This window comes from Carya illinoinensis, chromosome 7, assembly GCF_018687715.1.
Source record: "Carya illinoinensis cultivar Pawnee chromosome 7, C.illinoinensisPawnee_v1, whole genome shotgun sequence".
Lineage (NCBI taxonomy): Eukaryota > Viridiplantae > Streptophyta > Magnoliopsida > Fagales > Juglandaceae > Carya > Carya illinoinensis.
The window spans coordinates 18312632-18384720 of record NC_056758.1 but is presented as its reverse complement, the minus strand read 5'-3'; the positions used below and the strand labels follow the sequence as shown (position 1 = coordinate 18384720).

Genomic DNA, 72089 nt, shown 5'->3' with positions numbered 1-72089 from the left:
GCAGTGATTTGCCCAACTTTTAAGGACTAAAATAATTGAGAACTCAGCTGGTTAGGTTAGATGTGAAATAGGAATAATGTCAAATGATTACCAATTCTAGTACATGTCACTATAATGTAATCTTCTTTTAAGGTAATGCGAGTATACATCACTTGTTCTTCTATCACATTCCTTCTTTCCACAGCTTTTAATGAATCTGAATCCTGAATAGGGATGGACTTCCATTTCCCTTAGGTTAAAAACAGTTTATCTATCGGAAGAAACCATTCCTTCCGTCGATTTTTATTTGAGTCGGGAGACCTTGTTCAGCCCATCAGAATAAAGTGACCCATTTTGAACAGCTAGACCTTAAGATCTATTAGTCCTCTAAGGTGAATGCAAAGAAATTCCCACTTCCTGAATTTTATATAGGCTTCTCACTCAGCTGTAGCTTTATCCATGTTTTCATTAAGACCTGTAAAATAATTGTTTCACCACATCCACATGCTTATTTAATGGAAGGGTATCTCCATAAGAATCAGATGGAGGGTGTGATTGTGGGTTCAAGAGCTACTAGTTGCGTGTGTAATTGATTGTGAAAATGCTGTTCATTCTACATAGTTTAGAAATTTAATTTAATTTCCTTTATTGAAAATATGTTTTTTAAGTTTGCACGTCTTTTGCTAAAACCCTCTTATGCATGAAATTTGAATACCATAAGAGAAACTGAAATTTTTTCCTTTCTTCATTTTTGTGCAAAACTTTTTGATCATTTCCAGTGCAGGATTGGGCTGACATGCTTCTTAGGATGTATGTGAGATGGGGAGAGAAGCAGAAATACAAAACAAGAGTGGTTGAGAAATCCCCGGGAGAAGAAGCTGGGATTAAGTCAGCAACAATTGAAGTTGAAGGTCGTTATGCTTATGGTTATTTGTCTGGGGAGAAAGGAACTCACCGCATTGTGCGCCAATCTCCTTTTAATGCCAAAGGTCTTCGCCAGGTAACTCTTACCTTTCTGGGTAAATATAATTATTGGAAACTTAATGATATGTGCAGTAAATTGGAAGTAAGAATGCTCTTCTTGTTACTTGATCAAGACACATTAAGATAATGAAGTGATATTACATAGAGCCAGTTTGGCCATCATCTCAAATGGAATTGGAAAGAAACCTCGTCTATCCAGGGTATTTTTTTTCTTTATTTTCTTTTGGGATGGAGTTAATGTCTTGAGTGGATGGCTAGATCAGATTTTTTGGTATGCGAAATTAAGTTTAATTTTAGGTTGTTAAAAGATTCACGTAGCTGTTGCTAATGTCACAATTTTGGTGATAAATAATAAAATAATTGTATACCAATCAGGTACAATCCTTGCTACTTGCAATTTAAGTGGATTAAATAACTTAGAATTTTCCCTTTCTTGCCGACAAACAAGTAAAGATACATGATTTTCGTGATGAATTTTAATTAGTCAGATTTATGAAGTGAAGTATAATGAGTAGTCCTGCTTTATGCCCAACACACACACACACAAACTAAATGAAGTGGAGGAAATTGAGGAGAAAAGGTCTCAAGATAATGCAACTTGTAGTGCTTGGAAAAGAAAATTTTCATTTCAGTCCAAATCATTCTGCTTTGCATGGCTTTTGGGTACTCATGATTCATGGATGAGTACTGCTCTTCTAAGGTTTCTACACCACACACTGCTTACATTGCATAATTAGATTTGGAAGATAAATTTTAAAATTTAAATTTTACAAATGAAATCTTATCATTTAAGTGATGTAGATAGTGTGCTCTACACACTGGCTTGAGTGTAGAATAATTCTTTGTTGTGGATATGAAGGGAGATGAATGCTGGAAATTCGAGGATTGTGAGAACTGAGAAGGCTGTGGAGGAGCTAAAATATTTCTTTTTATGAACTCTATCATTGGATGACAGCATACACGTCTTCATAGCTTTGATCAGGACTCTACTGTACACGTTCTTTTGTACTTTGATTGTGCCTTTTCACTCATTAATAAAATTAGATTCATGGATACATGGCAGATAGTGAATATTTAGGTTCACTCGGATTTGTTTTACAATTATGCATTGTAGTTATGGATCAAGCTAACTGAACCTCTCTCTCTCTCTCTCATGGGAAAGGGAGAATGTCTGATGCTACTCTGTCATTATCGCCAGCACATTACAGTCATATGGTCTATGCTTAAACCTTTAGGTAAAAACTTTACTGTAAAAGAAATGTTGCTGTTGGTTCTGAAGGATTATTATACACAGTTCTATACTCTAGAGACACTTTATATTATTGAAACTAAACCTTGCATTATTATTTTTTATTTAATCCAAGTTCCTAGTGAGTGGATTCCTCAAAAGTGGGAAGTTATGGTTAACATCTGGTGAACAAAGAAAATCTGGTAACATAAACATTGACTCACTAGTAATCAGAGATTTTGAAATGGAATGAAACACTCTCCCTTTCAAGTGAGACTATCAGATGTTCCCATCATATGGTTTAATCCGAATTTACATGCAGACAAGCTTCTCTGGTGTTGAAGTCATGCCTTTTCTTCGTGAAGAGTCGCTGAATGTTGAAATTCCAGAGGATGACCTGGAGATCAGTTTTTCTAGGGCTGGTGGCAAAGGAGGTCAAAATGTAAACAAGGTTGAAACTGCTGTCCGGATTACTCACATCCCCACAGGCGTCACTGTTCGCTGCACAGGTTTAATTAACCACTTGACTATAATTCTTGTTTTAATTGCTTCTAGATATGGGTTTTCTTGGTAAATGGAAGTGGTTTGTCCCAAAAACGTTAAGCTTTAGTTATCACTAGGTGGATCTAAATTATTTCGTTCAATGACTGACAGCATTTAGCGGTGTTGGGGATGAGGAAGAGCGCAACACTTTTACTGCCCATTACTGAATTTTGAAGAAATTGAAGATATTGCAGCCTAGTTGGCATTAAATTTGGCAAAATAAGGGTGTAGATTCTTATACATTTCCACCCAGTTAAACTGGCTGATTAATGTATTGCAATTATGAATACTTCCATTTCTGTTGGTCTAGTACACTTGGTTTCAAATCGAAGAGTAAATATATTGATAATAATCGAAATATGTGCTGAACCATTCACTGTCACCTAGCCTTGAGTAATGTGTCTTTTCAGAAGTGACAGCATTCAATTTCTCTGAACCACAATGCAGAAGAGAGGTCCCAACTATCAAACAAGATCAAGGCTATGAGCAGATTGAAGGCCAAGTTGCTAGTCATTGCAGTGGAGCAAAGGGCTTCTGAAATCAAGCAAATACGAGGAGATGCAGTGAAGGCTGAGTGGGGCCAGCAGATACGAAATTATGTATTTCATCCGTACAAACTTGTCAAAGATGTTCGGACGGGATTTGAGACATCGGATGTTGGTTCTGTAATGGATGGTGAATTGGATCCCTTCATCAAGGCTTACCTCAGGTACAAATACAGTATGTCAGTCTCACCAAGTGGGGTTAATTAACATCTAACAAAATTTTTTTGTCAGGATATATAACTTTGTATTTATGTGCTTAACTTGCCTAGATGGGTTTATCTACTAAGAAAATATAAATTTTTATCTTACTACTGCATCTTGTTGTATAAGCCATCGACCAAACTTTTATCATGGTTCCTGACCTAAAGTTATGATACTCTTTAACAATATTCTTTTCTTTATTAGTTGAGCTTATATCCTATTTCACACTTCTCTCACGTCAATTTCAAGATGAAAGCCAGTTTTTTAATTCCTTAGTCTTTAGATGCAGGCTTTGCCACCTTGATGGGTTTGTAATATGGTACTGTTTCAATGAGGGTTTGTCAATGATCATCACTTTCTTCTGTATTTTCTATTAAAATTAAAGATGAGTTATTCGAAATTGGTTCTTATTGAAACTAAGATATTTGAGTTCTCCGTAGAAGGTGGTTGATTGGTGCGAGGTTGAAAGGTGGTGAAAGAGTTAGTATTGGGAGTCTCAGTTGTTAAATGGCTTGTGCAGATGTTGGAGGAGTGTGCTCGCTCAAATGGAGAGAAGGAATTTTACTAAGGAAAATGATTTACACAACACTTCTCTCAACATTTTACACAACTATGTTTGAAATGAGGGTTATTTTTGTAAAAAATCTTATAAAAGTAACATCATTTTACAAAAATACTCTCATCTTTCAACATTGTTATGAAATGTGTTGTGAAAATAGGTTGTGGCTTTCATTACTCTTTCACAAAACCTCCCTTGTTGGTAGTAGTGCTTTTATTGCACAGAGATGTTCTAATGATTATGGAAGGTTCTTGACTTTAGTTGAATATAGATGGAGTGGAAGAAGTCTCATCATATTCCCTGAAAAAGTGGAAGGAAAAGGTTGGAAAAAAATGGTGATGGAGCTTCATGAGGTGCATGACAGGGTGGGAAAATTTGGGAAGAATACATTGGAAAGGGTGGGAACCATCCAACAGAAAGACTCAAAAAAAGGCTTAGTCAAGACGTACACAGATCTTCTTGACTCCATGTGCCGGTCCGGCCATAAGGGCTCGAAGGGCAATCTGGACATTTCAAAATGGCATGGTGTTACCATTGAAGAGATGTGTCAGACACAATGGTCTGATACACTGGGAGCCTATAAGACTTATGCAACAAGGGAGGGGGGAGCTCTGCTCAATGGCCATGGTGTAGGGAAAATGACCTTAGATAGCCTTAGAAAAGAGATATTAGACTTGAGGGAGATGATCAATAGTTTTATTTAGAGGGTAAACCAAGGTATGGGGCTGTGCAATTTGAACATAGTGGGTTGTGGGTTGCAGGTTGTGCTTGGGGTTAGAAGGAAATGTGGGCCTCAAATCTCATCAGCTGTAAAAGGTAAGGTGCTTACCCATACGACTTTAGGACCCACAACCTAATGTTGGTGGGTCAAAAATACCTAGTTCACTTCCCTTAAAGTCGGGCCTTCCTCCAAAATTGCGAAATCACAATCGGAGCTGTTGAACTACCGGATGAGGAAAACACAGAACGTAGTGACGAAGGAGTGTAATATGGTGGACAACATCCTAGCTAACGTTGTAGTAGTGATGACGTTGACAATAACCATAACCAAGGAAGTTGTACATGTATTGGAGCTAGAAAGTGTAGCCGAAATCGCGATGAATTATGATGCGACTTACCTATGTCTCCTCAGAGTGGGTTGAAACTTCCATGGGTGCGTTTGTATGATTATGATGGGGCTGAGAGGGAGTATTGGTAGGTGTCAGGTTCTGAGCTAGTGAAGGAAGATGGTCCAGTATTACTCCAGTCGAGTTCCTTGGGTAGCAACGGTGGGTTTTGGGAGGCACCTACTCATTTGAACTCTTTACACCTGAATGATACCTAGGCTTCGGAATGGGTCCTCCACAAAGTTAAGAAGAGTAAACACAATGTTGAGATTGTATGTAATGATTTTGAAGACCAATTTATCGCTTTACTTGAAGTTGTAGAGGCTCGACAAAGACATGATAGCTTGGATGGTGAGCTCAACTCAACTAAGAAAAGAGTTAGGGAATTAAAACAGCTAATCTGGACAGTTAATTATGGGGTAATAGAAAGGAGTTTGAATTGTGGGAGAGCGTAGAGAAGGGCGATGAAGGTTGTACAATGAAGCTAAAAATCATTTCATGGAATGCCCTGGAGCTGAATGAGTAGGAGAAGCACCTCACAATAAAAAATCTAATTCGCAACTGGCGAGGTGACATTATATGTTTACATCACGGTGGCTTACTAGTTTAAGAATGTTGAGGATGGCTTCCAATGGGCCTTTGCAGGTTTTATGGTCTTAATAGATCAAGCAAGAAGACAATTATATGATAAGTTGGTCGGACTATGTGGGCATCTGGGATATGCCTTGGTGTATTGGTAGTGATATCAATATCATTCATTTCCCGAGTGAAAGATCAATTGGTCCCAACTACAATTTAACAATATTACTTTTCCAACTTCATTTCTGATCAAGATCTATTAGACATTCCTCTTGTAGGTAGTTCCTTCATGTGATCAAGATCAATCGTGAACATCCTTCTTGGTCAAGGATCAATAGATTCTTGGTTAATTTTAATTGGGATATTTGAATCTCATTGAAAAGCAACTTCCCGGACTATCTTCAAACCACTTTCCCATCCTTCATGACTACGGAGGAAATAAACAGAGGTTCAAGGTACTTGAAATTTGAGAACATGTGGTTGGAATCAAATGGCTTTATTGACCGAATCAAATAGTGATGGACTTCCTATAAATTCTAAGGAAATCCAAGTTATATTTTGGCATGTAAATTGGAAGCACTGAAAAAAGACTTCAGGAGCTGAAATGAATAGATGTTGGATAATGTGGTAGTCCAGAAGACTCTTGAAGGAACTTAAGGGATTGGAGAATATATTGGAGGAAAGGGATTTGATAGAAGTGGAAAGGATTCGTAAAATTCAAGTGCCTGTAGAACTTGAGAGGGTTCATCCTTTGGTAGGACTGTTCATTTGGGTTCCAACCTGAGAACTCGGGTACACCCAGACCGAAACTTGGGTCTCAAATTCAGGCCGGAACCCAGCTTGGGTTAAGTCGGGTCAGACCCAGTTCAAAACCCGAATATATATGGGTTTTGAAAAACCCAGATTTGAACCCGGGATATTAAAAAAAAAAAAAAAACTGTGTCAAATTGTAGCCACTCTGATTATGTGATTATGAATTTAACTCGATCACGTTTTGTCATTTTTACAACAATTGTCAAAATCCAAACCAACCATAGAAATGATATAATGCTACAAAAGTTACAAGCACCCACTTGATTAACAAACAAAATAACAAAACAAATATGGAAAAACACATCCAGAATACAACTAGCCAAAAGTAATGCTTAAAATATGCTTGAATCCAGTGAAGAGGACCACGAGCAACAATATATGACAACTCATCAGACTGCAAAACAAGAATCAAAGAAGAGACATTAGTTTATTTATAGAAGGCTGTAATAGTTTTCTCAGCATAATATCGACTTATAGCAAGAACTAAGTGGATTTTATCAAACCTATTCCATTTATTCTCCACTAGATAAACACTTTTCTTTGAATCTTTTGCTTTGGCAATATTCTCTTTCTTTTCCTTTTGTATTCTAATTTGTAATCAATGCTTTATCTATTGTTCACACCGTTCTGTTACTTTTGGACGAGTAAGGTAATCTTATTCAAAAATTAGGAGAGATAGCAATTAACAACAAAAATACAACATAACTTAAGGTACAAGAGAAGAGTGATCCTTCAAAGGGAACAAACAAAAGTTTTGACTAGTAACGTGGAATCCTAAAGAAGAACTACATACACTAGAAACTACGGTATATATATGGCCGTCACAAGCCACCATCAAAACATAAGTGAGCATACATGGCAGATGGCATAAGAAACACTCATCTATAGCATTAGAAACATGCATGCTTTTTTGCACATAATAAAAATTCAGTATCTTTTGCAGTAATGAATTCCTTCTCCTAGACTCCATTTTACATAATGCATTATAGTCTTAAGACACTATGAAACGATAACAAAAAATTTCTTCATATAATGAAGATTTATAGAGCATACTATATAAATAATTTTCTCGTGCTCACTAGATGTATGAAAATTATTTAAGTTCCATGCTATATGAGTTTATTATGGAATCAAACCATTCAAGAATAGCAATAAAATATTTTAAAACAAGCACAGTTTGCATTGAAGTTCAGCTGAATTCGATTAAACTAGCATAAACCCAATACTTTATAAACCTTTACAGGCCATTATTTGCCCATTTCAGATTTGTTGATTATTTGTCCAGATGATATAATCCATAGAACCATCCAATTGGATCAAATAGATATGAAAGTTCCATTTTAGAAACATTCACGGGTTCTCTTAGAAGAAATATGAATAGCAAGTTAACATAATGATAAACTATCCGAATAAACAATTAGTCCAGCTCTCCATCATGTCCCCAATATTCACAATTAAGGCCTTGCAAATTTAAGAACACAAATTCTTAAACTGATGTAATCTCAATATATTTTTGTCCACAACATTATTCACATATATATATTCAGTACTGAGAATTAATTAATAGATAAACATAACAAATAAAAGTTTCACTTATTCTAATTTTTTCAACATGATTGGGAAGACTGATTCATAGCAGCCTGCTGTGAAGATAAAACTAGATAATTATCTAAAAAAATATTAAAAAAACAGAGTTCGATATATAATAAACTAAGTTAGATAGATATTAAAAAAACATTTCAAGTTTCAAACTTACCTTCAAGGTCCATAAAATTTATATATTCTTCCAACTCTTGGATGTCGACAGATTTTGTCCTTAACTAATTTTGGATGCAAATGAGAGCTTGGACAGTCTTTAGAGACAATGAACTCTTAAAATGATCCAAGATGCATCATCTAGTATTGAATGTGGACTCTAAGGCAACAATGGAAATGGAGGTGGCTAACACATCACATGCTATCTCAGCAAGAATAGGATAATTGGTGGCATTAACTTTTTACCAATTCAAGATATCAAAATTGATTGATTTTGGTGCACATCCCCAAACAAATACCTATCTAGTTATGATCTAAACTCCACAAACCCTTGCTCTTCAGGGTATTTCTCTAACTTGCTATCAAATTTAGTCGAGCTACTAGAAGAAGTAGAAGTAGTGCTTGGCCTCCCTTGAGCCACATTAGAACTCCCCCCCCACTAGCTACACGAAATTTGTTATACTACTCAATCAAGTGGCTTAACAAGAGTTTAACCTTGGCCTCTATCTTATCTCCCAACTCATCCCCTTTGCATCGTCACAATCAAAACCTCATTGACAAATCAAGTACAAAGGCAACATATATAATCAAGTTATTTGTGCCCATGGTCCTAGTGATCTATCATTACTCATGTAGATATCAATTAATGTATCTTTGATTGTGCACAGTTTTTGAAAATATACATTAGTTGTCACATACAAAAAACTAGAAATGTTTAATGTAATATCATAAAATATTTTCAGTAACTCTACAAAAATCTGTACTTTTTTTCAATCATCACTAGTGTGGTTCATGAATTCATTATCCACATACATAAAATAGTGTTCAAAGGCTAATTTGTGTTTTACAGCGGTGCTCAACATCAAATATGTGGAGTTTCATATAATGAAAACATTGAAGCAAAGCATCCTCCTGCTAATATTTTCCTCTATTGCACAAGCCTTGAGCTTGGAAAACCTTGATGGTGAAAACTTTACATATTTGACAGCTTCTCTAATCGTTGATACTAACTGATAAACCTCTCTCAAACCATCATTAACAACCAAATTCAATATATGGCCAGCACACCGCATGTGAAGGAACTCACCACCCAATATGGTACAATCACTATTCTTTATTTTCCTCCTCATGTAATCAACAGCAACATCATTAGATGATATGTTATCAACTGTGATGGTCAAAATCTTATTAATCTCCCAATCATGCAACCCCAAGTCTAACACCCTCCCAATAGTTTCGCTCCTATGATTGGGAATTTGGAAAAACCTTATTATTTTCTTATGCAATCTCCAATTGCAGTCAATAAAATGTGCAGTAATGCACATGTAGTTCATGTTTTGCACCGATGTCCAGGTATTAATGGTTAGACAAATTCTTTTACCATCTAATAATTTCTTTAGCTGTATCTTCTATTCGTTATACAGGTTAATACAATCCATTTTTAGAGTGAGTCGGGATGACAATGTAAATCGAGACTCTAAATCATTCACATACTCAATAAGCCCTATGTGCTCCACTAGCCTTAAAGGCAATTCACACCTAATAAAAAAATTAGCGGTTGATACCTTAAGTTCTTCAACGTTATACTTTACTAGATCTTGTGAGCTATATACTCTTCCCTTCCCATCTATTTTACTACTAGAGGATTTACTTTTTCCAATTCCTTTAATCCTAATAGGGGAATTTACACATACATTAAAAAGGTGGTGATTCATAGAAAAAGTGTCATTCTTGTAGTGGCAACTATACTGCTTACTACAATGATTGCACTTAGCTTTTGGGTTATTGGGGTCAATAGGTAGCACTTTCGCAAAGCATTCCCAAACCACTGATTGGTTACTAGGTGTTTTCTTGAATTTTTTGGTAAAGGTGGGATGGAATGGAATGGATAGGCTGTTTGTGTATATGTAGATGAAGGGGTTGGAAGAGTCTCATGCTCCTCCACATCAACTGAAAGAGAAATGGAGTCACTACCAACCTCTTGAGTTGTATCGACATTACAACTCACAGAATCTTCTTTTATCTATTATTAAGTAACAAACACAGTAGAATAAAAAATCAGACATAGCTAACAAATAACCAAACATATATATAAACAAAGTTAATTATTCAAATCAAATGAAAAGAATAATAACAACGACAAAAATTATCATCATGTAATATTTTTATTTTATTGTAATATTTTATTTTATCATTGTGTATTTCACCAATATATATATCACATTAACTTGGACAATAATAACAACGACAAAAAAATTATAAAAGCAAGTAAAAGAATATAATATGACAAGACAATAATAGGAAAGAATATTTTTCTTGTGAACGAGGCTAAACAAGTAAACATGATGTCTCATTCCTTGGTGGTTTCTATCAATTGCTGCCTTATATGAGATTATGTTCCCTGCCAAATGGAGGGAGTGTCCAGTCTGCTTGTTTTGAGAGTTCTGGGAAATTCTCTGTTTTGAGTGTTGGCTCATTTGAGTTTGTATTAAATTATTAAAATTTAAATCATAAATAAGTAATCATATTTTAAACGTGCCATTTGAATTGGTGTCAATTCAGCGCTTTTTTTTTTAATTTTTTTTTTATCATCATTTTCCATAATTGTAGACACAATTTGCAATAGATCTACTTTGATTGCACCATTATTATGTGCTTTTTCACAAAACAATTTTTCATTTGCTTCTTCACTTATTTGTGCACATTTAATACATTGACAACATTCATAGGGTTATGATCTATTACAAAAAATCCATTGAAATCAAAACAAAGGATGAATGGTATTGGATCTAACTTGCTGGACAATTTGCTTGCAATTGGAGAAAGCAGCACATAAGATAGACTTCACTCACAAATGAAAGTTAGACATTGACAAAGATGTTAACCCATCTTGCCCATCAACTCACCAAAGCAAACCATTTATCTCTAAAAGGGCCATACATACTCTATATCATAAAACCAGCAACAAACGTATCATTTTGCTAATTAGCCTCAAAATGTGCCTAGCTGCCAAGTTGTTTCATTTACAATAAGTAGTAGCAACCCACCTATTCACTGTCGACATAGCTAACAAAAATAGAATACAATATTGTTGGAATATTGATGTTGATGGGCAACTATACCCTGTAGCTCCTAGTGATCTTTCTGTTCAAACGGTATGCATGATCGAGTACCATTTACATGCAAACTCTTTATATATATATATATGGGAAATTTTGTAGATATATTATATACACATGCATGCAATATTTGGGTAACATATACTAATGTTTGTTCTATTTGTTGTTGGTATTTGCAAAACTATAATAATATCGAGAGTTTGGTGGCATATGAAAATTGGAATTCCTTGGAAGAGGTTCTAGCGAATTAATTATGTATTTCAATGATATTGCCAGCTTACTACCATAAGGTGTGATATTAATATTCCTAAGCATATTATATAACTATCTAGCTACCTAATTAATTATTACCATGTTAGTGACAAATTAAAAAAAATATATATATATATGTATGTAATTGACAGGCGAAATGGAGGAAGCTGATAATCTCAAGATTGATCAACAGTCTTTGGTGAATTGATTTCGGCAAGATGGATACATATATGGATACAATATATTAATGTGGGGGTATACGTGGATTAGGTAGTGAAAAGACTGAATGAATTAAAGACCCTAAAAAACATTAAATGGAACGAAAAGCCCTACTTTACTTCCCGGGTCCACACTTTCATTCCTTTTGTAACGTGATTTCTTTCTTATTTTCTATCAATCAATATAAAACTTATTAAAACAAACCCAAAATCAACAAACAGAGAAAAAAAAAAAATAGAAAAGAAAACAAACAAAGAAGAAAAAAAACAAACCCTAATGCTAGCGGCAGTCTAAGCTAAACAAACCCGTTTAACTTTTCAGAATGGGTAACCATAGACGCAGAAACTATAGGCATGAAATGACTAAAACAATATAAAATCTAATCAACCAACAAAAGCATTTAGGATGAAGACGGTGGTATTACAGAAGCATCTACTTACATGTATTGGCACGAGGATGACGACGAGGCATGAGGATGAAGATAACGGCTAGAGTTTTGGAGAGACTGAGAGAGGGATTATAGCTAGGGTTTCAGAGAGACTGAGAGAGGGGTTTCGGCACGAGACAAGTGGGAGACGGCTCAATGGCAATGAGAGGCTAGGTTTTTTTTTTTTTTTTTAAACTCTATTTACAAATCCGGTTAACCGGGTTATAATACGGAACTCGGGTTTCATAATCAGGTCCAAACCGGGTATAGACAGTTTTATAAATGCGGGTTTCGGCTTGGGTTAAACCCAGGCTGAAAATCGTAACCAAAAACCCGGTTATCCGAGTTCCGGGTCGGGCCGAATAAAAATCAGCTCGAATGAACAATCTTATCTCTTGGAAAAGATATATTGGAGACAAAAATTGAGAGCCTTATGTTTGAAAGAGGGGGATAAATGTGCCAAGTTATTTCATTGAGTGGCTAACTCACATAGGAGGAACAACGACATAAATATGCTGTTGGAGGATGGGGTAACTATCTCTAACCAACTCGAGGTCATGAATCACATTATTAAGTACTATGAAAATTTGCTTTCGGGACAATTTTCTTGGCAATCAAGATTAGATAGACTTACCTTTGATACTATCAACTCACAAGAAGAAGGATGGCTTGAAAGGAATTTTGAAGAGATGGAGGTTTGGAAAGTGTTAAAAAGCATGGTGGCTAATAAAGTTTCAAGTTTGGATGGCTTCACTATGGCGTTCTTTCAAACTTGTTGGGAAGTGATCAAGGGTGTTATCATGAGGGTCTTTCCAGAGTTCTAGGAAAATGGAAGGTGAAAAAAAGGCTTCAATATAACCTTCATTGCTCTCATTCCAAAAAAATCAAGTGTGGTTGAGGTTAAAGATTATTGTCCCATTAGCTTGGTGAGTTGGATGTACAAAGTCATCTCAAAAGTCTTGACAAACAGGTTAACCATGGTGGTGGAGAAAGTAATATTATAGCCCCAAAATGCCTTTGTGAATGGGGGCAAATACTTGATGTGATGCTTATTGCTAATGAATGCTTGGATAGTAGACTCAGGTCAAGAAAGCTGGGGCTTCTTTGCAAACTAGATATGGAAAAGGTATACGATCAAGTCAGTTGGAGCTTCTTACTCTATATGCTTGAGAGATGCGATTTTGGGGTGAAATGGTGCTCATGGATCACAATTGCATCTCGATTGCACACTTCTCTATCTTGATTAATGGCACACCAAATGATTTCTTTCAAAGCTCACGGGAATTGAGACAGGGGGATCTTTTATCTCCATTACTAGTTTTTGTAATTGAAGTATTTAACAAAATGATCTCTGGTATTGCAAAGGGTGGTTTTTTATCTAACTTCTCAATAGGGGAGGCAAATATTGGCTCTCTCAATATATCTCGTTTCTTATTCACCAACAATACCTTGATATTTTGTGAGGCCAACCATGAACATATTTGTGCGTTGAAGGCTCTCCTTCTATGCTTCAAATTCGTTTATGAATTGAATGTGAACTTTGGCAAATCATACGTAGTTCTGATGGGGCAAGTGCATAATGTGGATAGTATAGCTTCCATCCTGAGATATAAGATATCTCATTTACCAATGAAATATCTTGGCCTACATAATCTTATCCCATCAAGCAACGAGCTACATTCCGCAGTTGTATTAGTAGCATGACCATAGAAATCCGATTTAAATGTAGTGGTGGGATGGCTCATCTCGGGTGTTTGTCATTATTGGTTTCTATGGAATTATTGGAAGGAAGTGAAGGAACTTGTTCGACTGCTTAATGTTCAATTTCAGTACAATTTTAGAGAAGAAAATATGGTGGCAGATTTCTTAGCTAAAGATGGTGCTAACGGTAGATTCACTGATTTTATTGGTGAAGATTTGGTGCAAGGTCATTTTCGGTGTTTAGTTCGTATGGATAAATTGGGACTTTCTTATATCCGACATTAATGTTTAATTCTTTCGTTGTAATTATTGGTTTTCTTCCACCTTAGCGAGGAGGTTTTGATAATAAGAGGCTCTGACCTCTTCTTCTTCTTCTTTTTTAATTATTATTATTATTTATTATTTTTTATATAAATGAAATATCTTGGCCTCTTGTTGAAATCAATATCTATTTTGGATGATGTCCTTAAAAACTAGAGTGGAAACTTGCTAGTTGGAAGCAACTGTACTTATTCAAAGGTGATAGTCACACTTATTAAAAGTATCATTTCCAACTTACCAACCTATTTCCTCTTTTTTATTTTTGCTTCCATTAAAGATGGCTTACCGTATAGAGAAAATTCAGTATGATTTCCTATGGGGGGATGAATGGTGTGTTCAGATTTCATCTGGTAAATTGGGTCACCGTTTGTTTCCCGATTTTAGAAGGAGGTTTGGGTATTTGAGAATTGCATCTTTTTAATAAAGGCTTTGTTGGACAAATGGCTATGGAGATATCCCAAAGAACAAGGAGCCTTGTGGAGAATAGTTTTAAATTCAAAGTATGGTAAAACATAGGGAGGTTGGTGCTTGAAGAAGGTGAGTGACTCTTATGGGGTGGGTCTCTAGAAGCATATCAGAAGAGGATAGACTAAATTTTATAGTTTTACCCATTTTGAGGCAGGTGACGGGTCTCGAATGAAATTCTAGCATGACATATGATGTGGTGAGAGGGCACTCAAGGAAGCCAATTTAGACCTCTATGGTATAACAAGAATGAAGTTTCGATTGTGGACCTCCTGGACCAATCTAATGGCACTTTCCAATGAAATGTCACAGTTTTTAGAGCTACCCAAGCTTGGGAAGTCGAAGCAAGATCTAAAAATTATAATCTAGTCTATTCTGTTGCTATGAGGGTGGGAGGTGAAGCAAGCTTTTTTGGCCCCCCTCGACTAGGACTATGCATTCAGACCGGTTTTTTTTTTTTTTCCTAGTTCAGAACTTGTAAAACCGGATTAATCTAGGAAGATATCTGTCTAGATTTTGCCTGGGCGGGTATAAAATTCTTATACTAGCATATACCCAGATACATTATGATGCGGTTGCTGGGTTAATAACCATAACTGGGTTAATAACCATAGCTGGGTTAAACTCTTTCAAAAAAAATTTTAATATTTGAGCTTCTAGAAATTTTGCTGAGGGAAATAAAAAATCAACCCTAGGGGAGAGATAGCTAGCTACGATTTCATTCCCACATCCCTTTTTGCATTTTCAATTCAAGATCTTAGTCCTGTGTTCAATTGGTAGGCCTTTTGTATTTTAAGAAAAAAACACATTCCTTGAATCTTTTTATGCTTTCACCGAATCTGTTTTCAATTCCATCAAATCAATTCCAATTATCTTTCGTTTGATTTTTAATCTCATACATTGCAACATTTCATTTCGCTAAAGCTTTAAATTTAGGTTGTTGTCTATTTCTCAGCTTGTGCCTTGTTTGTTTGCTAAGAAAATGTTAGCAAAGACAAGAAAATGAAAGTTTTTATTCTTTAGATTCTTATGTGTTTGGGACCTGAAAAAGAAAGCCAAATCTTTGACTAAAACTGAGTCTGAGGCAATTGGTTTATTTTGCAAAGGATTTAGGATCCAACAATCTTTTTTTTCTTGTCTGCCAAATAGAAAGCTAGGGCTTTTGTCTTTCTGTTAATAGCACACATGGTGTCTGAAGATTTGTACATATCGTTGTTGTTCACTTTTTCTTCTTTTCTAGTGGGCATTGGTGATGACTTTTATTTTTTTATAAAGCGGTTTTTTGATTAAACCGTTTTATAACCGGTTACTCACCCGGGTCATAACCGGATTAATTCGGGTGAGTTCCTGGATTGCAATATAAACTTGGATGCAGATCTGGGTATATAGTGTGATATCCCGTTTTTACGTGTATTTTCACTGAAGGAGTATTTTAATTTAATTAATATATTGGTTCTTTTATTTTAAATTATTATATTTTAATTGGTTTTATTTTAGTTTGATATGGTGTTTAATTTATTTTAGTCGTTTTATAATTTTTAAAATTGTTTTCGTCAGATCAATTTTTGGACTCCGGAAGTGAGGACTGGACCTCATTTTCTTTCTCCATCTTTTCTTTTCTCTTTTTCTTGTTTTCCTTTTTTCCTTTTTCTTCCTTTTTTCTTTCCTTTTCTTCTTTCTTTCTTTTCTTCTTCTTCTTTTCCTCTCTCCCGCGCGCGACCTGCTCTCTCTTTCTCTCATCACTAACGCCGTCCGACTCCTCAACCCAGCGCCGCTCGCCGGCGACGTGGCCGTCACCGCCCCCACCGGTCGACTCCCCTCCAGCTGACGCATCACCCCACCAAAAACCAGCCCCTCCCGTGCCGCCGTTAACCACCTAGAGCCCATCTAAGCCGCACGGCTTTTGGCCATTTTCGGAGCCGTCGCTCCACCTCCGGCCACCACCTCTTCACCACTCTATCCCCTACCTCTTGCCATCCTAACCCACCCATTTCCGGCCTCGATCCGTTGCCGGAGCAGCTCCCACGAGCTCAACTCCGATTTGCTCTTTTTCCTCTTCCACCGCAATTTCCACCACCACCCACGGCCAAAACTCACTTCCATTAGTGTCATAAATATCTCTAGGCCATTCCCTATCAATTTCAAGTCTTGGTTTGTCCCCGTCTGAAAGTGGGTAATTTACAACCCACGGCCACAGTGTAAAATACACTGTTACGTTGCTTTTTCTCCGCCATTTGCAACGTCGTGATCTTTCAAAAAATACCTTATAACGCTGTAAGTATTTTCCAGATTCTATTTTAGATTTAAATATATTTTTGCTCTTACAATAAATTATTTGACTGGTTGGTTGATTCCAGACTGAGTCCGATGAGTTCGGGGATCGGATGGATTGATGACAGAGTTGCTTGATTTTGTTGATTTTTGTGATTGATTGGATGTTTGTATCTTGAGGCGTGCATTGCATGATGCATTCATGTGCATTTTATTTAAATTGAGAAAATCCGGTTTTATTTGCGTAAATGGATTTTCGGGTGCGTGTGTATCACGACCCCAAGTCGAGATGGGGTATTATCTCGGTGGAGCTCCTTTGGTCACTTGGGAGCATAATATACTGAGTGACGTCCCCTGGGTTGTCGCTGGGCGACAACGGGAGCGGGCGAGATGGTAACGCTCTCGGAGTGACTCCATGGCCCTTTGCTGGCGAGGGTTAGGATGCTTGGCTACGTACGCGCGGGGCATGGAACTGGGCATCGCTCGTTACGAAGTCACACGCATGGTCGTTACTCGTGGTGTGACAATGGGAGTCAGGGTGTGTGGATGACCCCTAGGGGAGGTCATGGTGCATTCGGATTAATTGGTTATTGAATTGAGTTGGATTTGGGCCAAATGAGACTTTTGGCGTGAGTTAGAAAGTAATACGTTTTTGGGGCCAAATGAAATTTTTGGCGTGCGTGGGAAAAATGTGATTTTATAGAATATGTGCATTCGGCATTCTTTCATGTATATTGTTGAGTTTAATATATTTTTATCTTGTAGTGTTTGGATCTTTACTTATCTGTGGCACCATTTTGGTACCATAGATTTTGATGCAGAGGTCGAGGAGGAGGAGGAGGCTGAGCCCGAGGAGGCGGCTCCACCGGAGTATTGATTTGGAATTTATGCCTTGTAGTCGGTTTTGAAACAATATTTGTGGCTTGTAATATTTTATTATGTATGTTTTGAACGAGTTTGTATTAAACAAAGAAAAATTCTAGTACTTATTTATATGACTGTGTTCATCTGCTGCGTGTTTTCTTTTGCACACTTGTTGCATGTACACACACTTGGCACTTTGCGATAGGGTGGTGACCCATGTTGTCATCATCCCAACGTCTCAATTTTCACGTGTTCGTACGTGGGATTTGGGGGCGTCACATATAGACAGTTACTCGAATCTGCATCCGGATGCACGACCTTACTCTCGATGAAAAAGAAGTTCACAGTCTGCTCGTTTTACCAATCCATCTATAAGCATATAATATTTCTTTTGAAATTTAAAAAAGTAGTATTATTTTTTGTATTTTTTTGAGAAATTTGAGAAAATTATAATGATTAGTTCATGATTAGAAGAGAAAGTTAGAAGATTTGAAATTGAAGTATATGTATTTTAGTAATGTTTGATAATGAAATTATAAGAAATTTTGAGATAAGATCATTTCACTTTCCAAATAAAAGCCCTTAAGCATAAGAGACATCCCTACTGGGTACCTCGAAGAGTTTATTCTGATTGCAAATCGTTAGATCGCGTCCCAGGCATTACTAGATGACCGGCATCAAAGAGAGCAAAACGCCATCTTTCCTTTCCCTCTAAGGCCAAATAAGGGAGAATTGCAGATCTGGAACGTTTTAGCGACCAGAGACCAGCATGCGCCTCACCATGGTGTTGCCCAGCCTTTGATCTTCAAGACCACTGAACGCGGCGTCAAACAGAGTAGAGAGTAACCCACATGCGTAGGTTGAAGTTCTCGGAGACGTTTGACGCGTGGATCTCACGTGTCATCAGGAAGCCCTCTGCTGATGCCCCACGTGGCACTTCTAGGGTCTGTGAGTTCGGGATTTCCATGATTGACTGTAGTTTTCCTCCAGAGTGGCGCATGTATTGCACATGACACAACAGCCTCTTGAAGCACAGTTTTTCTATTTTGCAGTGTTTTTCTATTGTAGTTTATTTCATGTCTTGTCTTTATTTTTTAGAAAAATAAAAATATAAAAAATAGTGCCTTCGAACCATAGTCCAAATGGAGTGGTCCCCCCTCCGCTTTGGCGGTGCTTATGGTGGGGTTGGTACACCCTACTCCGCTTAGTCAGGGTATGGGACTTTGTCACCCGGTTACTATTAACTTTGTCGTGGATAGAGTTTACAACAGTGTTGTGCTATCTCTTAGACTTAGGTCTTTAGATATCTGCCGTTTGGACTAGACTATGTTAGTCATGAATGTGTGCTAAAAAGCTATTAACGTTTGTAACTCGCTTGTTTTGAAGTCAACTTTGTATGTTCTCTTCTCATGAATGATATTTGGTCCATTATTATATATATATATATATATATATATAAAAGGCTTGTAGCTTATTTGTGGGCAGAATTTCCTGATTGGTTCAGCCTAAAAAAGACTACCCGGAAATCTAGAAATTCATGGATTGATTTTATTATAACTGGAAAGAAAGATTGAAACAAAACATGAGAAGTAGGTGTGAAGAGGGAACGAACAAAAGTAGAAAACATCTCTCACGAGTGAGGAAGCTATGGTATAACATTAATATTTCTTTTGCAACCAAAATACGTAGACTACTTAGAAATTTAACAAATTTAAATTCTATATAAACTGATGTGATTTTTTTGTAGTGCATTAAACTATAGAACTCTTTACCATAAAATCGCATATAACACATTAGAGTAAGTCGTAACAGTTTTGTAAACTTTAATTTTATGAGATATTTTCATGAACTAAATAATTTTCAAGAAAATATACCCGGCCACTCTTAACTTTTTAGACAGGACGTGTGAAGAGGCAAGATGGTCTGTTCCAAAAGCATTCGGCTCAGCTTTAGCTAGCAATGGTTGCTATCTTTAAGGTGGACAGAATCGACGGATTTCTTTGTTTATGCATCCACGTTGGTTTATGCTATGTAAAATCATTTCTTTTGAAGATATATTTTGCATTTAAACAAAACTCTCACATTAACTTATTCATATTTGAGACAAAATAATAAAAAAATATTATTCTTAATTTCTTGCCTTTTTTTTTTTTTTTAAGAGTTTGCAATTAACATCTAGTAGAAATTCCATGTACTGGGTTAATACATATACTGTTTTAATACATGCAATTAACGCCCAAAGAAATTCATTAACACCTAGTACATGCAATTAGCACCTAAAGAAATTCCATTACCCAAAGAAAATAATCCCCTTTTTTGTTGGGGGGTTGGAGAGAGAGAGTGGGAGGAGAGAGAAAGAATGAGTAAAATATATTTTGTTGAGTGAATAGTAGATCTTAAAATTTGTATAAATACTATATATAGCTATGTAAATATTTAGAGATGTATTATCCAATATAAAGAAACTTCGATTCATATTATACATATTCACATTATACAAATATGACTTTACATATGCATATGCATATGGATAGACTAAGAGCATCCACATTGGACTATGCATATGCATATGCAAAGTCACTTTTACATAATATTAACATAAATTGATCTACATTAGATTCTCTATCTCTAAAAATTTAGCTAACTATAAACAGTGTTACTACAACTTTCCATATCTACTATTTACTCTCCAAGTTTTATTTTAATCTTTATTTCTCTCTCCTCCCACACACTCTCTCCCCGACCCCCCCCCCCCCCCCCCCCAAAAAAAACGGGTTTCGTTCAATCATTTTCCAAAATCTCAAATTTCCCTTTGGGCTTCAGCAACAAAACCCCGTGAATTTAGACTTCATCCTGATGCAAGTGCAACCATGAAACTGAGACTTAGATCCGTCGAATCCAACCAAACCCTCGGAATCGAAATTCCCCCACCTTCTACTCTCCAACAACTTCAAGAAACCCTCTCTCAATCAATCTCCTATTCCTCTTCCTCTTCTCTTCATATCTCTCTCAATCGCAAGGACGAGCTCCAGGCCTCCTCACCTAAGGCATCCCTGCACTCCCTTGAAATTACCTCAGGTGACCTTCTCTATTTCACCTTCAATCCCTCCGGCTTCTGTTCTCCAATCCAAACCTAGGTCCGAGATTCCGTACATGGAAATTGCACTCTAAAAGAAAAAAAAATAGGCAAAAATAATAATAATAATAAAATGATAATATTTTATTATTATTTTGTTTTAAATATGGATAAGCCAATGTGAAAGTTTTGTTGAAATGACAAAGTGGATATACAAAATAGGTGAATTTATATATGCATATAGATAAACTAATGTGGATGCTCATGAATGCTCAAGAGTTAAAAGAGCATTTAGCTGTGTTGGGAATGGGGAGATAAGAAACAATACACCCGTTTTCCCAAGTTTTATTGGTTTTTAAACAAGTATAAAGTTGGAACAATATATACAAGTAGGATAATGCTACTCCCATGTATATTAAGAAAGTTTTTTTAAATAATGATGTGATTTTTTTTAAATAAATATTTAAAGATATAAAAAACATATATGAAAAAAGCAAAAAAAAAAAAAAAAGTCAAGAAAAAGAAAAAAATCAATAGCAAATTTGGTGGCACCATATGTGACTTCCATCTATGGCTATAGAAGTTCCATACAGACGGAGAAATAATAATAATAATAATAATAATAATAAATAAAACATGTTTTAATAAAGTTCCAATATAATTATATATATTATATATAAAAATTATATATCTATATATATTTAAGACTAAAATTTTATGTTATAAATTTTAATATAAAATTATTTCTTATATAATTATATATACATATAAAAATTATTTTATATATATATTTTATAAACTGGTCTGGTTCGGTTCCGAAAAGCTAAGAATTGAAACCCGACCAGATTTAGCCAGTTTTTAAAATGTAGGAATCGGTCCCTGACTAGTTATGTTCGAGCTATTTCTTTGGTTCAAACTTTCATCCCTACTCAAAACTCATTATTGGAATTTTATTTTCACTAACAAGTTTAGTTTTTGGAGGCTTTCCCACCAAACTCCTTAGATTTCCACGGAACTCCCAAGGAATGAATAAGTAGGAACAAAGATGGATAAGAGATGAACTTTGGTTGATGGTCTTAACCTAAAAACAAGTTTGAACAATCCACCTTCTAAACAAGCCTTAAGGAGAATAGATGGAATAAAAAGGACGCACAATGGTGATAAGCTCCCACAAGACCAAAGCTTGAAAATCGGCCAACTGACCTTGAGTAACAACTACAGTGTCACCCTTAAATGCCGCTTGGGCACCTGAACTTTTTGTCTTCCCCAAAACAGATTACCTTCATGAGCTTGCTTAGGTGAGTCGAATCTTCTTTATTACCGTAGGGCCACCCTCAAGCCTCACTTGGGCGCCTTTAGCGCTCATCGTCCTCGACTAAAACATATAGATAGAAGGGAAAGTCCCAACAATGGGTTGTCTCTAAGCCACAATTAAACACTATAGAAATCAAATTCTCACCAAACATTAGGCCACTTGGATTAGATGCAAGTCTTAAACTCACGGTTTTGATTATTTACACTAACCAATTTGGTTTTTAGTAAAAACTTTGCATAATAGCCTAGCCTCCCTAGAGCCAAGAATTTCTACCCCCTTGGCACACGTGGTGCAAAACAGGCGACCAAGGTTAACACTTGTACCATAGATAAAGTAGTCGAGTAACCTTTTCGCTAAGTAATCAGGCAATCCTCTTATTATCTTAGCAAGAAATGTTAGCGCACATGCATTTGACCTAGGCAAACACTCACACAAAAAACTTGGGCCTCCATAGAATCGAACACTCAAGACCCCAGCTGGATTGCCTCAACAAGCACTCGGGCCCTCCATAAAATAGGGGATTGAGGCTAACGCATTGGCGTGAAACTGGGATTAGCACTCACACAAGAAAGTCAGGCTGCCCTAGAGTCAAGCATTCGACCACCTAGAAAAATAGGCAATTAGGATTAATGTACGCACATGTGACCTAGGTTAACACTTTGTCTCAACATAACAGTTAAGCAGTCCCCCACTACCTCAACAAAGTGGCCAAGCAATCCTCCTGTTGCCTTAACGCGAAATGTTAGCATACATGTATGCCACCTGGGCTAACTCTCTCACAATAACTACCTCTAGCCGGTCACCCCTGAAAACGAGCCACAAAGGTCATAACTGCGTCGCATAGGTTACCTTTTGGAACAAGTTAAGGGGCCTGAGATGGACCCTCTCAATGGGTCTAGGCTCCGTAACGACCTAGCACAACTTAAAACAAACAAGGTCTAACTTTAATGGAAAAACAACAACGCAACCTTTAAGTTAGCACTAAAGGCCAGTAATCCACTAGCATGATCGAAAACAAAAACAATCAGCAAATATGAGAAATGCGCATTCCATGCTCTTCGCTTACAATAAATAGTCATACACTTGCACAAACAAACATCCTGAAGTGTAATGCTTGTCCTTATGGTGGGTCCTTTTCATAACGATTTTGATAAAAATTGACGGGAATTACGATTCCTTTTCAATTTCTTTTCCATTCATGCCAGGATACAAAAAATTTCATGTCATAAATAAAATTCATTTTTCTTAATTAAAGATTTCAGTAGAAAACATTACATTTCATAATTTTAGTTTCAAATATAAAACATCTTGCCTAGGCCTTCGTGCTCTTCCCCTTGGGCTGTGTCTATCTTGACCTGTCATGCTCATCTTGTGCCTGAGAGGGCACACATAAACACTAAAATGAGTCGATGACTCGTAAGCATTACTTCATATAGTTAAAATATAATAACATAGCTTTTCAGTCATGTAGTTATCATTCCATACATAGATATCGTACTTAGCATGCATACGTCTTTCTTTTCATTTTAAAACGTTGCGAGATGGAGTTTTTCTTTATAAACATGCTTTCTTATTTAAAACAGTTCCCCACGTGTCGCTGCCTTCATTTCTTAAAGAATCTTTTCATGCATTTATCTTTTAACGTACATTCATGCATACATACATACATACATTCATGCATTCATCTTTTCTTACTTACGTACATTCATGCATTCCATTCATCCATACATACATGCATTCTTTTTTAACATGCATCCATTATTTCTTTTCACTTTCATTGGCCATTGCACACTGTTATGCCCCGTGTGCTGGGGTTAGCAGTCTTTTGGACCTGATTCTGCCCATGGCTACAGGTTGGGAATCCATTCCGTCAGGGTCCAGCACTGGGTGCACTATTAGTACCACTTACCCAGCATTGCAATCTGCCCCGTTCAGTCCATTCCTTTGGTACCATTTCCATTTCAGTCTATGTGGCCCTTACGTATTTTCATACATCATACATTCAGTCCGTTCATTCCTTTACAGTTTTTTCCTTTTCTTTTCAATCCGTTCTTTCATTTCAGTCCTTACAGTTCTTACGGTTCTTCATTTCTTTCGGTTCATAAAAGTTTTAATTAAGAAAAAGGATTTTCTCTCCTTTATTTCGTAAAAGTCATTTTAAAAGAAGTTTTCTATTCTTTTAAGAGAGGGAAAATAGTTTTCTTTCTTTTCTTTTAAGAAAAGTTGTTTAGAAAGATTCATTTTTTTGGGGAGAGAGAGTTATTTTAAAAAAAATCTGTTTTCTTTCTTTTCTTTTCTTTCTTTTCATTTCATTTTCAGTCCTTAAAGCTTCATTTTTTTCTTTTCATGAACATACATACAATACATACTACTTATAGCATCCATTCACATGCATACACGTACATACTTTGGATGCGTAAAAAGGGGCTGCCAAGGAAGGCTGCTACATACTTATAATTGAAAACTTACGTTTCATTCTTTTTCTTTAGTAAAACGTGTCTTGTGGAGAAAAGGTTCATTTTCATTTTAGAGAAGAGCTTTCGTTTTCTTCTTCGCTTGAATAAAGAAAACTCTAAAAGAGTATGAAAGTAATACTTACCTGGACTTCATGCCATACTCATTCCATGTAGTTCATTCGTGTGCATGTCAGATGGCAACCTACATGCATACACATAACCTTACGTTATCATCTATCTAATGCATAAGGAACTATTCTAAAAATAGAACTATGCCCCACTTGGATCACTCTTCGTCCATCCTTGGGCTCTTACGTACCATTTACCATACTAAAACCTTCAAGGTCTTATTCCTTAAAGTGAACCTCTGTGATTCACCTTAGGGTTAAGACACTAAAACCTCCGTCTCGTTCTTCTATTTTCACAACCCAACGCATGATTTCGACCGACAGAGTCATGCATCCCAACCTTAGACAACTTACCCATCACTATCTTCACATATCCTAACCCATACTAAATCCTCATTCCCAACCAGTTAGGCTACATGAATTCAAGCCAACTCTAGGGCTAAAACACCATGTAACCATGATCAGAACAGATTACCCAATACATATGGTAAACCTGTCTGGTACACGTGTCTCGCCAGAGACACCTATAATTCATTCCCTTTTATCACCTAAGAGTAACTTAATAGTTCTAATGAATGTCCGCTTGTATAAACAAGTTTCATAATCCAATACCAACTTGCTTAGACCCGGTCGATAGGACTCTTCTTACTTCTCTACCCTGTACAAGTTCATCCCAACACTTGATAGGAGAGGATTGCATCCACAAATGCACCTTTGTCACGTCACGTAGCTCGAGACAAATCATGAGTCACGTCACGATACCCATCATGCTTTCGCTACATGTTCTGATACTTTTCCACCACTTCCATATACTCTTAGTCATAGTCAGCCACAAGGTGACACCGTCACCCCAGACTACATGCCATATCACTACTGTTTTGGGACATTGTTACACAGTTCCCGCCACTTAACAAGAGGACTGCATCCAAAAATGCACCTTTGTCACATTATGTAGCTCGAGACAAATTTCTGAATAACAGCACGATGCCCATCATGCTTCTGCTGCACACTTTGATACTTTTTACCACTTCACACTTAATTTCGGCCACAAGTCAGCCTCAAGGCAACACCCGTTACCTTGGACTATAGCCATATCACTATTGCTTCGGGACACTATTATACAGTTTTCCAACGCTACACCATACACTCCACATTTCTCTGTTACACCCTCCAACTCTTGTGACACGCTATTCGGTGTATCACGACATAACACAGAGTACACTTACGTGAACTCTCTTCCATCCACACTATGACGCACATCGTTACGATACATGGCTCACGGTGCATCGCTATGTGACATAGAGTATGCGGCATGTATACTCCTTTCGCTACAACACTTGTTATCATGATGTGCACCACACGGGGCATCGCCATACAACACAGAGTACGCTCCACGCGCACTCCCTTCATTCTATGCCACACATCACTACAATGCATGTCACATGGTGCGTCACTACACTATACAGAGTACGTTCCACGCATACTCTATTCACACTTCACGCCGTATCACAACTACAACATCCATCTCACGCCCATACTTCACGGCACAGTCTACAATACTACAAAATCAAGTCCAACACTTCCCAACTACGCAACAAACTCCACAAATACTAACTACACAGTTTACAGTCTAACCAATCAACTACTTTAAATGTAAATAACTAGAGATAAAGGGTTATACCATCAACGGGATAACCCGTGCGTCGCTCGTTGCTCGTCACAATCAAGCGTTGGAGGAGCGTAAGTGGCGGTAACACCGCGTACGGTGGCTATCCACCACGTAAAGTGGTGGTTTGGGCTTGAGGATAGCTAGGCATGGCCTTGAAAAGGCTCATGATGGCCTCGTGGTGGTCAAAGGTGGCGGAGCACGGCAGCATCACGCCGTGAACAGTGCATCCGAAATGGTGGGAGTTTGCTTAAGGTGGATGAAGGCCATAGAACTCTATAGGAAGCTAGGGAAAGATAGAGGAAGATGTGGTGGAGTTGTGGTGGTGAGGTGGTGGCCATACGGTGGCTCACAACAGCGAATCGGCCACTTGAAGTGGATTTCAACCTTGGAGACTGAGGGAGAGTGAGGGAGAGTGAGAGCTGTACATGGCTCATTTGGACATGAAATTTGTTGGAGAAGATCATGGTGATGAGAGGAACAAGGTGGTGGTGGTGAAACACTGTGGGTAGTCATGTACGGTGGCATAAGGTGGTGCAACCGAATCTATAGCTATGGAGACCCATCGGAGAAAGAGAGGGAGTTAGAAGAAAAGAAGGACATGGGGAGGAAGCCCATGACGTGATGAATCTATTGGTGGTGCTTGGTGGTCGTTTTGGCCGTGTATGGCAGCTCTAGGTGGAGAAAAAGGCTTGAAGACCCATTTGCTTGAAGGAAGAAAGAGAGAGAAAAGGTGGCCGGTGTAGCTCACCACCGGTGCAGTAGAGCTTGCCGGTGGGGAAGGATCATGCCGGAGGTGGAGGTGAGAAGCTATGATGGGTGGTGGCACTGGCTGGAAGTGCAACAAGCACGGTGAAGAAGAACCAAACGTGGACGTCGGGCATGAGAGAAAAGAGAGGAGAGAGAAGAGGAAAAAGGAAGAAATGAAAAAGTGAAGGAAAAAGGGTAGGGGCTTGGGTATTTAATCTCAGTCCTACCCGTTGGGATCCTCAAAATGATCTAACGATGAGTTTAAATACTGATTTGAAAATGCGTAAGTGTTTTATTTAAAATAAAACACTTAAATAAAACACTGAGATGAATTAAGATATAATATTATTTTATAACCTAAAGTTTATAAAATAATATTTCTTCATCATTATTTAAAATGATAAAGTATCGTTAATTATTCAAAGAGAATAAAATCATTTAAATTAAATAAGAATTTTAAACGTAAAGTTATACCTCTTAATATTTTAAAACGACTAAAATATTTAATCTAAGTAATTATCCACAATTATAATATTTTCAGAGCTCATTAAAATATTATAATAGCTCTAAAAATATTATAATTGTGTTACTTTAAAAACAAGTTTATCTAGTAATACTAGAAATATCTTCTATAGATATTTTCATAATATTTAAAATATCTGTAAACATTAAAATATTTATCTTACTTTGGATAACTTTCGGAATACACCATCGAGGTACAACGCTTAGGATAAGGCTCAATATGTAGATCGAAACTCAGCACGTAGGTCGAGACTCAACACATAGACCGAAGTTCAACACGTAGATCGGAGCTCATAAAGAAGAAGAAAGAAGGAGCGGATATCACATGAAGTCCCATTCTCAGAGGCCCTTATAAGGGATGTACAAGTCTTCTTGATGGTTGCCCTCAGAGATCTTCTTTGCGTCACACAACGATGAGAAGTCATGGAAAAATTCCTAGAATATATTTTTCTATAGTTCTCATAGACTTTCTCTATCATGGTTGACTATTATTGAAGATTTTCAAGACCTTCTTATTGGATAAGTTGACCTTAAGAATTACGAGTATCTATTGGATATAAAATGAATTAGGGTCCAACCCATTGTCAAGAATAAAATGAAATAGATAAGACAATGAAGAGATAAAGCCAAAAAAAGTTGACTGGCACACAAAAAAAGTGAAAGTGACATAAAGTAAGTAGGACTTAACTACTCAAAAGAAGGATGAAGACTTCTATACAAAGAGAGGATCTTTACAAATCTATGCACTTCTCTACAGTCCTTTTATAGATCCTCTCTCTCTCTCTCTCTCTCTCTCTCTCTCTCTCTCTCTCTCTCTCTCTCTCTCTCTCTCTCTCTCGATTTCTACAGGGACAACATCTTCTTTAACCTCTCCTAGAATCTCTCGATTTTTACACCTCTTGAGGGGAGGGAGTTTTAGGCATTAATCCAAATGAAGCCATTTTGGGCATATCAAAAACAACGTGCCCAAAAAAATGTTGTTTGATGTATGTATAATTATATATATATATATATATATATATATATTTGGGGAGGGAGGGGGGAAATGCAGATGGGGCCTAGCCCAGTCCGTCACCCACAGGGGTGCCTAGATGAGGGTGACTTATCCCGCCACCCACATCTGGCGGACAAGGCCACAACCTTGCCTAGGCGGGAGCGAGGCAGGATAGCAGCATGTGGGGCCTCGTTGCCCTCCCTTAAATCTTGTGTACAAACAGATTGAAGACCATGATTGCTTTGCCACCAACAAATATTTGGAAGGCTGATGCTACGATGCCCTCCAAATATGCCCTAAAAGGTGCTCATAGCATATTTTAATTTTTTTTAATGCTAAAAAAACACAAATTTACTAGTGGCAATTTTTTTAAAATATTTATATATATATATATACACACGCTAGAGACACTTTTGAAGGATACATTTAAAGAAGACCCAAGCATTTTCCTATATGAAGTATTACTCTTTCATTAGGAACACAATGATTGTCATGAACCAAACTGGCATGGCTTTGAGGTTATTGACTAGTAGTTATCCTAGTCAAAACTAGTGCAATGCAGCCCACTAATAGAATAATGGATTACTCTGCAGTCCTTGTTATGCATATGCCTTGGCTTTATATATTTTTATTCTTGTGGATAATAAATTTGTATATTTTTTTAAAAAAGAACGTGCGAAACTGAATATCCTAACCCTACAAATACAATTTCTATAAACAAACAGGATTACTTAGAGTTCGTACGTACAAGTCAACGATGATCATTCATGAACTTGCTCTATAAGGAAGAGAGGATTAGGACTGAGTAGAAATCTGAAAATCTGACTCCGACCCCGACTCCGCTCCGACTCCAAGTCGAAGTCGGAGTCGGAGTCGGAGTTTTTTTTCCATGAAAAGTCGGAGTCGGAGTCGGAGTTGGAGTCCAGGCGGATTCGACTCCGACTCCGACTCCGCTCCGATTCGACTCCGATCCTCCGACTCCGACTTTTCATGGGAAAAAAACTCTGACTCCGACTTCCTATTCCGACTCCGACTCCGACTCCGACTCCGCTCCGCTAGTGTACATATTTTATAAAAAATATATGTGTTTTTCTATATAGTAATCATATAAATATAAATATAGTAACATCATTAGTTAAATCCAATAATATACTAGCAATTAGCACTAGTTATTAGTTATAAACTTATAGTAAATAAGTTAATAAATATTACTAATTTACTATATACTAATAGACTAATAGTATTAGACTATTAGTATATAGTAAATTACTAATATATATAATAGTATACTATTAGTTGTATATATTAAATTAATATCTTTAAGTTATTATGTATTAGTAATTTAGTACTAGTGTAGTGTTATCACATATTATTAGTTACTAGTTATTACATCTAGACTATCTAGTTTTAAGTTATTAGACTATAGTAAATAAGTTAATAAATATTACTATATATTAATAGACTAATAGTATTAGTATCAGTGTATTACTGATATATAATATATATATAATAGTATACTATTAGTTAATATATATTAAATTAATATCTTCTAAGTTATTATCTATTAGTATAAGTGTAACTAGTGTTATTACATATAATTAGTTACTAGTTATTACATCTAGTTATTTAATATTTGTTATAGACTATAGTAAATAAGTTGATAAATATTACTAATTTACTATTATATTATATACTAACTTACTAATAGACTAATAGTATTAGACTATTAGTATATAGTAAATTACTAATATATTTCAATAGTATATTATTAGTTACATATATACTAAATATATATCTTTAAGTTATTATCTATTAGTACTAGTGTAACTAGTGTTATAGACGTATTATTAGTTACTAGTTATTACATCTAGACTATCTAGTTATTAGACTATAGTAAATAAATTAATAAATATTACTAATTTACTATATATTAATAGACCAATAGTATTAGTATTAGTGTATTACTAATATATAATATATTTAATAGTATATATTAGTTATATGTATATTAAATTAGTATCTTTAAGTTATTATCTATTAGTACTAGTCTAACTAGTGTTATTAGATATTATTAGTTACTAGTTATTACATCTAGACTATGATGACTATCTAGTTATTAGACTATAGTATATAAATTAATAAATATTATTAATTTACTATATATTAATAGACTAATAGTATTAGTATTAGTATTAGTATTAGTGTATTACTAATATATAATATATATAATAGTATATATTTTTACTAACTTATTAATTTATTTTTACTAACTTATTAATATATTTTTATTATTAATGGGTTTTCACTTCCCCCCCCCCCCCCACAAGCGGCGCCTTTTGGGGTTAAAATAACCCCAAACGGCGCCGTTTCTATGCAACCCTAATGGGTTTTCGCTTCCCCCCCCCCCCCTCCCCCCGGCCCCCGCCCACAAACGGTGCCGTTTCTGTGCAAGGGTTTTCACCCCCCCCCCCCCCCCCCCCGGATTCCCTCCCCCTTCGCTATCACTGAATCACTTTTCTTCCTTAGTGCCGTTTCCTCTCATCTGAGTCATCTCAACCTTCACCGACTCGTGAACCCGTACCTCTCATCTGAAGAATCCCTCCCCTCTCCCTGCGCTGAATCGCTCTCTCACCTCTCATCTCAGATTCTTTAGCTGTATTAGGTTTTCATTTCCCCCCTTCTTGCCTCCCCTCCCCCTGCGCCAAATCGATTCTCTCTCTCACTCTTCAGAAATCAGAACCCTGGTCCCTCACCTCGCATTTGAACCATACGCAACAGGCCGACGTCCCGAGTTCCCATTCCCCACTTCCAGTCGGCTAGTCCCATACCCAGTTCCCAACTTTCCAAATCAGCAAAGAAGGCAAACCTGGGTCATCAGTCATTGCACGGTGCCATCGCAGCCAACCAAGTCCGACGCCGTCGCAGATCTGGGTCATCGCACAGTGCCGTCCCAGTCAACCAAATCTAACTCTGTCGCATATCTGGGTGGGTCATCGCATAGTGTCGTCGTAGTCAACTAAATCAACGCCGTCGCCCAACTCCGACTCCGCTCCGACAAGTCGGAGCGGAGTCTAACACCGTCGGAGGCGGAGTCGAAGGCCGGATTCAGCCTCCGATAAAATCAGAGTAGAGTCGGATGGCTCTAATACCGACTTCGATTCGTCGGTGCTCAGCCCTAGAGAGGATCCATACACATCATCATCATGTATGTGCGAACTGGGAAGAAGAAGAAGAAGAAAAAGAAGAAGACATATCTGAAAAGAGATCTGGGAGAGTTAGCGGAGAAAAGACTACTAACTAGCGAGGCTATTAATTGCCCAAAGACAATTGAAGCGATCGAGCTACCAAAACACTCTGCAACCGAAAAGTCAAAGGTTCTTCACTCGTTTCATTTTACTTATAATCTGTAATCATGAGCTAGCTAGATAACATTTATTTCAATTACGTACTGTCTCTTTGCGAAACGATTTTAGCTTTAAAAAAGCTGATCTCTCTTTACTTATCAGTTCTTGACTCAGTCAACAAATGGATAGAAGCAACATTAATAACGGTACTTCAAATAATATTGAAGAGGATCGAGAGCTATCTCATTTATTTGTTTCTCTGAGAGAGAAGCTGGAAAGAATTCCTTCCATATCCTCCGATTGTTGCATCTTTAGAGTTCCTAAACGACTCCGAGAGTTAAATGAAAAGGCCTACTCCTCGGGTAGTCTCTATCGGTCCACTGCACCATGACAACGAGGACCTCCGAGCCATGGAATTGCCCAAACTGCGTTACCTCAAAAACTTTTTACTGAGGACCAATGTGAGCATGGAGGACTATCTCAATCTTCTGAAGGGGAGAGAAGAAAGACTTCGCAACTCTTACGGAGAGCCCATCAAACTTACAAGTAATGAGTTTCTGGAAATGATTCTGGTGGATGCAGCTTTCGTCATTGAGTTAATGTTGATGTATTCCCCAAGCATGGCAAATTATAATGGGTATCACTTTATACTTGGTAACCGGTCGATGATTAAAGATGTCATGTATGATATATTACTACTTGAAAATCAGCTTCCATTTTTCCTCTTGGAGGAGCTCTTTCGCAAGGCCAGAATCATCATTCCTCCGGAACATGATGGGATACTTTCTCTAATTAGGCTTACCCATCACGTCTTCCAAACGCAGGCATATTTGGAGAACGTAGGTCTGCCTCTAGGAAAAATATGCTTATCTGAAATAGAACATTTTGTTCATTTCATAAGAATTTGTCATCTACCACAGACCCTACCACCCAAAGGAAAACTAAGAACTGTAAGCATACCCAGTGCAACACAGCTGCATCAGACTGGGGTCAAATTTAAGGTTGCATCAACTGGAAACCTCTATGACTTAAGATTCAAAAATGGAGTTCTGGAGATTCCACATTTTCGAGTTCGTCGTTCAACAGAGTCCCTTTTTGGTAACCTCATTACCTTTGAGCAGTGCCGTTTTGATGCTGATTACATCAGTGACTATCTATTTGTCATGGATCGTCTCATTCAAACTCAAAATGATGTGGAATCACTTGTTCGGAATGGAATCATCGAAAACAAGCTACCGGACAGCCAAGGCGTGGTGACTTTCATTAAACACCTAGGCCCAGGAACACTCATGAGTAGTAAATATTTCTATTTTACTGATGTTTGTGAAGACTTGAATGCTCACTGCAATGTCCTTTGGAATAAGTGGAAGGCAACCTTGAGGGAAGATTACTTCAGTTCTCCATGGGCTGTCCTTTCTATTACCGCAGCCGGTACTCTTCTCTTACTCACTTCCATTCAAACAGTGTGTTCTATCATTTCTCTATAGGGCAGTGATTTTTATTTCAACCTTAAATCATTGCAATAATGATGATCATGCTTGATTGTCATGTATTCCCACTCCCTCCCCCCAAAAAAAGAATATTTTCCATATATACAAGATAGCGATTTATGGCTAGTTCTTGATTATTTTCTATGATTTATTATCTATTTTTCAATTGGCTAGTCCATCATAAATATTTTTCTTTAAGCTTCAAAGGAAAATGTTGATGCTTCATTTGAATTGAGTACTAAGGCTCAAAGCCATCAAACAATATATTGTAGTCATGAATTAATATTGAATGGAGGTAGTTAAGCACACAAACAATCAATTTATTAGTTTTCATGATCATGGGATCCACGCACACACCGGCCCACACCTCACCAGGTTATCAAGACTTGTGGAAGCTGTTCACACCCTTTTGTTCCTAGCTAGCCTGGCGGCCTAAAGATTCTTTCCCCATTTTAATGGATTAATATAGTTTATTTAACTTTAAAAAAATTAAAAAATGTAAAGCCTATAACCATCCCACGCAAAATAAGCATCAAGCAAGGTTGAAGGAGTTTATTTAACTAAAGGTGTAATTGGTCGTTGAAATAACTTATTTTAAACCAATCATTGATAAGATTAATTAATTTTTGAATTTTTTGTAAAATATTATTAAACTCGTCTCAACCTATTTCATATATTTAAATATACATCTCAACCTATATACATTTGAACACATGATCTTAACGAGACCCACAAAATATTATTATTTACATATCAACTCGAATCATTTGAGATCATCTCAACATCTAGAGACAATGTCTAATATTCTAAACTTTTATGTTTTAATTTTCTATTATAGTTGAAGATATATATATATATATATTCGGTTTGGCTCTATTAATTTTGGGGCTGATATATTTTAGTAAATAGCATGTAAATGATGATAAAGGGACGGTGATTGATTAATAGATTATGTAATTGAGTGAATAAACTATAGGATTTGAGGTTGATTGTTTAGATAAAATTTGATTGGGGTTGGAATTGCTAATATTAAAAGTATTAGGGTCTAGTTAGGGGTTTAAAGTTTGGAGTTCATTGAGTTTTTGTAGGATTGAGATATATAATGTAAATTATAATTAAGTTAATTTAGTGTCATAATGAAATTAGATTTAGGTTGAATCATCAAAATTTAGAGAATTAAATTAAAGTATAACAAAAATAAATGAAAAATAAAAAAAAAAGCTAGAAATTATTATGGAGGTAACCCTAGAAACTTATGACTGGAATTTATGAGCATACTAAAGTGGCAAAAAGGTCAAACGTGGGATTTGGTGTGAAGATTATGTGCTCAGAATGGGGATCCTTGGTTAGTTATAGGAGATTTTAATGAGGTGTTGCATCAACATGAAAAGTGGAGAGGTAACCCAAGGCTTGAGTGTCAATGCTGACAGAAACTACACTTTACTTCAGTTATCACATTTTTCTTCATAAGAATTGCCTTTGTTGGAAGGCCATCTTTACATGCTTTCAAAGCAAATATTTTAATTTTACTTGGCACTGGTAGTTTCCACAAGGCCTTCCAAACAACTTGTTGTTTATCCTTGATTGAGCTGCATTATTACATATTTTATACTTTTAGAAACTAATATATTTTTAATTGTTTTATTATTTTGTTATTGGTTTTAGATAGAAAAATAGTTAATAGGCATAAATACAAGTTGTTATTTAAATTGATTAATATCATAATTTATGCTTAGTTTTACAATCTATGATTTAATTGGGTAATATTTTTGTATATGCACAATATATCTTTGATATTTCAATCTTTATTTTAATTTCTTTTTTAGTTTCCTATTATTTGTGTGATATTATCTTTTATGCTTTTAAAATGCCGCCTTTCTCCGGTGCCCCTTACTGATACATATGACTTCAAATATATGACAAAATATAGATGCACATGGTCTTTCTTGAAGCCATATTTCGGTTTTGACCATGCACTTTCCTTCCAATTTTGACCATGCGGCTAAAGACAATGTGAAAGCATTAATTTTTCACATGGATGGCACTTTTGATTTTTTTTTGGTTTTTTGTCTTTTGCATGTAGCATGCAAGTTATACGGATCCAAGCTTTATTTCTCTCAATTTTGACGCATGCACCTTTTCCCATTTCGCACAACAACTAGATTTATACATGGGACAACATGAGACCACCAATTGACCAAAAGATCAAGGGATAGGCACATGGAATAAAGAAAACTTTCATTGCTTTTTGGTATTGGGGACACGACACAAGCTGCACTAACAAACTTGTACTGCACTTCAGCTTTTGGGGAAGATACGAGCTGCAGCTCTTGCATGACTGAGAGGAGTAGAAAGTGATGGATAGACAGGAGCACGTGGAAAACATTTTGGGAAGGCATGGCTTGAGGAGAGAAAAAGGCATCACAGACGAAACGTTGCACTTGAGCTGTTGGACAACTGAATGGCTTCCTGGACATGAAATGAAAAAGAAAAAAAAGCTTTCTAACACATTAGACGGAAGCAGTATAGCGAAACACGTGGCTAGGTGATTTATTTTGTTTCTTCCTTTCCTTTGGACGCACGAAATGACTATAAAGGATGGGAGTATAGTAGTGTAAAGGGGCGCTTGATCATTTAGTTGAGAGAGCCATAGCTTAGTGTAATTTTTCCTAAGCTTTTCTTTAATTTTTGAGAGAACTCAAGTGAGTAGAGGGAGACGACAACGCAGTTGTAGAGCCTCTTGGCCAAACTGTTACTGCCGATCCTTTCTCCTCCATTTGTAGTTTTTCTCCAGTTTATTTTGTGAGAAGGAGATGAGAGAACGGACGCTTGCTAAAGGGTTGTAGACTGGTTTTCGGCCAACCCCCAAATTCCACCGCTCAACATAGTTGTTAAGCTCCTTGGCCGCACTATTGCTGCCCGTCTCTCTTCTTCCACCTTTAGCTTTATTTCTCCAGTTTATTTTAATTCCAATTTGTTTAATTTGATGTCATTTATTTTTCTTGCACTTTTAAGCTTTCATTTAAATTCCTGCATGTTTAATTTCATGTCATTTATTTTACTTGCTTTTGAATTTCTGCTTATTTAATTTGATGTCATTTACTTTTCTTTGCAACACTCAAAAATCTAAAAATATCAATGTGGTTCATGACCAAAATATTTTTCATTTCTGTTACACTATTACATTCATTGTATATATCACAATTTTTATTTTCTCTTTGTGAATGTTTTCACAATTTTATACAGGTTTGATTTTAAGCAAGCTTTCCTTATGGAGACAATTTATGGATTTTATTCCTAATTATTATGTGATATCCTTCTGCACTTGGGAGAGCTTTTGTGCTATTCAATTTTGAGTGAGTCAAATTTTTGGCGCAGTTGCCGGGAAAAGTAAATTTCTTTAGGGATATTGAGTCTAAGAAAACCCACTTTTGAATGAGTCATTTCTTTTTTGGTTTTATTTCATTATTTTTGTTAAACCAGAAAAAAAAAAAAAAAAGATTAGCGTGTGTGCATGTGAGAAACAATATTTTACCTTAATGCAATATGCACTAATAGACACATGATTGCCACACTCTCCATTTCAAGCATTTTGTGAGATTTGAGCATCTTGGTAGAGTAGTTAAGCAGAATTATTTTGTGAAGATTTATTTTCAATCCTAAGCATATCGCATGATTTATGATGCATCATATTCTGTTGATAAGTGATTTTAAACAACGGGATGCTATATTTATTGCAATGAGAATTTGTATGATTTATATAGAATGAAGGGCAAGTTTTGAAAGAACATTTCGCACATGCTTGCACTTATAGTGTTTCTCATTACTGTTTATTGATTTAACACATGAGCAGTAAACTGCAGGACTACGGAGCTTTTTTCAAAAAAGAAATAAAAGAAACAGAAAAGGAGAAAAAAAAGAGAAGAAGAAGAAGAAAGCGGGTAGCTTTCCTAAATAAAGGGCTAGAAACAGTTACAACTTTGGGGTTGAATGTTCAACCTTTCAAATAGAGTTGACGTGAAAACTGCAGTCTCTTAGGCTTTGAGGTAGTTAGAATCAACAATGATTAATCTTAAGGTTAAAAACTTAATGATAAATCATGGTTATTAATGAGGAACATATAGTTGTTTAGTCACACACACATTCGAGTTGTTAGACTTTTGCCTCAATTCTATGTGGAAAAAAAATATTGTTAAGAATGTCTTGGTGGATATAGCGCCTTGTGTTGAGTAGTCATGAGTCATATTTTGTGAGAATTCAGAGTTATGTTTGATTGTTTTTGTTTGAATTTTGAGTTTTATGCAATATTAATCTCAATTAATTTTCACTATTTTGCTCATGGATTAGCAAAAAGCTAGTTGAGGGGTGTGGCGCTCTCTAAATGCTCTACTAAACTAGCCCTCAACTAGTTTGATATAAACCAATAACAGCTTCTAACTATAAACTTACCATTCCTTTCATGCTCCCAAATCCACTTATCAACTGTATTTTTTGACCCTATCATCAACTTATTGCTATGACCACATTTGGATTGAAGAGAGATGCAGCCCCATATCCTAGCATCTCTAATTTACAGTAAACAAACTCTCCACCACATCGTTTTTGTTATCCTCATAAATTGCATAGCCTTCATGAACCAGAGCCTTATAACCAGGTATCCATCTTCTAGTCCATAATTGTGCTTCTTTTCCATCACCTATCCTCCTTCTACATCCCTCTTGTAACCTCTTCTAGCTTCCCATATACCTCTCTATGTGAATGAAGGACAATGACCAAGCCCTGCCTTAAAGAAGCTTGATGTTGAGAAATACCTAGCCTTAAACAATTTATGAAATAGAGAAGTGTCATCTTGAATTAATCTCCACCATTGCTTAGCAAGAAGTGCAAGATTAAAAACTAAGATCCTTGAAACCCATTCCCCCTCCTGATTTCCTCTGACACATACTACTCCAGCTCACCAAATGGATCCACCTTTCATCTTGCTTTTGGCCCCACCAAAATTTAGCCATAAGACCCTCCAACTCAAAATAAAACCCACTTGGCAAAAGAAAAAAACTCATTACATATGAGGGAATGGAAAGAGCTATAGCTTTCAATAACACTTCCTCCCCCCTTGAGAAAGTAACTTTTCTTTCCAACTTTGTAATTTCTACCATACTTTCTATTTTATGGATCTAAAAGCCCTATTTTTTTCCCTACCCACTATTGGTGGTAAACCAAGGTATTTCTCATATTGTTAAAACTTCCCATTGCCCCACAACAGCCCAATTTCTTCCCTCATTTCCCTTTCCACATTACTGCTGAACACCATGGTAGTTTTCTTCTTGTTTATTTTTTGACCAAACACACTTTCATAACAACTAACAAGGCTTGTAACCTTCTATTCTCTTTCACTTCAGCCTTACAAAAAATCAAACTGTCATTTGTAAAAAGTAGATGATTAATGTTAAGGGCTCCCCTAAAAGCTTTAATCCCTGAAATTTGTCCCCTCACCCCAGCTTCCTTTAACAGAGCAATCAATCTCTTAGTACAAAGAAGAAAGAGTTAAAGGGACAATGGGTTCCCTTGCCTCAATCCCCTACTTGGAATAATAGGTCCCTTTTGCTCCCCATTGACTAACACAAGAAAGGAAACAGAATTGACACAAAATATAATCAAATCAATAAATGCCCTCTCAAATCACATGATAGTCATAACATCTCTAATGAACTTCCACTGAATCCGATCGTATGTTTTGCTCATGTCCAAATTAATAGACATGAAACCCATTTTCCCTTTTATTTGTTGTGCTTAAGAAAGTGAACCAATTCATAAGCAATGAGTACATTATCCATGATTAAACGACTCGGAAGAAAAGCACTTTGACTTTCCTCAATAATAGAAGGTAAAAAATTTTCAACCTATTAGCTACAACTTTAGCAATCAACTTATAAGCCACATTACATAAAGTAATAGGCCTATAATCAGCTACTGATTCAGAGGATTTTTTCTTAGGAATTAGGGTTATATTTGTATGATTGAGATCAGTTGGAAAAACACCTGAGTTCAAAGCATTGAGTACTACACGAGTGACTGAAGGCCCCACCAAATGCCAATACTTTTGATAGAATAAAGTTGACATGCCATCTACCCCTGGAACTTTTTGAGGATGCATTTGTGCCAATGCAGCAGCAAGTTCAACTTCAGTATACATCTTACTTAGATTTTCATTCATTGATCTTGTAACTTTACCAGCCAGTGGTCTCAAAAACTCAATAGAACCCATAGGATTAGAACTTCTGAAAAGATCCTCAAAATAGTCAATAATAATCTGATCTCTTTGCTCACCAGTATCCAGTCACCATTGCCATCTTTAATCCTCACCAGCCTTTTCTTTTGTTGCCTCTGAGAAGCCTTTATATGAAAATATATTGAATTTGAATCACCCTTTTTTAACCACAATACTTTATATCTCTGTTTCCACAATAATTCATCCCTTTCTAGCTAGTTTTGTACCTCATCACAAGCCCTACTATGAGCCTCCCTATCATCCTCCAAAGGATCACACTCATGTAGAAAAGCTAGATTCTTTGATTTAGTTTCTCAAATTTGTCAAAGGACGGATTATGACAATTTGGCTATGTTTTGTTCTCTGTCTTGGGGGGTTTTGGTATAGAAGGAACAAGTAGATTTTGAGAATGTGGCTCTGCCCATAAAATAGGTTACTGAACGTGCCATTGGCCTTCTGAGAAGCTTCAATTCTATAAAGGGACAGACACCTATACAATTGAAGAAATATCTCAGATGGTGTCCACCTCCAAATGAGTACTTGAAACTCAATATTGATGGGGCCATGTTTTGTGACCTTAAGAAGGTTGGAATTGGGATGATTTTAAGCAATGAAAATGGTGAAGTGCTTATGGCAGCAAGTAAGGTTGAAAATGAAGGGGACAACCCTGAAATTATTGAACTCCTGGCTGTGTTTCAAGGGATGCAGATGCGTGTTGGTAGGTTTGTCATGAATCTCATTGTGGAATCCTACTATTTACTGCTTGTTGATTCTTTGAACAAGAATGATATGCTTGATTTTGAACTTGGAGCTCTTTATGGTGAAGTTATGAGACGAAAAACTTGTTTTGCTTCTTGTTCTTTTACACATGTATTTAGGGAGGGTAATTTGGTAGCACATAGTCTTGCACGATATACTTGGAATGTTGAGAATATTGAGATATGGGAAGATTGTATTCCAAACTTTCTTTCTCAAGCCCTTTGGCCTGATAAATGTCTGTAATCTTTGTTATCTTCAATGAAGTTGGCTCTTTTTCCCAAAAAAAAAAATATTAAAATAATTCTAATAAATTTTTATGGTCAAATTGCAAATAAGGTAAAGTTAATTTGAGGTAAAATAGTAATAAAATAAAATTTGAGGTAAATATTGAGATTTGACAAAAATGTTTTATGTAATTATTTTATATTTTGATAAAATTGTGTTTATCCATGTTAAGGTGTACTTTTATCCAAAGCTCTATATGTAGTCACTTTTGCATACTCTTTACACATTTTTGTGTCATTTGTTAATATAAAATAACTGTTTTGACCAATTACATCAGTTGAGTACACAAAAAGTATGCAAAATTGACTGTATGTAGCAGAACTCATTTTTATTTATTTTAATATTTATGCTTAAAATTTTTGGAAAGTATGAAATCCACTACAATCATATGTAGAATTTATGGACCCAAACATTAAAATGTAAATCTTAGGATGGAAGCTCGCTTACGGTATCGATGAAATAAAATTGCAAATTTTAACACAGACCGTTGGCACACATAACAATGGTCCACATAATGGGCCACATCACTAATCAACTTGGGCCAATAAAAGTCAGAAGAGATAAGGGCCAATGTCTTATCTAGCCAAAGTATCTCTCATTATGAAGCTCACTTATAATTTGCTACCTCAATGAACAATCTAGAATGCACAACTGTAATCCATGAAACAGATACCCATTATGCAAAATAAAATCATGACGGTGACCATCAGTTACCTCCTGAAATATCCTTCCAAAGGAAGGATCAACTGCATACATATCTGTGAAAGTCTCAAAGCCTGAAACTTTGGTACTCATGGTGGCTAGGAGTAAGGTATGATGGCTCAGGGCATCTGCGACACGGTTTAGACTCCCTGCTTGGTGCCTCAGCGTAAAGGTGAACTCTTGCAAGTATGCCACCCACTTGGCATGTCGTCTACTCAGCTTGTGTTGGCCATTGATGTACTTCAGGGCCTCATGATCAGTAAACAGAATGAACTGTCTGTGTACTAGGTAGTGATGCCAATGTTTCAGGGATTGAACTATGGCATAGAACTCCAGGTCATAAGTGGAATAATTTTTCTTGGATCCCGATAGCTTCTCACAGAAAAAAGCAATCGGACGCCCTGACTAACTCAGAGCACCACCAATGCCAATGCCAGATGCATCACAATTTACCTTGAACACATTGTCAAAATCAGGGAGTGCCAAAACTGGTGCATTGGTCATCTTCTGCTTGACCAGTTGAAAATTGGCCTTTGTCAGACCACTGGAAATCACGCCCCTTGAGGCACTCAGTGATAGGGGCAATCAGAGTGCTGAAATTTCTAATGAACCAATGGTAGAAAGATGCCAATCCATGGAAATTTCAGATGTCGTGTAAGGTCCTTGGTCTGGGCCACTCCATGACTGCATCTATCTTTGACTGATCTGCATGAACACCATTAGTAGACACAACAAAACCAAGAAAAGTAACAAAAGTAGTGAAGAAAGAACACTTCTTCTGATTGACAAATAGGCACTTCGTTTTCAACATCTCAAAAACAACACGGAGGTGATCAAAGTGTGAAACCCACGTCGGACTATAAATGAATTTTTCCATGAAAGGCCGCAAGACCTGATGCATAAATCTCATGAACGTGCTGGGTGCATTGGATAGCCCAAAAGGCATGACCATCCACTCATACAACCCGTGTTGTGTCTTAAACATCATCTTCCACTCATCTCCAAGCCTTATTCTGATATGGTGGTATCCACTTTTAAGGTCAATTTTTGAGAAGACCTTAGAACCGAATAGCTGATCCAACATATCATCCAAGCGGGGAATTGGAAACTAGTACTTCACTGTAATTCTGTTGATCGCTCGGTTGTCAACACACATAAGCCAAGAACCATCTTTCTTTGGCACTAGCAGGGTAGGGACAGCACATGGGCTCATACTCTCTCGGATATAGCCCCTCTCTAACAACTCTACCACCTATCACTGCAACTCTTTAGCCTCCCTGGGACTGAGGCAATATGTTGGTCGATTCGGCAAACTTGACCCAGGAACAAGGTCAATTTGATGCTGAATATCCCTCATAGGCGGTAGCCCAGGAGGAAGATCCTCTGGCATCAAGTCAAAGAACTCTACTAGCAGCCACTGCACCTCTGCTGGTAAATCTGTATCCACGTTTACTGCACTATTCTCGCAAGGTAGTAATGCATAGACCACGTCTCCATGCTCAATCTCAACTAAAAACCTGGACATGGAAAGCAGGTTAGTATTATTGGCTACCGAGGTAGGAGTGAGTCCTTCCCGTTGGGGCACCAACACAATCTTTTTTCCCTTGATGTTAAGGGAATACATATTCTTCCGCCCATCACACTGCGGTCATACTACCAAGGTCAACCCAACAATACATGACATGCATCCATAGACACAACATCACACCAGGCATTATCAAAATATTTTCTACGAATTGAAAAAAAACACGAGGCATCGCCTATCAACTGTTACCTCACTGCCCTTATTTAGACATGACAACTTGTATGGCTTAGGATGACGGTCCGTCTTGAATGCAATTTTTGGACAACCTCCTCAGATACTACATTCTCACAACTACCACTGTTAATGATCATTTTGCAGACTTTATCTACAATTGTGCAAGTCATGTGAAAAATATTGGTTCTCAACCAATCGTCCCCTAAATCTCCCTTGGGAGTCAGTAGACTCTTGTGAACGACCAGAGTCTCATGACCATCTCCATACAGCACATCATCAGTCTTATCATCATCATACACGGGTTCGCCAATCTCCTCAGTCTCGTCTACCACGTTTTCCTCAATCAACAAGTTTTTGCCCTTTTGATTAGCAGGCTTCTTGCTGCCCCAAATCACCACAACAAAAACATTTGATAGTAAGTTTAGAATTACCCTGCGCTGGCCGACTGTTTTGATTGCTCCTGATCACTAGTCTCCTCTTTTGCTATTTTTCAACAGCAAGTGCATGCTGGTAGGCCTCTGAAACATTCCACAGTGAGTGAAGGCTTAGGAAATCTTGCAAGGGCTGGCACAAACCCCCCAAATACCGCGCCACCATCTGCTCCTCCATCTCAGATAAATCGTTCAGGGTGACCAATTGGCAAAAACTCCTCCGTGTAATCATCGACTGATCTCGCGCCCTGCCTCAACGCATGAAGTTGCTGAACAAGGTTTGTGTGTAGCCAAAGGGAAGGAAGTGACCCTTCATCTTCTTCTTCATCTTCTCCCAATTAGTGATCTTGGCCTTGCCCTGCCTATCTCGCGAACGTCGCAACTACTCCCACCATGCAGATGCTCTACTCTTGAGTTTGATGGCGATCAGTTTCACTTTCACATGATTGGGGACTTCCTTATAATCAAAAATATGCTCCACTTCGTTAATCCAATCAACGAATCCCTCAACCTGTAACATACCAGAAAACTCGAGCAAATCGACTCGAAAATCGAGGTCTCCATGACTCTCCTCTCGACCATGGTGCTCCTGGAATAGAGCATGATTGTGATATGGGTTTTCAAAAGTAGAATTAGAATTGTGATCAGAGGCCTCACGATCCTCAAAATCTTGCGCCACCAGGCGCTGGGTTAATTTTGCGACTTGCCTCTGGAAATCCTCAATCATCGCATCCTGGATGTTGTAATCAGAGCGTTGGGCTTCCTCATTTGGAACCTACACACGATGACCATGACCTTGACCACCAGCTATTGAAACTGATGAAATTTCCTAGGAAGATGTTGAAGCTCTGATGCCAACTGATGCCGGACAGAATAGCGATTATCCTGCAAGCTAGTTCCAGCAGATGATTCATAGGGAAGAACAGGAGAAAATCACCTAAAAACATAGAGAGAAAAATATCTAGGGTTTAACTAAATATTATCAAATCAAGCCATATCAAAAATCAGTCCACAAGCTGGATTGTTATAACCAAAAATCGTGTTTATCCGAATTTTGCCAAAAATAGCAAAATCTCAAAAATCACTCCAAATTAAAATTCAAAATAAAGTAAGCAATCTGCAAAAAATTCGGCCCAAATCGGGTTTAAAATGACTTCCTTACTGACAAACGAAATATTACCATAAATAGTAAAAAATAACTAAAACTAGTGATTTGGAGGGGAAAACAGCAGAATTTGAGGTTGAGAAAAGGGCATATAGAGCTGTGCTCGATGTCGACAACGTGCGTGCCAAAAAGAGCTTTCTAAATTGGGGTCTTATACGTGATTCCGACGCTCGTAGCCAAAGTTATGGCCAAAAGACTGAAACGCACTCAAAACGGCCCCAATTAGGAACATATCACAATCAATTTCCGCCTTTGCACTTATCTGCCAACTCATGATATCTCAGGCCCATCAAGGTGCAATCTGACAGCTTAGCATTATCTGTCTCGGATCCTCCTGCATCATAGATGAACAAACAAAAATGGAAGAAAGAAATGTAAAATGAGAGAAGATTGAGACAAACCGAGTGATATGAATGTATTGATATATCGGATTGTTCAAGGCAATCATTCCTCCACAGTAGGCAGTTTTACAAGAATTTTCAGAATAACACTACATATATTGTTAGGCATGATAACAAAGACTAGCAACTTGTCATAAGGCCATTGGCCAACAAAAGGCTGAAGGCCAGTTATGAAATACCAACTAAACAAACAGACTATAACACTAATGGACCAAGGAATGCACTCCCAGCCCATCTATAAACATAGGCTAAAACACTAAAAGACTACGTAACATGAGCCCATCAACTTGGCCCATCACGGCCTCTAGTTCCACTAATTGACTTAGGTTAGATCCAAGTTACAAGGGTTTGTTACATCAAAACTACTAGGTACAATCGGTATGTGCAAACGTGGGGTAATCGGCTAGACTACGTGGAGTTGAAAAAAATAAAAAAGCAAAACTAAACTTAAAAAGCAAAGAACCAAAAAAGTGGGAATGCAAAAAGCTGAGTTTTTCTTCTTGTTCAAGTGAGTAGCTAGCAAATCAAAGCAAGAGGGCATTCCCTCATAGCTAATTCTCAAGCAGCTTTTTCTTGGACTTCCCCTTCTTCCTTAAAAAGGAAAATCGTCCGTTGAAGGCCTGCGTGAGAGTGGATTGAAAAGGGCCTTTCTTTTCTTCTTTGATCGCTAGAGTCCTAGACCATTGGGCAATTCCTCCTATTACCCCCATCTCTTAAGAATAGCATAAAGCAAGGACTTTGGGCATATTTGGCTCAAGATAGAACAAGAGAATAGTTAAGGGAGCTGCCTATTAAAACAAATGAACTTGGTACGTTGTAGCATTTTTCTACCAAGACAATAAACTCCATCTCTTAGATTTCATCATTAAAATATTTTTTCCAAACCCATATCCAAATTTTTGCCAAACCCATTGCCTAAAATTTTCCAATCTTATTTTCAATGTATATCTATTGTTTCTTGTTGATCTTTCTAGATAAACCATCGTTCGTTGATGATGGCCAGCTGTGAGTGCTCCCAAATCCAAAATGGTTGTTGTAATACAGAGTAAGTGTATTATGTATTTTTGGAAAAACCCACTTCAGTCAGCCATATAATGCAAGAAAAAAAATTTGTGAAAAATACCCATTAGAATCAAAATCTATAGTTGGCTCGCTACCATGTGGGGAAGTGGAAATTCAGAGGAGAAAAAATTAATCACATCGATAGCACCCAAGTTTTCTATCACCACAATCTTGCTACCTAACAAGATTGTATGGGACGATTACATTTAGCATTTTTCCTGTTACATAGTCATCTCCTTTAAAGAACCTTGTCCTCAAGGTTTAAAGTAGTGATTATTCTCTTACCAGTTTCAAACCCACTTCTCAATTCTGGGATTGGCACTCCTTAGAACAGTTAATGCCTTCTCTAAGAACTGGGCCATGGCTGACTCACCATATAGCATGAAAGCATCGGCCCACTGCCTAACTTGTGACACAGAATCATAATGGGAACCCCAGCTTGAAATATCATCACCATCTTTGTGTAAGAGCAATATGGGTCATTCAATTTCTAGCTCTCTTGGTTGGAATCCTGTTGAGCCTTCCCCTGTGCTTTGGAACATGTTGGTGAATTTGACGGCTAATAAGATCATAATGGTCATTATATTTGATTTAAGAAAACTTATAATCCACCATGGTCCAAAAGATAGTTTGACATTCCATCCATCATCAATTCCCTTCATAAGATGTGAAGAAGTTAAGTTAGCAACATTTCCTCCTAGAAGAAAAAGCTTCAAGCTACCTAATTGGTTACCCCATAAGACCTTGTAACAAGCCAGATTTGTACTATATATTAAAGCATATATGGACATTTGCAACTCTACCTCGATCTCCTCATAGTGCAATTTCCTCATTGCAACGTAGTGATTAAAGGACTTCAAAATTTTTTGTTGGACCACTACCAAAAATAATATACCAATACAAAGTTGTATTAGGATATAATGGGTCCTCTATCCACTCAATGAGGCTTTCTCTGTTGTGGGCAATCACAAGGGATAAAGGCGAGTGACTTGCTGATTTTACATTGTATAAGATATCACTCTAGATTCTTTGTTTAGAACGTATATCCACTCTTTGAGGAAATTGGCTGGTTTTATGTATTTTGATCCAAGCACTCTCAATGTCCAAAGGAGGAGGTTTATAAAACCCATATAACATTGGCCCAGGTTTTGGCTCATCTACTTCCTCCACCTTAATAGACTGTACTACGAATGGGTTACTTCTATTAGGCGTGAGCAATTTGGTTCTAATTTCTCTATCACCTCAAATTTTACCATCTCACCATTCTTAAGGAGCCCATCCCCCACTCTCACAATATCTTCAGCAAAATCATCATGCTTCACATTGATGGTGCATTCAGGGAGAATTGAATTGAAAGGGTGTTTTCTTCCTTCCTTTATCAATATGTGTGCTAAGCCTAAAATCCCTTATCATGCAGATTTTCTTGGGTGCTAGGCCTGTTTCTTCTCCTATGGAACAACGTTTAAAACTTAGTAAATTGAAAGGTTTTTTACTTCCTGACACATCCATATATCGAAGATTAATAGGTCAATTGCTATATTTGACACTCACATGTCCAAATATCATATTCTCTATGCATGCACTTAGTCAATATTTGGAAGCTTCCCGTGAACCTCATCTTCATGTAGCATATAGTGTTCTTCAATATATCAAAGCTACTCCTGGATAGAGTTTGTTCTTTCTTACAAAATCTACTCTTCATCTCAAGGCCTTTGCTAATGCTAATTGGGCTTCTTGTCCTGATATTAGACGATCTGTTATTGGGTTTTGTGTCTCTCTTGGAGGTATAGTGATAGGGATAGTCATTGCTTGCAAACGGCAAACAGTCGGCTGACGTAGCATTATGCCACATCAGCCGTTATATTTAAAAAAAAAATGAAATGTGGGAAAGATAAAATTGTGAAAGCTTCTTCTTCAAGTTTCTGAAAAACACTCTTTGTTTCTAAGCTGCTTCTTGCATTTGGAGCGATCAAGGATCATTTTTTCACAGTGTTAGTGGTTGTTTGAGATCATGTAGCTGGTTCACATTGTGCTTTTAAACAAAGTGGGAAAAACAGTGCATTTGCATCACAATCTTCGGCATCGTCGTCTGTAAGCAACCTGGTAATAGCTTCATGCTTCTTCTTCTTCTTCTTTGTGTGGGTGTTCTTCATGTGGGTCTTCTCTAGCGTCTGGATCTTCTCTAGTGTGTGGGTCTTCTCTAGCATGTGGGTGTTTGTGATTTCTCTAGTCTTGTACGCACGTATCATTTGATTGAAAACTCTAATTTTTTTCTTTTATTTCGTTGGATCTTTGCATATATGTGTATGTAAATTACTACAACTTTGAGAGGGCTCGCTTCTCTAGCATTCGTTTTGAGTACCTCAATCATGTACACGATAAATGCGTTACAAATTCACACCCAAAGCCATAAAAAATAGAGTATCGTCGGAATTAACAAAACCATTCCATTAAAATGACAGTACGATTCAAGTTTTTATCAAAGTTTGGGTTTTGGGTTAAAAAAAAATTCAAGTTCCAGCAGCTTCCCCATCTTCTTTGGCACTATTCAAATGAAAAATAATATTACTAATAATAAGTGATGAAAATAATATTAATAAAAGTTGTGATTGACTTTGAGTTTGAAGGGAATCATGATTTAGTTTCTTATCTATAGCTTCTAATCTTTGAAGCTCCAACTTTTGAGGTTCGTGCCCGACGTGAGGCACTTACAAAATCACAAGTCTCGGCTTGAAGGGGAAAAGAAAATAAATGAAGAAAATCTTGTTTTTCCTTGATGAGTGTAGATCATTAAGATTTTTTCTAGATATTACACATGCACTTACTATACTGTTTACTTTGGTTTATTGAGGGGAATGGTGGGGTTGGAGTTTTCTTAACTGAATATAGCTGCTACCTCTTGTGTTGTAATTCCTAGAATCTTGAATGTTTTGGTAATGAATAATTATTTTTTACTTATATAAAACTTTGGAGTCTATACCAGCTTGAACATTTTATTTTAGTTTAAATTTGTGTGAATGAGAATTGAGATGCATTTGATGAATATAGAAAAATTGGAACCTATACCAGTTTGAGCATTTTATTTTATTTTAAGTTTATGCAAATGGATAGGAGATGCATTTGATGGATGATATCTTATTTATAAATATATACTAATCTCCCCATGGTATTTGAAGAATTGATTTGCTTATGTATTGTTGCCCAGATGACTAATACAAGAGGGAGGGTGAATTGAGTTGTATTTAAAAAAATAACAATTATAAATCAAATATATAATATAAAATATAAACAAAATACGAAACAGTAATAAATATAAAGAGTAAGGGTAAGAGAGAAGCAAACTCAGTATGTTAACGAGGTTCGGCTTCACTGCCTACGTCCTCGCCTCAAGCCATCCCTTGAGGATCCCCAAATTCACTATTCAACCTCCTTCAGGTGGAGATAGAAACCTATTACACTTTTGAACAACACCGCTACAAAGGATCCGTGTAGAACACCCTCTATACTTGCAATCACCTTACACGTGGTGATTCAATTATTCTCTGTGTAAAACACTTTCTACACACACAAGGGTTATACACACCCTTTTACTGATACAAGAATTGATAGTGGGTAGGTTATCAGAAAACACTCTTCAATGAGTGAAATAAGAACAATATAGCGCAAATTATATCTCTTAAAATGAATAAGGATTAAGGCTCAATGCTTAGAGAAGAGAGAATGAAAGGTTTGAATGAATGTTGTATACTCTTAATGTTGTAAATGTGAAGCTCTCAAATGATCTATTTGTAGATATATGAGACTTCATATTCAAATTTAAAAAGATTCACATGTCAAAGACAACATCATTCACTTTTTCAAAAAATTCAAATAAAAGGTTCTTCTTTTTCAGTTATCAAAGACAACATCATTCGTTTTTCAAAAACATCAAACCTAATATTTTACTTTTGGCATATGACAAAAGGAATACACTTTACTTTTCAAAAAATTCATACCTAATCTTTTACTTTTTGCATATGACAAAAGGAGCACACTTTACTTTTTAAATATTTCAAACAAAATCATCTACCTTTTGCATAAATCAAAAAAAGCATCAATTAATTTGAAAATATTCAAATAAAATATGTACATGTAAAAGATGACAATCAATCATCTTTAATATTTTCAAAGTTCAACCCTTTAATCAATGAATAAAGCATTCTGTGGTTATGCTTTTAGAAAAAGAGTCAAGTGGGTCAAGCAGGTTCAAGTGCATCCCAGCTTGCTTGTAGACTCCTGCATGGTTTGAAGATAAATATGAAATTGACACAGACCGGCTTCCATCAGCTTGTAGAGTCATTAGCTTGTGCATAGTCAAAGCTTCTTTTCCATGTGATTAATTACATGTAATGCCGAATGGTGGGCCCCCACTTTGAAGATAAGCATGCATCCCTTTCTACACAAAAAAGTTGTGCTGCTTTTTCAGTATGATGCTGGAGGCTTGAGTGTTTTGGAATTTTGTCAAGCCTGCGGGGTCCACGTTTAGTAGCAGGTTTGAAATTGCAACATCTGTGTGAGTGGGTATGCTGCATTTTCAGTCACATGTCCTCTGTGTGGAAATTTCTGCACGGCTCACTTGCACATGTGTGCAACGATTAACTTCCTCAATTTCATATAATAAATTAGAGATTAAGGTTATAAAATTAGGTTGTTATCAATTGAGTTAGAATTTATTTGTTTAAGCCAAACTCATTCAATTAATAGTAAGAAAAGTGTGATTGACTCGAATTTAAGTGTAAAATAATCACAATATTATAGCTCAATCTCACCCCACAACTAGCATTTTGCTAGTCTCTTAGCAAAATAGTGGAATAGAATTGAACAAAATATTGTAATCAGAGAATCTTTTGCTCATAAGCACACCAACCAGCCACTTAAATTCTCAGTCACATAGGTGTCACTTCTCATAAATTCAAATCAATGTAGTAGTTTCAACAGACTACTCAGAGTCTCTTCCATATTGGATTGAGGCAAAACTCTTGGAGACACATACCCTTCACCATATCTTTCAAAAACAAATTTTTGTGTATGTACCACTGAACGTCCTAAAGATTTTCCACTTGAAGATTGATTATTACTAGTCCTCACTACTTCAAAGCTGAAGGGTCTAGCAGTTTCGCGCCAACTCTGTTTAAAAGTCGTTTCACATTTATTCCGACTCCCAAAGTTTTGGACAACTGTTTCTAGTCCTATACTCAGGACAATGAGTTTCTCTTCACACAATGGGGAATCGAACTCAAGATTGTGCACCTGACCCACACATTCCTAAGTTCGCCCTTACAACTGATGCGGCCTATGGTAGCCCCTTTATATATATATAGGCACAACTTAGTAGTCCTTCACTGTACTTCTCTCTATTCTGGTCAAGTGGTAGTGAATAGGAACAAATTGATGTGTGAAGTAAAAGAATGGTTATCTCCTAATTGTTTTGCCCTTCATCCACACAAAATTAATTCTGGAGTCGTTATCAGCATGCTTCCAAACTTATATATCAAAGAAGTTCTATCAGTATTCATGATTCATCAGTGTCAAAGCTATGTGCTTATTGAAGGAAAATTTGTCTATCATGCATTAACAAAGTTCAATAACCATCACTATCAAACTATAAACTAGCACTTTACCCATTTAGCCCAAACACATGACAACACACAATTTCAAATTCCAATTCACTTCCCCCAACTAAATAATGCAGTGTCCTCAATGCTAACAGGAAAAGAAAGAAAAAGAAAACAATGTAAGTGCAAGCAATAATGCAAAAATTTTAACAAGGAAAAAAAAAATAAAAAAGCAAAATGGAAAAAAAAAATAAAATGAATAAAAAGAAACAACAGAATAGATGGCATTTAGGGATCACAAGGCTTTTGGACAAAATGAGTTTCAACACCTGGGTCATAAGTGGAAATAAAAGCCTTAAGGTGCTGACCATTAACAGTGAATGATGTGTTAGTCTTAGGATTCTGAATTTCTATTGCCCCATGAGAATGAAGTTTTGTTATGACATATGGACCAATCCATCGGGATTTCAGTTTACCAGAAAAAATATGCAAACGAGAGTTATAAAGAAGAACTTCCTGGCCAAGTGTGAAATGTTTGGGATGGATGTGTTTGTCATGCAGAATCTTCATGCGCTTCTTCGCCAGTTGAGCGCTGTCATAAGCATTCCGGTGGGTTTCATCCAATTCATTGATCTGCAATTTTCTCAACCCTGAAGCTTCATCAAGTGATAGGTTAACATGTTTTATGCCCACAAAGCTTGATGCTGAATGTCAACAGGTAAATGACAAGTTTTATCATAAACTAATCGATAAGGAGACATTCCTAGATTAGTTTTAAAAGTTGTCCTATAGGCCCACAAACCATCAAGAAACTTAATCTACCAATCTTTCCTATTAGAATTTATCGTTTTCTCCAGAATGATTTTTATTTCTCTATTTTCCAATTCAGCCTGCCCATTTCTTTGGGGGTGAGGGGGGGTGAAAACTCGATGTGTGATACCATATGTTTTTACAAGTGTAGAAATGGTTTGTTGCAAAAAATGAGAACCCCCGCCACTAATGATAAACTTGGGCATTCCAAATCGAGCAAACAAAGATTGTAAAAAATTTAGTACAACATGATGGTCATTGGTTTTGCAAGCGATGGCCACAACCCACTTTGAAACATAATCCACAGACAATAAAATATATGTGTTTCCAAAGGAAATCGGAAAAGGTCCCATGAATTCTATTCTCCAACAATCAAAGATTTTTAAAGTAAGAATGGGGGAAAGGGGCATCATGTTTCTTTTGCTAATGGCTCCCAACTTTTGACAAGACTCACATGCTTTACAAAAATTGTAAGTGTCCTTAAACCTGGAAGGCCAATAAAAACCGCTTTGCAAAATTTTTGCCACTATTTTCTTTACTGAAAAATGACCACCACATGCACCCATATGACAAAATCTCAATACTGAAGAAAACTCATCATCATGAATGCATCTCCAAATCAATTGGTCAGAACAATATTTGAAAAGATAAGGGTCATCAAAGTAGAAATGTTTTACCTCAGATAGAAACCAACACTTATCTTGGGTTGAACATTCAGAAGGTATTCGCTCAGTCAACAGATAGTTGACTATGTCAGCAAACCAGGGAGCTCTATAGATCACAAAGAGCTGTTCGTCCGGAAAACTATCATCAAGAGGGAGGTTGACATTTGAAGAGGAGGATGATGGCAATCTAGAGAGGTGGTCAGCTACCACATTTTCAACTCATTTCTTGTCCTTAAGGTTGATGTTGAACTCTTGAAGTAGTAAAATCCAGCGGATTAAGCGTGGTTTGGCATCTTTCTTAGCCAACAAATACTTCAAAGAAAAATGGTTAGTGAAAGCAATAATGGGAGAACCAATAATGTAAGCTCGAAATTTATCAAGTGCAAAAAACACTACAAGCAATTCTTTTTCAGTAGTGGTGTAATTTTCTGAGCATCATTCAAGGTTCTACTGGCGTAATAAATCATAGAAGGTCTATTACCCACACGCTGACCCAACACAGCCCAACGCATAATCACATGCATCAATTATAACTTCAAAGGGAATGTCCCACTGCGTGGGTTGTATAATGGGTGCAGTGGTAAGCAATTCTTTAAGGGTACCAAAAGTTTTTTGGCACTCATTAGTCCAAATAAATTCAATGTCATTTTGTAAAAGAGTGCACAAAGGTTTTGCAATAGAACTGAACCCTTGAATAAACCCCCTATAAAAGCCAGCATGGGTAAGAAAAGAACGAATATCTTTAACTGTCCTAGGGATAGGAAGTTTAGAGATCAATTCAATTTTTACCTTGCCAACCTTTATACATTTCGAGAAAACAATATGTCCCAAGACAATGTCCTGAGTAACCATAAATTGGCATTTCTCCTAATTAAGTAAAAGATTTTTTTTCCTCATACCTCTGAAGAATGCTTGCCAAATTATGCAAACAATTTTCAAAATATTTCCCAAAAACAAAGAAGTCATCCATGAATATTTCACAAATATTTTCAATCATGTCAGAAAAAAATACTCATCATGCATCTCTGGAAGTAGTAGTTGGGGCATTACAAAAACAAAAAGGAAGTCTCGTAAAAGCAAATGTACCAAAATGATAGGTGAAAGTGGTTTTCTCCTGATCCTCAGGCTCTACAGCGATTTGATAATAACCAGAGTATCCATCCAAAAAACAATAATATGCATTACCTGCTACTCTTTCTAAAATTTGATCCAAAAATGGTAAAGGAAAATAATCCTGCCTACTAGCTGAATTAAGTTTTCTATAATCAATGCACATTCTCCAACCAGTAAACATTCTAGTTAGAATCAACTCATTTTTATCATTTTTAACAACAGTCAAACCAAAGTTTTTTGGTACCACTTGAGTTGGGCTTACCCATTTACTGTCTGAGATGAGGTAGATCATACCCATTGCAAGCAATTTGAGCACTTCCTTTTTGACAACTTCCTTCATGGTGGGGTTGAGCTTACGTTGAGCATCTCTAACTGGTCGGGCATCATCCTCCAAGTGGATTTTATGAGTACAGATGGTAGCATCGATTCCTTTGATGTTGGCTATGGTCCATCCAATTGTGCCTCGATGCTTCCTTAACACCTCGATCAAAAGGCCTTCTTCTTTCTGATTTAATTTTGAAGAGATCACCACAGGGAATGTGCCTTCTTCAGGGCCAAGGAATGCATATTTTAAATCCTCAAGAAGTAGTTTCAGTTCCAGCTAGGGAACTTCTTCCTCTGAATATTTAAATATGTTTGCTGGAGGTAGAACCTCAAATTGGGGTTGCCATCTTGCACTTGTGGCTCATACCTCTAGTAGTGAAGAAAAATCTGCAACACAATCTAACACCTCAAGAAAATTTTCATTAGCATGGTCAGTTTCCTCATTAAGCAAAAATTCAGAGGTTTGAAAAATATACTCATCATCTAAAAAGGGAAGGGTTGAGCAAATGATTTCTATTGGTGTCAAACCCTCTACAACATTCAAGTCACTTATGTTGTCAAAGTGGTTCGGCATTTTGCATCATTGAAAACGTTTAATTCAAGTACCATATTTCCAAAAGTGAGCTTTAGGATACCACTTCTACAATTGATCAAAGCATTTGATGTAGTTAGAAATGGCCTCCCAAGGATGACAGGAGCTTGAGAACTATTGGCACTTGATTGATGCATATCCAAAATCATGAAGTCAACTGTATAGTAAAACCTGTCGACTTGCACAAGCACATCTTCCACAACTCCTCTTGGCTTTTTAATTGATCTATCAGCTAACTGTAGTATCATTGTGGTCGCCTTTAATTCTCACAACCTAACCTGCTCATAGAGTGAGTATGGCAACAAATTCACACTACTGCCCAAATCCAACAAAACTCTAACAATTCGGGATTCACCAATCATGATGGAGATTGTAGGGGAGCCTGGATCTCTATACTTCGAAGGAGTTTCACTCTGAATTATCGCACTCACTTATTTCGTTAAAAAGGCCTTTTTCTTTACATTCAACCGCCTCTCTACTGTGCATAGTTCATTCAAGAACTTGGCATAAGAGGGAATTTGTTGAATAGTCTCCAACAATGGAATGTTGATTTTTACTTGCTTGAACACTTCCAAAATTTCTTTTTGTTTTCTACTCTTGGTAGTCGACAATAATCTCTGAGGGTATGGTACCGCAGGCACATATTCCTTCTTCAAATCCTCAATTTCCTGGCCCATAGACTCATTCTCTTTTCGTTGGTTCCCACTTGAGTCAACTTGTGCCTTAGGTGGTTCCGTTTCATTTTCTAAGACCTCGGTACGCTGTTTAGAATCACAATCATCTTCAACTGATGACCTTGGTTTGGTTTGTTCAAGAATATCTGGTCGCTCAATCTGCTTACCACTCCTAAGTGTGATAACCGCTTTCACTTGTTTAAGGTCTTCATTCTCAACTGAATGCATTTGTGATTGCTTGTACACTTGTGGGATGGGCTGAGCTTAAGTCAGAAATTTACTCTTATCCAAGGTGTTCAGAGTAGTCGTTATTTTGCTAAGGGTGCCTTTGATTTCATTGATAGCTTGACAATTTAATGTAGATGAAATAAATAAAAGCTTGAATCAAACATAAAGCAAGGGAAATGTAAAAACTGAAAATATGGGAAGGAAAAAATGGATTTCGGAGTCTCAAGAATTCTCTAGCAAAAACCAAGTGTTTTTCTCCCCCTTCCTTGCGTTTTCTCCCATCTTCGAGGTAACAAAAGAGTTGCTTTTCCATACACTTATACCAAAACACCAAATATGGCTGCATTGCAAGCGTGACTTTGTGTAACCGAGACCCTTTTCTATTGCCAGTAGTTATATGTCCAAGAAGGGAAAGAAGCTCTACTACAGCAATGTCTCGCGTGAACTAGTATCCATTTGGTGTAAAGATCCATGTGAGATGTGGTTTTCCTTGAAATGTGCTGGTGCAGGATGCGGCTGGACGTGAAGGGTGAATCTGAGTTTGCTTTTGACGCAAGTGGCAGTGGTCTTCAAGATGATTTCCATGATTTGCATGTTTTTGTGATTTGCTTGTGCTTGTAGTCAAAAGTTGCTCTGCATATTTCCGTGATTTGCATGTTGTGCCTTTAGGAGAGCCGGGTCCATTTTGAAAACAAGGGAAAAAGTTTTCGTTTGACGCAGGTGCTTGAAGTTTTTCCATGTTGAAGTCAATTCCATGGAATGCTTTATTCATTGTTGAAGACCACTTGAATACGTGTTGTACTTTTGGAAAGAAACGTCAAGGTCCTGAAGATAAGCCTCATGTGGTAGTGTGCTTTTGCTTGCTTTTGGTGTAGAATTTCCGTGAGGGTGGAGTTAAATCCATTGAATCAATGTATGTGGTGACGCAGGTGGCCTTGGGGTCCACTTGGACCATTCCATGGTTATGCTTTTAGGAGAAGAGTCAAGTGGGTCAAGCGGGTCCAAGTGCATCCCAGCTTGCTTGTAGACTCCTGCACGGTTTGAAGATAAATATGAAATTAACGCAGGTTGGCTTCCATCAGCTTGTAGAGTCATCAGCTTGTGCATAGTCAAAGTTGCTTTTCCATGTGATTAATTACATGTAATGCCAAACGGTGAGCCCCCACTTTGAAGATAAGCATGCATCCCTTTCTACACAAAAAAGTTGTGCTGCGTTTTCAGTCTGATGCCTGTGTGAGTGTTTTGGAATTTTGTCAAGCCTGCGGGGTCCCCGTTCAGCAGCTATTTTGAAATTGCAACATCTGTGTGAGCGGCTATTCTACATTTTCATTCATATGAGTCTGTCAAACGTGTGTCTTCCATGTGGAAATTTCTGCACGGCTCACCTGCACATGTGCACAATGATTAACTTCCTCAATTTCATATAATAAATTAGAGATTAAGATCATAAAATTAGGTTGTTATCAATTGAGTTAGAATTTATTTGTTTAGGTCAAACCCATTCAATTGCTAGTAAGAAAAGTGTGATTGACTCAAATTTAAGTACAAAATAATCACAATATTATATCTCAATCACAGGGATCTTGGGACATGCACCCATTTTAAAATTCAAGGCTATGTTCTAGACAACTGCTTTAAAGCAATAAATGCCCAAGCCCTAATTTGCACTCATTGCCACATGACATGAGACATAGCAGATAAATGCTATAAATTGCATGGCTACCTACCTAGGCACAAGTTATATGGTAAGGGTAAGCAGCTTGGTTTCTCTTCTGCTAATATGACTTCAATCAAACAAGAGGACTCATCTATTGCAAACTAAACTTTACAAAGGATCAATACTTGCAGCTCTTATCTCTATTGCAGTCAAAGGAGGTTTCTATTGCCAATCAACCTTGTCTAGGTTGATTGTGCCCACCCTTCCACTATGAATGGTAACCCCTTTTGCGTCACTTCTTTCAGTCAAACACATCACTCACCCACACATTCACCTTGGATCATTGACATTGGTTCTACATATAACATAATCTGTAGCACCTCATCCTTTTCATCCATTACATCTCAAGGCTCCTTTGTGGTTAGACTCCCCAATGGCCAAATAGCACCTGTCACTCACATTGGCACTGGTCACATCACTAACACATTAATTTTGCATAATGTGTTATGTGTTCCCTCTTTTAATTTTAATTTGATCTCAGCAAAACAACTAACCACTTCACTTTCTTGCTATTTCATTTTTCTTCCACAACTTTGTTTTATTTAGGACCTTCTATCAGGGACCAAGATTGGCATGGGTGAGATGAAGGATGGTCTATACCACTTGCTTGTAGAACTAGTGTCACCAACAACTCTTTTTGACAATTTTTATGTTTCTTTACATAAAACCATTTCTGTTTCTACTATTTTCAAAAGTGCTGATCTAATTTCAGATCTTTGGCATTGTAGAATGGGTCATACACCTATTTCAAAGTTAAATGTAATCATAGATCCTTCCATCAAGAACCATATTCCCACTATTTCTAATGCAAACCCTTGTCATGTGTGTCCAATTGCAAAGCATCATAAGCTTCCATTTCCAGTCAGCACTCATAAAAGCAAACAAATTTTTGAACTTATCCACTGTGATATATGCAATCCCAATTGTGTTGAAACTTATGATGGTTCAAAATACTTCTTAACCATTGGAGATGATTTTTCTAGGTGTACTTGGATCTACCTACTCAAAGCTAAATCTAACACCAAATCATGCATTGAAGATTTATGCAATTTAGTAGAAACCAAGTTTCACAAAAAAGTCCAAGTTCTTAGAAGTGACAATGGCCTTGAGTTTCAAATAAGGGATTCTTTTCATAAGAAAGGAATTATTCACCATAGAACTTGTGTAGAAATCCCACAACAAATGGGATTGCTGAGAGAAAGCACTAGTACCTTTTAAATATAGCTCAAGCCCTCAAAATTCAGTCTCACCTTCCTAATCAATATTGCAGTGATTGTATTCTCACTACAGCTTATATTATCAATCGGGTTCCCAGTCGTTTGCTCTCCAATGAAACACCATTTGAGATTCTTTTTAATGCACCTCCTATCTATTCTCACATGAGAATATTAAGATGCCTATGTTTTGCCTCCATTCTATCTCAAAACACAAAGAAATTTGACCCTCGAGGTAGGCATTGTGTTTTTTTCGGTTACCCTTTTGGGGTAAAGGGCTACAAATTACTTGACGTCAATACCAATGCAGTTTTCATCTCTTGAGGTGTCACCTTCTATAAAAATATATACCCCCTTCATCATCAATCTCATTTTTCACCTCACTCACAATAATCCCTTCTTGTTTCTTTCTCTCTTATTCCCTCTCCCAATTTGCATGACACTACCTCTAGCAACTTCCCTCCCATCACCTATATCGTCTGATCCAATAGTTCCTCCTCCCTCTTCCCCTCTTCCATCCACTTCACCCCTTGCACCTTAATGTCCTCTTAGGAGATCAACCAGAACAAAGATAGCCCCTCATTATCTGAAAGATTTCCATTGCCAGTAGGCTACTTCCATCTCACCTACTCAATCTGTGGACATAACATCTTCTGCATCAGGTATACCATTTCCCTTATTAGCTTCTATTTCTTTTGATCATTTATCACCCACCTTTTCTTTATTTTTTTGCTACTATCACATCAAATCATGACCCATATACTAACAAACAAGCTGCCAAAGACTTAGATTGGTGCAAGGCAATGGACGCTGAGCTTGAGGCTTTACAACTTAACAATACATGGATCCTTACTGATCTGTCCCTGACAAAGTTTCCATTGATTGCAAATATGTCTATAAAACCAAGTATCATTTTGATGGCACCGTTGAGAGAAAGAAGGGCAAATTGGTTACTAAAGGCTTCACCCAGCGGGAGGGGGTGGACTACCATGAGACCTTCTCACCCGTAGTTAAGATAGTCACCGTCAGAACCACTCTAGACTTAGCTGCAATCAAAGGGTGGTATCTTCAGCAATTTGATGTCAACAATGCATTCCTCAATGGAGAACTCAAAGAGGAAATTTACATGAAAAAAAAAAACCTAGCTACCAAAAGAGCAAACCTGGCCAAGTATGCAAGTTGCTTAGAAGTCTCTCCATGGACTCAAGCAAGCCTCACACCAATGGTATGAAAAGGTTTCTACCTCTTTAGATCAGTTTGGCTTCACACAATCTAAGATTGATTACAGTCTTTTTACTTGCATTAATGGTGCCAAATTCACAGCCTTATTTGTCTATGTAGATGACATAGTGGTTGCAAACAATTCTATTGATTCCATTTTTGTCCTCAAAACCTTCTTGAACCACCATTTCAGAATTAAAGACCTTAGTCCCTTAAGATACTTTCTTGGCATTTAGGTTTCTAGATCCGCCACTGGTATCCACCTTTTTCAAAGAAAATACACTCTTGATATACTTGCTGACTCGGGTCATTTGGCTTCTAAGCATTTAGAAATCCCCATGGACCAAAACCACAAACTGAGCAAAATAATTGGAACCCCTCTAGCTGATCCCACTTCCTATAGACAACTCATATGCCACCTACTTTACCTTACCATAACAAGACCAGATATCAACTACCCCACTCAAGGTTTTAGCCAATTCATGGATACACCTTCCACCACTCATCTTGCTACAGCTCACATGGTTTTGAGATACCTTAAAAAAGCCCCTAGTCAAGGTCTCCTACTATCCTCTACCTCTTCAATTCATTTACAAGGCTATTGTGACTCAGATTGGGCTTCCTGCCCTGATACCCGAAGGTTGGTCAATGGCTACTACATTTTCTTAGGTCATTTTGTCATCTCTTGGCATTCAAAGAAATAAACAGTTGTATCACGATCATCTGCTAAGCCAGAATATTGTGCAATGGCTTCTATTTCCACTAAATTTACTTGGCTCAAACAACTATTCTCCCATCTTTCTATCTCTCATCCTTAAGCTGCTCAATTATTCTGTGACGACGAAGTTGCCCCCCACATAGCAGCTAATCCAGTCTTTCAAGAAAGGACAAAACACATTGACGTAGATTGTCACTTTATAAGAGATAAAATTTTAGAAGGCAACATTAAAACTGCCCATGTCTCAACACACTCACAGCTTGCTAATATCTTCACCCAATCTTTCCCATCCTATCTCCTTTATTCACACCTATCCAAGATGGAATACTGAAAATCTATTCTCCATCTTGCATGGGGTATTGGAGCAGCATGCACAACATGGCATCACTACCCGCAAGCTGCAAGATCATGAAGACTCAGTTGCTCGTGACAACAAGAATGGATATGATTTGCAGCTATAGTCATCACCAAATGCACCTACTGCTTGAGATAATGTTGCAGTTAATTTACTACAAAGTCCTTCTTTTAGCTGAGTTGTATTGTACCTTTATGTATTTTTAGATTTAGTTATGTAGATGTATAGATTTGATGAATATTCAATTATTCCTTAGTTGGTTAGGATTGTTTTCCCTTTTTTAGTATATAAGCAACTGCACCTTGTAATGAGAGGAATCAATCAATTGAATGAAGTAGCCTTTCCATCAATTCTCTCTCTGCTTTTCCTTCTTCTTCTCTTCTCTTGTTATTATTGCACAAAATTCTGTACCTGCAAAACCATAGCCCTCATAACATCATATCCTAAGATTGATACTTCAAAAGCAATAACTCGAAAAGAAGGAGGAGACTCAGAAAAGGATTCTTCCAGTTTTTTCTTGGCACATAAAAGAGGTTTTGAAACAATGACAAAACATTGTCCTGTCCTCAAGGATAGTTTGGAATATTCAAAGCCTACATAAGAGCATAAATTCACAGGGCAAGAGAAAAGAGAATCACACTTGAATTCAACCAACCAAGTGTGAACTGTAATAGCTTTGGTGGAAAATATGGGGATTTTTTATAGAAAGAGAGTCGAGAAAAGGAGATGGGGGTTCATCGGGTCAAAGAAGGAAGGCCACTTTGTCAAATCTCTGAGAAGATGCTTTCTTTTCTTTTTCTTTTTTTATTTTTTATTTGAAAGGAAACTGAACTTTATTCTAACATAGAAGACTTACACTATCTCACCGATAACAGTGGATAGAATAGATGGAGGAAAATTTTTGAAGTCATACAAGTCTTCATCTAGCTTAAGAGCATCTTTGGGTAGATAATGAGCAGTCATATTTGCACCCCTCTTACTACAATACAATGTCCAAAGAGCAAACTAGTCTAGAATTCTCCTAGCATCTTTGATCAGTAAGCCTTCTAAACTCCAGTCTGTTTTGGTCTTCTCTAACAAGTTCACCATCTGCAATGCATTCCCCTCTAAAGAGATCTGTTTGGAATCCATCTCTTTGTAAAAAATAGCAACTACCATTAGTCCATAAGCTTTTGTAGTAAATGAATTTTCCTTTAACATCCAAGTGGTTCGAGAGTACCCAGAACTTGGCTGACACTGAGCTAGAGCTCTTATACATCGGTAACTCTTCTTTTACTTTCATGAGAATGAAATTAGGATGCTTGAAACCTTTTCCATGTATAACATCATTTCGTCTTGTCCATATGAACTAAGAAATTATAACAGACTCCTCCTGCTCCAAGGTTGTAACCATATGTTTCTAGACATCTAGAGAGTAGTCACCATGGCATACCCTTTTTCTGAATTTTCCTGCAATTATCACTCCACACATCACAAGTAGCTCCACGTTCCTATAGAACATGTCCTGAAGTTTCTGAATCCAAGCCACAGATAGGACACACACAAGCCTCCAACATTTTCCTCTTCTTTAGATTAGACAAAGTTGGAAGAGCTTCACTACATGCCCTCCAAACAAACATTTTAACAGCATTAGCCACCTTCATTTTTCATGTGGCTTTCCAAACCCCCTGACTCAACCTTCCATGCAATGGTTTACCCTCACTGTTGGTCTAATCTCTCTATGGAGATGGGAGGCACTCCTAACAGAAAACATCTCTAAGGTAGAATGAAGCCACACAAGCTTGTCTTCCCTATCACCAAGATTTATTGGAATTGAATTGATCAACTCAATTTCCTACGGATAGAAGAGCCTTTGTAAATAGTCATCCTTCCATCATTTCAACTTAGTGTTGATTAAGTCAGCTACAAACTCACATCTTTCAGGATAGAAAGCATTGCAAGATTGAAACTCCTAAAGTTCCTAAAGTCCAAACAACCATTGTCCTTGGAAGAGCTCATCTGGTCCCATTTAACCCATTGAATAGGTGGGAATAGCTTGAAGGACATCCTTTGCCAACAGCTGAAAGAAACTTTGTTTTCCAATTAGAGGTCCTAGCAGTAGGCTTTGACCTTCCTAGTACTACTAGTAGCCCTAGATATTTCTTAAAGGAGCCCGAAGATTTCACCCCAGCAATCCTTAAGATATTCCTCTGATTAGGGAGAGGACTGTTCTTGCTAAATAAAGATGGAGGTTTTCTCTTTATTCAGCACCTGTCTTGATGCCCTTTCATACAACTCTAAAATTTAGAATAATCTTCACCATTCATCAGAGTTGGCTTTGCAAAAACTGAGGTTTTCATCTGCAAAGAACAAATGGTTGATTCTAATAGGGCCTTTGCCAATAGGGACACTGAACATGTTCCTACTTGCTTTTGCCTGATACAATAAAGAGGATAGAGCCTTTGCAGAAATGATAAATAGGTATGGAGGAAGGGGGTCACCCTGTCTCAAACCCCTTAATGGAGTGAATTCATAGTGAGGATTTCCATTGATTTACTCATAAGCCATGTCAAGCTTTACTCATGTCAAGCTTAAGTGCCATATAGCCCATTTTCCCTTTCATTTGAGAAGTCATTGAGTGAAGGGTCGCATAAGCCACATAGATATTGTCAGATATAAGCCTACCAAGAACAAAGACACTTTGGTTCGATGAAATAATATTATGAAGAATGTCTTTAAGCCTATTAGCCAAAGTTTTTGCAACAATCTTGTAGATTACATTGCACAAACTTATTAACCTATAATACAAGTGATGAAAGTGTCACTTTCCCCTCTGCTCAAACTACCATGATTGAGCATATGAGTGAAACTACAAACGTCCTTCCCAACTATATCCCAATGGGTTCGATATAATTAAGCTGGAGAACCATCAAGACCTGGTGAGTCCATAGGGTTCATTTGGAAAACTGCCTCTCTGACTTCCTCTTCAGTGAACTGCTTCATTAGTCTAGGATTCATTTCAGGTGTGACCTTGGGAAGAAAGCCTTCCATACATCTCTCAAAATTAGAATGGACAAAGGAAAAGGGAAGGTAGTTGGGTAATGTGGTGCCTGTTAAGCCACCAACATGTCGTACTTGGGGATGAAGACATAGTGGTGAATATCGGTTCGCCATGGGAACTTGTTTTAAATGCAATCAAACTGGTCATATGATTCGAGACTGTCCACGTAATACGACTGGAGGAGAACCAGCACTAGGAAGCAAAGGGAAAACTCATGTAAAGGCTAAAGTTTATGCAATCATGCCAATAGAAGTAGATTTGGAAATTGAGGAAGCGACAGACTAATCACTAGTAACATTCCAACCCTACTTTAGTTTGTAGCTTGTGTTTGCTAAGAATTCATGACTAACCTTAGTTACCCTTCTAGGTAATGTTAAGTTGATGCAACATATGGCTTATGCTCTGTTTGATTCTAGAGTATCGCGATCTTTTGTGTCTTACGATTGTGTGAGAAGATGTAAGTTGAGTGTGAAATCCTTGTCTTAGAAAGTTTTAGTAGCTATTCCGGATGGGAAGATAGTTGGATGCACTCGTATAGTTAGGGATTGTCCATTGAAAGTCGTAGGACTAACCCCGACCTCAAATTTTATTGTCTTTCATTGAATGGAATTCGATCTGATCTTAGCAATGAATTGGCTATCAAGGAATTACCCCAAGATAGATTGCCGAAGAAGAAAGGTGATTTTTGAGTTACCTTAGAAGGAACAAATTTGTTATATGGGAGAAGTAGTTGAGTCAATTCCGTCAACCTTAACGGTAGGACAAGTACAGAAAACTTTGAAAGGAGCTATCGCTAATCCAGTAGTTATGACTAGTGCAACAGAGGAACCTAAAAGAGTTGAAAGGATTCATGTGATAGAAGAGTTTCCTGAGGTTTTTGCCGATGATGTGCTTGGATTACCCCTAAATTGGGAAATAGAGTTTGTGATCAATTTGGAGCCAGCAACGACCTCTGTGCACAAGGTACCTTATCAAATGGCACTGAAAAAATTAAAGAAGTTGAAGATTCAGATCGAGGAACTCCTTGAAAGAGGATTTATTTGCCAAAGTTCATTTCCATGGGGTGCACCAGTCCTATTTGTGAAGAAGAAGGATGGAACCATGAGGATGTGCATCGATTATTGGGACTTGAATAAGGTAACTATTAAGAATAAATACCCCTTACCTCATACTGATGACTTGTTGGATCAATTGCAATGAGCTTCAGTATTTTCTAAGATAGACCTACGATCAGGGTATCATCAATTGAAGATTAAGGACCAAGATGTACACAAAATAGCCTTTCGAACTCAATATGGACACTTTGAGTTTTTAGTAATGCCTTTCAGATTGACGAATGCCCTAGCAACATTCATGGATTTGATGAACCAGATATTTAGGTAGTACTTGGCCAGCTTTGTAGTGGTGTTTATTAACGACATTTTGATTTATTCTCGAAGTGATGAAGAACATAGGGAGCATTTATGGATAGTGTTGAGGACCTAGCACGAACATCAACTTTATGCCAAACTCAACCAGTGTGAGTTTTGGCTCAGAAAGGTGAAATTTTTGGTACATGTTATTTCCAATGAAAGTGTAGCGGTGGACCCTGCTAATATAGATGTAGTAATGGAATGGCAGAAACCGACCAACACCCACGAGATACGTAGTTTTCTAGGTTTAGCAGAATATTACAAAAGATTCATTGAAGGATTTTGTAAACTTTCTGGTCCATTAACAACATTGAAGAAGAAGAACGCCAAGTACATTTGGAGTGAGGAATGTAAAAGGAGTTTCCAAGAACTCAAAAGAAGGTTAACCATGATGCTTGTGTTGGCTTTGCTTGAGCCTCATAAGCCATATGTGGTTTATAGTGATACCTCTAAGATGGGTTTAGGATGTGTATTAATGCAAGAAGAACAAGTCGTCACTTATGCTTCGTAAAAACTCAAGGATCATCAGTGAAACTACCCTACCCATGACTTGGAACTTGCTGTAGTAGTCTTTGTGCTGAAGATTTAGTGACATTATCTTTATGGAGAAAAGTGTAAGGTTTACACTGAGCATAAAAGTCTTAAAGAATATGTTTAGTTAGAAGGACTTAAACATGAGACAGAGAAGATAAGTCGAGAAGATTAGCGCCTACCAATGTAAAATTAAGTATCACCCTGGAAAAGCCAATGTGGTAGCAGACGCCCTTAGTCGTGAGACTCAGGCCGACGTTCAATCACTTTTGGCAAGAATGTGGGAATTGTTGATTGGTAAGCCACCAAGAGATGCTATGTTAACAGTGGTGCAAGAGATTGTATCGTTAACTGAGAAACAAATTATCGAAGGATAGGGCAAGCATGATAAATTGGAGAAGCTTCAACATAAGATTCTAAGATCTGAAGGGCCACAACACTTTTTGATTGGTAAAGATGGACAAATGGGGCTTGCTATCCAAACATTAGAGGACATGTTGCATGCTTGTGTGAGGAAAGTGGAGATTGGGAAAGCCATTTGCTATTGATAGAATTTGCCTAGAATAATAGCTTTTGGTGATTTTGTCTTTCGGTTAATAGCACACAAGGTGTCTGAAGATTTGTACATATCATTGTTGTTCACTTTTTCTTCTCGAATCCGCATCCAGATGCACAACCTTACTCTCAATGAAAGAGAAGTTCATAGTCCGCTCGTTCTACCAATCCATCTATAAGCATATAATCTTTCTTTTGAAATTTAAAAAAGTAGTATTATTTTTTATGTTTTGTTTGAAAATTTGAGAAGTTATAATGATTAGTTCATGATTAGAAGATAAATTTTGAAGATTTGAAATTGAAGTGTATGTATTTTAATAATGTTTGATAATGAAATTATGAGAAGTTTTGAGATAAGATTATTTCACTTTCCAAACAAAGCCCTTAAGCATCTGAGGCATCCTTACTCGCTACCTCAAAGTGTTTATTCTGATTGCAAATATTTAGATCGCGTCCAAGGCATTACCGGATGATGACTAGCAGCAAAGAGAGCAAAACACCATCTTTCCTTCCCCTCTAAGGCCAAATAAGGGAGAATCGCAGATTTGGAATGTTTCGGCAATCAGAGACCAGCATGCACCCCACCATGGTGTTGCCCAACTACCGATCTTCAAGACCATCGAATGCGGCATCAAATGGAGCGGCGAGTAGCCCGCACGTGCTGGTTGGGTTGAAGTTCTCGGATACATTCGACGCATGGATCTCACGCGCCACCGGGAAGCCCTCTGCCGACGCCACCCGCACTTTTGGGGTCTATGAGTCTGGGACTTCCATGATTGATTGTCAATTTTCCTCCCAGAGTGGCATGTGTACTGCATGTGACACAACCGCCTTTTGGAGCACTGTTTTTCTAGTTTTGCAGTGTTTTTCCATTGTAGTTTATTTCGTATCCTTTCAATACTTTTTAGAAAGATAAAAATCCAAAAAATAGTGCCTCAGACCTTAGTTTGAATGGAGTGGTCCCCTCTCTGCTTAGGTGATGCTTATGGTGGGGTTGGTGCACCCTACTCTGCTTAGTCAGGGTATGGGGTTTTGTCACCCGGTTGCTGTTAACTCTATCGTGGATAGAGTTCACGACAATGCTGTGCTATCTCTTAGATTTAAGATTTTAAAGATCTGTTGTCTGGACTAGACTATGTCAATCACGAAAGTGTGCTGAAAAGCTATTAACGTTTGTAATTGGCTTGTTTTTAAGTCAATTTTGTATGTCCTCTTCTCATGAATGGAATATGGTCCGTTATTAAAAAGAAAAAAAGAAAAAGAAAGGCTTGTAGCTTATTTGTGGGCAGAATTTCCTGATTGGTTCAGCCTAAAAGAGACTACCTGGAAATCTAGAAATTCATGGATTGATTTTATTATAACTGGAAAGAAAGATTGAAACAAAACATGAGAAGTAGGTGTGAAGAGGGAACGAACAAAAGTAGAAAACATCTCTCACGAGTGAGGAAGCTATGGTATAACATTAATATTTCTTTTGCAACCAAAATACCTAGACTACATAGAAATTTAACAAATTTAAATTCTATATAAGCTGATGTGATTTTTTTGTAGTGCATTAAACTATAAAACTCTTTACCATAAAATCGCATATAACATATTACTGTAAGTAGTACGTAACAGTTTTGTAAACTTTAATTTTATGAGATATTTTCATGAACTAAATAATTTTCATGAAAAAATACCCACTCTTAACTTTTTAGACAGGACATGTGTGTAGAGGCAAGATGGTCTGTTCCAAAAGCATTCGGCTCAGCTTTAGTTAGCAATAGTTGCTATCTTTAAGGTGGACAGAATCGACAGATTTCTTTGTTTATGCATCTACGTTGGTTTATGCCATGCAAAATCATTTCTTTTGAAGATCTACTTTTGCATTTAAACAAAACATTCAAATTGACTTATTCATATTTGAGATAAAATAATAATTAAATATTATTCTTAATTTCCTGCCTTTTTTTTTTTTTTTTGAGAGTTTGCAATTAGCATCTTGTAGAAATTTTATATACCATGGGTTAATACATATACTGTTTTAATACATGCAATGAACGCCCAAAGAAATTTCTTAAGCACCTAGTACATGCAATTAGCACGTAAAGAAATTCCATTACCCAAAGAAAATAATCATTTTTATTTGGGGGGGGGTTTGGAGAGAGAGAGTGGGAGGAGAGTGAAAGAATAAGTAAAATATGTTTTATTTAGTAAATAGTACATCTTTAAATTTATATAAATACTATATATAACTATGTAAATATTTGGAGATGTATTATCCAATATAAAGAAATTTCGATTCATATTATGTATATTCACTTTATGCAAATACGACTTTACATATACATATACGTAGACTAACATAGATGCTCAAGAGTTAAAATAAGTCGATAGCAAATGAAGACCGAGTTTATGGTAAAATGGGAGAAGAGCGTTGGTTGGAAACTTGGACGCTGCTTCGTCCATTGATAAAAGTTACTAACTTTTTGTGTCGATAACGTTAAAATATTCTTTTTATTTGTCTATAGTATTTTTTTGGTATATTTAAAAAAAATTAAAAAAATAAATAAATATAAATACGAAAAAATATATAGACATTTTGATACTTTTGTGGATGGTATTCATCGGTGACTATATCTCTCTCTGTTTTTTTTTCTTTTTTTTTTGCCACCACGTGTTTTGCGTTCATACGATCTTTCCTTTTACACGAGCAGATTTATCGTGTTTTTCCTATCTTTTGAATGGTCAATGTGTTTATTTATTTATTTTTTTTCTTATGATACTTTTACGTATTATTTATTATTATTTTATTATTCAATTATTTTTTTTATTGTTTGAATTTAGATTAAAAATTTCAACACATGATCCTCTTGTATAATCTAGAATAAAGTAAATTCAATCAGCTAATTTATTCAAGTAATTTAATTAAAAATAAATAAAAATATTATAAAAAATGACATTCTTTTGCTCTTCGAGTTAATTTTTATAAAATTAAATTTATTTTTAATTAAATTATATGATTATGTTGATTGAAGTTATTTTTTTATAAATTATGCAAAAAGGTCATGTTATGAAATTTTTAATCTAGATTCAAAGAACAAAATAATCTTTTTTTAATTTATTTAATAGTTAAATAAGTGAGATTTTGTTTTTTTAATCTTTAAAAGTTCAAAAATTTTTGAAAATAAAAGTGCAATTACATTTATAGGCACAATGCAGAGGCACCTTTCTCGATCTCCTACCATTGTCCTTAATAGAAGTAAAAGTTACGAGGGGGGGTGTGCGGTGCTTCAATGAGGATTCCATCGATGTAGTTTCAATGTTCTTAAAAAGTAAAAATAAAAAAAAATAAAAAAAAAAAAAAAAAAAAAAAAAAAGAAGCTATGGTATTGATATATTTGTGAGAGAGTTATTCTATTTTTAAGTCGGTATTTAAGGCACACCATTTATATTATTTACATTATAAGATTTGATTTATAAAATTTAAATTTTAAAATTTATTTTATAAATTAAATTATGTTATATAAGTAATTTATTAAATGTATTATACACATTGCTTGAGAATATAAATTTTCATTTGTTGGGTGCATGTTCTTTGATTCAGTCAAAAAAGTGATCACCAAAGATTTGTTTTAATGCAAACTAATGAACAATTTTTTTTTTTTTTGTTGTTGTTGTTGTTATGGCCAGCAATCAAGTCCGACTAATTAAGAGATATGAATAAAAGTGATGGTCAATCCCATTTTTTTGGATAGTTTATTGGATATAAAATGAACTAGAGTGCATCCCACTATAAATCCATAGCTAAGTTTAAAAGGAAGACATAAGATAAGTAAGTGATAAAGCTAAAAGAGGTTGATTGACATTAAAAAAGGGTGAAAGTGACATAAATCAAGTAAGATCTAATTACTCCAAAGAAGAAAAAACTCTATAATAAGAGGTGATTTCTATAAATCTACACACTTCTTTGCATTTTTTCCAAGTCCTCTCTATCTTCGAATTTCTATAGGGATACCATATTCTTTGACTTCTCCTAAACCCTATTTTCTCCATTGTATTGAGAGCTTTATGATGCTATGAGGAGTCGTAAAATTATCAAACATAGTAAATTTCTCTCTCAAACAATTCGTAGATGTAGACTTTTATGCTAAACCATGTAAATTCTTTTTTTTTTTTTTTTGAAAAGTGCTTCATAGCATTCATTCATAAAACGAAGTTACAGCTGTGACATATAGTCAACTAACGCAACTGCTCAGGAGCTTCCCCGTCAACAAATTCCTTTGTGACGGACCTTGTCTAAACTTCTATACCCTCTCTCCTGACTGTAGTCATGAGAGAAAGCGCTCTGTCAACGCAGAGCTAAAACAACCACTCTTCCGAAGAAGAGAGGTACACCCACTCTCCACCCTCTCTAGGAGGAGGAGCACAACAACACTCTCTCCTCTTAAAGAGGAAGAGTACCAACACCTACATCCCCAAAAGAGGAGTAGGACAAAACCCAACTTCCTCCAAAAGGAGGAGTGGGACCCTAACCGTACTTTATTAATAATAGAGCTAAAAACAGACTAAAAAACCAAATACATAAAAACGAAAGTGGGCTGCAAGCTAAAAGGCCCAAGCCCAACGACCCGGCTTGTAAGCACAAGGGGCCTGGCCCGTTAGGGTTTCACTCTGTTGCCGCCGCCCCTCGTCCTCTGCATCGTCCCTGTCCGTTTCTCGCCCAGCATCACAGAGCTCCCATCAGCAGACGGTTCTAAGGACAGCCCATGCCGCACCCCCCATGCCGCACCTGAAGAAAACTCCAGACGTCCCCGCACCTGAGGACAGCCCACGAAGC

At 36.9% G+C, this 72089-nt stretch overlaps 4 protein-coding genes across 8 annotated transcripts in view; 3 read left to right on the top strand and 1 right to left on the bottom strand.

Annotated features, from left to right (window-relative positions):
- The window catches only part of LOC122316925 (peptide chain release factor PrfB1, chloroplastic), a 12053-nt gene extending 8387 nt beyond the window's left edge, over positions 1-3666 (top strand). For 3 of the 5 annotated variants that reach the window (XM_043133784.1, XM_043133783.1, XM_043133786.1), the window contains 3 exons: positions 764-979; positions 2514-2700; positions 3182-3666. In XM_043133784.1, coding sequence (XP_042989718.1) covers positions 764-979; positions 2514-2700; positions 3182-3486 — 708 coding nt within the window. In that variant the 3' untranslated portion in view covers positions 3487-3666. Of the gene's footprint in view, positions 1-763; positions 980-2513; positions 2701-2845; positions 3093-3144 lie in introns of those variants that run through there. The other 2 variants (XM_043133785.1, XM_043133787.1) reach the window with 2 other exon arrangements.
- Positions 3667-32468: 28802 nt separating this feature from the next.
- Positions 32469-33695, top strand: LOC122317510 (putative UPF0481 protein At3g02645). Its single transcript, XM_043134635.1, has one exon. It carries the CDS (start codon positions 32524-32526, stop codon positions 33667-33669), a length of 1146 nt encoding a protein of 381 aa, XP_042990569.1. The 5' UTR covers positions 32469-32523; the 3' UTR covers positions 33670-33695.
- A 1232-nt stretch (positions 33696-34927) lies between these two features.
- On the top strand, positions 34928-40942 carry LOC122316220. Its single transcript, XM_043132756.1, has 2 exons — positions 34928-35017; positions 40373-40942. Exons 1-2 carry the CDS (start codon positions 34928-34930, stop codon positions 40940-40942), a joined length of 660 nt encoding a protein of 219 aa, XP_042988690.1.
- A 663-nt stretch (positions 40943-41605) lies between these two features.
- Positions 41606-42190, bottom strand: LOC122316219. The gene is made up of 2 exons (XM_043132755.1): positions 42097-42190; positions 41606-42003 (listed from the first exon to the last, which is right to left on the bottom strand). The coding sequence occupies exons 1-2, from the start codon at positions 42188-42190 to the stop codon at positions 41606-41608; spliced, it is 492 nt and encodes a 163-aa protein (XP_042988689.1).
- Positions 42191-72089: the final 29899 nt, after the last annotated feature.

Excerpts from the sequence above, each read along its gene's own strand:
- LOC122317510 (XM_043134635.1), top strand. The coding sequence starts at position 32,524 with ATGAAAAGGCCTACTCCTCGGGTAGTCTCTATCGGTCCACTGCACCAT.
- LOC122316220 (XM_043132756.1), top strand. The coding sequence starts at position 34,928 with ATGACTGGAATTTATGAGCATACTAAAGTGGCAAAAAGGTCAAACGTG. Across the intron at positions 35,018-40,372 it reads GCTCAGAATGGGGATCCTTG|GTTACTGAACGTGCCATTGG; the intron begins GTTAGTTATAGG and ends CCCATAAAATAG.
- LOC122316219 (XM_043132755.1), bottom strand. The coding sequence starts at position 42,190 with ATGACCAATGCACCAGTTTTGGCACTCCCTGATTTTGACAATGTGTTC. Across the intron at positions 42,004-42,096 it reads TGGCATTGGTGGTGCTCTGA|TTCAATCCCTGAAACATTGG; the intron begins GTTAGTCAGGGC and ends TCTATGCCATAG.